The 72089-nt window shown below is 46.2% G+C and overlaps 1 long non-coding RNA gene across 1 annotated transcript; it reads right to left on the minus strand.

Annotated features, from left to right (window-relative positions):
* Positions 1-6994: 6994 nt before the first annotated feature.
* On the minus strand, positions 6995-25634 carry LOC140389302 (uncharacterized). Its single transcript, XR_011934331.1, has 4 exons — positions 25557-25634; positions 12655-12733; positions 11029-11189; positions 6995-7827 (listed from the first exon to the last, which is right to left on the minus strand). It is a non-coding gene; the product is annotated as an uncharacterized lncRNA (long non-coding RNA).
* Positions 25635-72089: the final 46455 nt, after the last annotated feature.

A 72089-nucleotide genomic window follows, 5' to 3' on the forward strand; every position in this document is an offset into this window, starting at 1 on the left:
CCAACCTGCCCACTTATCGCCTCAGTGCCATGGCCATATAATGGGTGGAATCTTGTGCCCTTCCCCATAGCTGATTTGTTGGTAGGGGGCATTTAATCAAGTAATGCTAACCTAGTTAGGTCCATTGTGGGAAGCCATGTGGATGGCCTCCTGTTCTGCTGCCAGCTGATGCTCTTAAGTGGGCAATGAAGCCCACCAAGGGAACCATTCCACCGCCAATGATATTACTTCAACAGCAGGCAGTGTCTTGCCATGATGGGAGCCTGATCAAAGCACCCAACATCAGGAAGGAACCTACTGACAGCCCCTGCCCTGCCTTTTCTGCTGAACCCCCCAGCCCACCTCACCCGCAATCCCCCACTATCTTTTGTCTCTGGCCTGAGATCCAACAATGATCCTGGATCATGGGAGGGTGACATACAAACAACAGTCACTGCCTCCCCAGTGAGTCTTCCATTCAATAGATCTAGCGGCCTCTGATTGGCTGTCAGATCTCAGTGGGCAGGACTTCTACCCCTGAAGTAATTTATCCCAGGGGAAAGCCCACCGCTGTCCTGTCAAGTGCTTGTGTGGCACATGGTGAAGCAGGTCTTCCATAAAAGAGGCTCTTCTTGCTCTCTCGCCAAGGGCCACAGGGTTCTACCCAATATTGGACTGGCCCAGAGCTTGCAAACTCCAGTAGGATACCTATCTACGGCCTCCATCTTACCAGCAGCATAAGGCTGTAACAAGGCCTGTCACTCTTGCTGGGAGAAAGATACTGAGAGTTAAATATCCTCCCATCAATAATCTTTTCCTCATTACAACAATTATCTTTGCACCCAGTGTTTTGTTCCTTTTTTAAGCAACCTTTCTTGAACCATTTTATACAAATATTGAGCATTGCACTGCTTCATTCGTGAACTTTGATGTTCATAGTCACTGATTACCTCATTAGTTGCCATTAGTTGCTCAGGAAATGTAAACAAATATCAAGCTGCCAGGTAAGTTATGAGAAGCTGCTTCCTTTCATTGTGACGAAAATCTGATTTTTACGTATGTAAAAGCAGATGTTTTCAACACTTTGATAAATGTATCATTTCTCCCACCTTTTTGAAAGTGAAAGGAAAACGTGGCCTAATGTGCTGAATTCCTCGCGAATTGCATTTTAAAAATCTGTGCACAAGAGCTGACAACTATGTTGAAGCTGCGGGCAAAGCAGAATTCAAGGTCCTTGAATTTTAACCAATTCCCTACAAGATGAACTTTAAAGTATTTGGAAGAATGTTTTCGGTGCCTGACTGACGGGATTAAGAAATAGTCAGGTCACTACCAAGGATCACAGATTGTCAGCCTGAGCTCTTGAGCCATGAATGACAAGGGACGAGACTTGATGCTTGAAATTATTTGTGCTAGAAAACAGACAGCGCACATGACCACAACTTGACCCCGCAGAACAGGTGTTCGCCCACAGTGCCTTGAATTATCGAATCACATGAACCAACTGTCTGTTTCTAGGTCAAGTTCTATACAGCGCAAAACGCCAATTACTGGATTCCTCAAATGGAGTCTGTTGAAAACAATACTAAATGTAGGCAAGACGCAGCAAAATATTAACAAGAAACACTGTAGTCTTTTTTATTCCAAATAAGCTGTTCCACTTGGCCTCACTTCATGCTTTGCAATGCAACAGATCGCTAGATTGAGAAAGTGCAAATGAAGTGAGGACACAGTCTATAATGTAACAGTTGCATCATTTCCCTGCATCCTTTATTATCTAATAATTTTGGAAACTTGTTCGACAGCAAAGAAAAAAAGGCAAGAATGGGCATTTAAATGTCCTTTTTCATGACCTCAGGCCGTATAAAGTGCTTCACTCCAATGAAAAACCAGAAAATGGAGTTTGAATGCATTCTGGTGCTTTTCAAGATGCAATTGAAGCAAGAAGTACTCAGAAGGTCCGGCAATATCTGAGAGAGTAACTGAGTTACCGTTTCAGGTTGATCATCGGTTTGGAATGCTAACTTTGTTTCTCTCTCCACGGATTCTACCAGACCATTTTCTGTCTTTATTTCAGATTTCCAATACCTGCTGTATTTTGCTCCTGCAATTGAAGCTAGTTCATTTCTGAAGCAGCTGGATTTCAGATTGAATGGACTATCAACTTGGTTAGTGATTAACTATGGAGTAAAAGTGTTGGACTGAATGGAGTGGGCACTCAGTTAACATTTTCAGGCACTAACTGGTGCTGTTCCTGACATGATCCACAGCGAGAGGACGTGGTCACTCTGACTAAAATGGTCATGCACAGTTGCATCTGCAACCGGAAGTTTGAGGAGAATGATGTGAAATGGCTATTCCTACATGTTGGTTCACACATCAACTGCTACAGACCTAATTTGGCAGTTATGCCCTTCAGGGCTTGACCAGCTTGGTCACCTTCAGTTCTTTTTCCAAGAGGTGTTCAACATGAAGTCATCCACTGAAGGAGAGTGGAAGATGAGAGATAATCAGAAGGTTTCCTTGGCTATTTCCTGCCTGAAGCCATAAGTTTTCATGGTGCCAAAACAAAATGTTGAGGACCTCCAGAAATATCCCACTCCACACACACCTTGATTGCCCAACCATTTAACCCAACCCTAGCACTGTGTCACCAGCTGTGTAAGGGGGGCTGGGTCTGTCTTACCAGTCGGACAGGACATGCCCATTCATCATGTTGGAACATTACGGGGATGTTAGCTGATATATTCCTACTTACACAATCATACCAATCAGGCTTTTGTTGTATTAATCTGTGGAACAACTATTCCAACATTGGCACAAGCTCTGAGATGTTACAGACTTTGCAGGATAAATTATTTCATAGAATTTCATCGAATTTACATTGCAGAAGGAGGCCATTTGGCCCATCGAGTCTGCACTGGCCCTTGGAAAGAGCACCCTACCCAAGCCCACTCCCCGCAACCCAGTAACCCCACTCAACCTTTTGAACTCTAAGGGCAATTTAGCATGGCCAAACCACCTAACCTGCACATCTTTGGACTGTGGGAGGAAACCGGAGCACCCGGAGGAAACCCACGCAGACACGGAGAGAACATGCAGACTCGGTACAGACAGTGACCCAAGCCGAGAATCGAACCTGGGACCCTGGAGCTGTGAAGCAACTGTGCTAGCCACTGTGCTACCGTGCTGCCCATATTATTACCGAGACAGAAGTATTAACATCAGCTTACAACTTATTTTCTGTATCCAATTGATCCCAGATTTCAGGCAAAAGGCTAAGATTGATCAGCATTTCAATGCCTCTTCCAAGCCATTTTATTATTTGATGCTGAATTTGAGTTGTTGGTTTTGAGTACCATTCGCCTGAAGAGCAAATGAAGATCAGGGGCTAGATTCCCCGACCCACTGCCGGGTCGGAGAATAGACGGGGGCTGGCGTGAATCCCGCCCCCGCCGGTTGCCGAAGTCTCCGGCACCGCGATTCGGCGGGGGCGGGAATTGCGCCGCGCCAGTTGGCGGGCCCCCCCGCGCGATTCTCTGGCCCAGATGGGCCGAAGTCCCGCCACTAAAATGCCTGTCCTGCCGGCGTAAATTAAACCACCTACCTTACCGGCGGGACAAGGCGGCGCAGGCGGGCTCCGGGGTCCTGGGGGGGCGCGGGGCGATCTGGCCCCCGGGGGTGCCCCCACAGTGCCCTGGCCCGCGATCGGGGCCCACCGATCCGCAGGCGGGCCTGTGCCATGGGGGCACTCTTTCCCTTCCGCCTCCGCCACGGTCTCCACCATGGCGGAGGCAGAAGAGACTCCCTCCATTGCGCATGCGTGGGAAGCTGTCAGCGGTCGCTGACGCTCATGCGCATGCGCCGCCCGGAGATGTCATTTCCGTGCCAGCTGGCGGGGCACCAAGGCCTTTTCCGCCAGCTGGCGGGGCGGAAATTCGTCCGGCGCCGACCTCGCCCCTCAAGGTTGGGGCTCAGCCCCCAAATATGCGGAGCATTCTGCACCTTTGGGGCGGCGCGATGCCCGTCTGATTTGCACCGTTTTGGACGCCAGTCGGCGGACATCGCGCCGTTTCCGGAGAATTTCGCCCAAGACTCTGAACTGAAATTGCAACATTTTGGGAACATGTTTATGGTGTGAACCTGTCTCCAGCAATAATTTGTTTTGGGACTATTTCCAATCAATATTTTTGCTTATTATGGGGCGATTCTCTGAGCCCCACGCCGGGCCAGAGAATCGCTGCAACCGCGCCACTACGCCCCGACTTCGGCACGCGATTCTCCGAGGTGCGGACAATCAGCGCCATTTGCGTTGGTGCGTTTGGCGTGGCGCCGGCCGCGGGCCGCTGGAATCAGCGGGGCCGCTGATTCTCCGGTACGGATGGGCCGAGCAGCCGGGCTGAGAGGACAGAGTCCTGCCGGCACCGATCAACCCTGGTTGCTGCCGGCGGGAACTCTGCGCGAACAGTCAGGGGGCGGCCTGTTCGGGGGGGGGGGCGTGTGGGGGGGGGGGGGATCCTTCACTGGGGGGGGGCCTCCGATGGGGACTGGCCCGCAATTGGGGCACGCCGATCGGCGGGCCAGCCTCTCCCCCCCTGGGCCTACTTTCTGGTGCGGCAGCGCCGCTGAACACCGACTCCATGTTGAGTCAGGGCTGGCGCGCTAAAGAAGTCCCCCGCACATGCGTAGGTTGGTGTGGCCCAACTGCGCATGCGCGGGTTGGCGCGGTGCCCATTTGGCACTGCGAAAGGAGGCTGGAGCGGCGTGATCCACTCCAGCACCGTGCTGGCCCCGTGTGGGGGCCAGAATCGGTCGTACCCGGGCCCGGATCGCATCGTCGTGAAACGCAACGTCGTTCACGGCGGCGCGAACACTTGGCCTCCATATTGGAGAATCGTCCCCTATATTCCGTTAAAGGGAGCAAAAAAATTGACAAGATTTGCAGCTCAACAGAAACTTCTCAATGCTGGGAATTAAGTAAGGCTTTTTAAAAATAATAATTGGATTTCCTCACCGCATTCATTTAACCTTCAGTTATACCAGTCTGAAGCCTGTCAGAAACACGTGGCTAGTGTGCTTATACCAACTTCAGAGCCACAACTGGTGGCAAAGAGCAAAGGTAAAAGTTAGCAACAGGAGGACACAAATCACACAGATTGAACTGTGGATCCTTGCAAATTTAAACAATTAAATCATCTGTCCAGAAAAAAGGAAACAGCATTCAATTTTATTACAAAAAGTGAATAGTTATACTATGGAGACCAGGCAATAATCCTAACTTTTTTGAGTGTTAATTAAACCATATTTGTTATATAGTGGTTATCTAATTCTCGGCACAGCAAGATATAAAAGCAAAATCTTAATTGAAGGAAATTTTATATTTTGCACTTACAAATTAATCAAACTCAAGATCTTGTCATTTTAATGTATTTTAAAGTCATCTCAATTTTAAAGCGATTAAAGCGATGAGACATAATACAACAACTATTGCTTCCTCAAACTCCACTTTCTTGTTGTAAAGCTAGACACACTGAAGAAAAACACATCATTCTAGTGCAATTCCTACCCTGTGAGAAGTTGAACATGAACAAAAATAATTTCAGTTGTTGAATCTACAGGTACATTGGCATTTATATGACAAAGACAAAAAGGAGTGCGACACAGAACGGTTACAACATCAGCAAATACTTTCTGGAAAACCTTGTGACTCGGAAAGCTGCCCGTAGAACATGGCAAATGCTCAGCACATCTCCCTAGGCTCTGTTATGCTGGATTGTAGCTGACTATTGCTGTGGAAAATTCAAGGCATGACAAGATTCAATATGAAATTGATTGATGATCACAAGACGTTTTTCTTGCCTTTTCTAAATGAACCACTCGCACATTCATAGACTTGTACGACTATAAATAATTTATATGTGGGTGTTGCTACAGACTCCAGTACAGAAGTATACAAGGTGACCTTAGACCACTGAGATACAGACAACCGGAGAAGTGTAAGTATTTGGTTCGTCTTATCAGAAACATAGTGCCATGGACATGAACAGGAAAAATTCATACTTGTGTCACACTACTCTCAAGTGGAATCAAACTTGCTCTTATCAGACTTGCCTCAGTGAAGTGGCCTGCAATTGATCTCACCAACAGGGCCCCATTGTAAATTAGGTGCATAAAACTGGACGTTTGTGTATACTTTAGTTTAATTTGCATAGTAAAAATATACGAGGGTAAATAGGTTTTTCCAGCCTCTTGCTGTAAACACATTGAAACCCATCTCTCCTGATAATTCTTTACACAGCCAAATCTACTGCACTATTTATGCTTCAAGGCTTGATCCACCTCTACTTTTTACTCCTGAGGGGAAAGTATAATACAGCTCAGCATGTGCCGTACTAAAATAGATTCTTTCTTGTTTAATATTAAAATATTAGACGTCCCACCTGCTCAATGTTTTCTATCACCTGGACACATTGTAATCCTGATCTCGAAACACATTTAACCACATCCTCAAGTTAATTCATGCATTATTGTAATAAAACCTCCTCATAAACACAATGCAGAGGTTCTAAAACGCTGGATTGATAGCATCATTACCTCCTTGAACACATAAAGCCTCAATAAAAGTTACTGCTGTTTATAAACAGAGTAGAAGGAAAGCAGATTTGTGTCAGGATAAACTCCATTAAATGTTATCACTTTTGTTTGATGTCTTTCAAAAGGATGAGGTGGACCTGGGTAAGAGACCTGCTTTTCTTGGCATACAAATTTTTACTAATTGATTCACTCATTTTAGAACAGATAGAATTCTATGTCCATTATTCCAATGCCATTGCCAAGTTTTGCTGTGCAAAGCTGACGAGAAAAAGAATATGATAAAGCAATAAATTTGCTATTACTTTGTTTAACCATTCAAATTTCTATATACACACCATGACTTTAGAAAAACCCAACTTGCAGATTCCCAGAAATTCCCCATCTGTGGCTTAGCATTGTAGAGTGATTACAAAGTACGTCATTGTTTAGGAATACTGTAGTTTATAGCTAGACAATAACCAAACAAAGGCATAAATCACAGGTATTATCTGCATTCCTACTAGAACAATGGTGTAAACCTTTGTTTTATAATCCGGATGTTAAAGGCTCACTCCTTTTAGTTTTCAAAAATGTGAACCTCCCAATTTGAACTGTTGCATGTTTCATGGCTCTGTAACTGACTTCAAGACAAAGGGGACGGGATTCTCCGTCGACTGACACCTGAATTGGGAAATGCGATTGGGCAGAGATTCGGTTTTGATGCCGAAGTTGTGGGCACCGCCGGTTTCACGTCAAATCGCAATTCTCCGGTGCCTCGACAGCGGCGTCAATGTGTTCGAGAACGCACATCCAGTGGGGTCAGGGTGGACAGGCATGGAACACCATTGCTGCAGCCTGCCAGGCAGCCAAACAGCTGCATACGCCGCTGACTGCCCACTGTGCACTTAGGGCCACGGTTCTTATAGGTGTCCCCCCAGGCCACCGCCCTAGGTGCCCCTTTGGTCCAGCCGGCCCATCAGCGGGATGGGCGCACTCCAACGCAACCAGTGTCACCTTGTTGGGTGGGATGAGTGTGTGTGGGGATTGTAATGTGCATATTGTCAGCCTCCTGAGTGTCAATCGCAAATCCAACGAATCCAGCACCGTTTCTCATTGGGATCGATTGTGCTCCACGTGGCGCCAGTGCTAGCCCCTTAACGGTCGCTGAATTGGTCCAAGTATGGTGCCAGTTTTGCTGTCATGGAAGTCCATGAATCCTGTCGCGGTGCCAATACAGTCTCAGGAATGGAGAATTCCGCCAAGGGTTTTTAAAGTCTTATCATGAGAAGAACAAAGACAGATTAGCCATTAAAGCTGCATTTGTATCTGCTACTCTTTATTTACAGTCAGTACTACATTTATCAACTAATTTTACCTACGCTAGTGAGATCCTTGTGTGTAGTGTTTGTTACTTCACCATCTGGCCAGTAATCTCACAGAATATATTGCCTATCATTGTAGAAACTGCTTGATTTTCCTTTGCTTGAAACCAATGGAATGAAAATCTACTCTTGGTGTCTTAATCCAGTCTCAAAAATCACATTTTTGTTGGAGATTGAATTAAGTTGCTGCTTCCAGGGTTATCAGGTTTTGTGGAAACTCGGGCGGGATTTCAGTTCATTGGCAGCAGGATTCTCTCTTCCCGCCGCTTTTCAGTGGGATTTCCCATTGAAGCCACCACGACTGCCGGGAAACCCACAGGTGGGGGTGCACTGCCGGTGGGAACAGAGAATCCCAGTGGCCGGAGAATACTGGCCCGCATGTTACATAGGACAATAGATACAACGGTTGTTATTCTCCAAGGCTGCCAGCCAGCAGCAGGAAACCCAATGGCCCGGTGAATTGGGGTTCGGGCAAAAGAACGGGTTTCATGCTGGTCATGAAACCAGTTACAAGTCACCCAGCCCGCCCTGCTAGCCCCGACGAGAATCCCCAATGACCCGGTGGGAACATGCAAAGAGGTCATTATTCCTAATTTGAATCTAATTTAGGGGCAGGACGACCGATTCCCCTGCCTCCAGGGATGTTCCAGCCATTCCCAGCAAGGAGTTCCGCTGGCGTGATCCTCCCTCCCTAATGGCAATGTGGGCGGCATGGTAGCACAGTTGCTTCACAGTGCCAGGGACCCGGCTTGGGTCACTGTCTGTCTGGAGTCTGCACGTTCTCCCTGCGTCAGCGTGGATTTCCTCCGGGTGCTCTGGTTTCCTCCCGCAAGGCCCGAAGACGTGCTTGTTAGGTGAATTGGACATTCTGAATTATCCCTTAGTGTACCCGAACAGGTGCTCGAGTGTGGCAACTGGGGGATTGTCACTTTAACTTCATTGTGGTGTTAATGAAAGCTTACTTGTGACACTAATAAAGATTATTATTATTACACAACATGGACTGCAGCAGTTCAAGAAGGCTGAGGTGGGGGGGGGGGGGGGGGGGGGGACTTGCCAGAGATCTGGGGTGTGGGGAGGAAGTTCTGCAACAGCACCCAGACATCAGGTGCCATTTAAAAATGGCGCCCCGATCTCTGAGGAGCAGGACCTGTCAGGCCCAGCAAAATCCCTGATCCTCTATTTAAAAAAATTACTATGTGCCATGGAATGGCGAGAAAACCCCGATTTAGGTTAAAAAATAAATTCTGTGTGCCTATGCATGGCACGTCAAGTTGCTCCTAGTTCCAGCCTGAAGCACTCCAGATTTCCCGCTGGTGGAAGCACTTAGTTTTCATTCAGGAGAATCGCGCCCAACATATCACAATATAACACATGCGATATACAAAGTAGTAGAGTCAATCCCCACACTGCCAGCTCGCCCTTCCCACCCCAATGTCCCTGACTGCATATAGAAGGCAGTGGGAGTAATATAGTGGTTAAAACAAGCAAATCAAGGGCAGCATGTGGCACAGTGGTTAGCATAGGGACTGTGGCGCTGTGGAAACGGGTTCGAATCCCGGCCCTGGGTCACTGTCCATATGGAGTTTGCACATTCGCCCCGCTTCTGCGTGGGTTTCACCCCACAACCCAAAGACGTGCAGGTTATGTGGATTAGCCATGCTAAATTGCCCCTTAATTGGAAAAAGAAAAATAATTGGCTACTCTAAATTTTAAAAAAATACAAGCATATCAGATTCAGCAAGGTGCCAAATTCAGCAAGTATCATTGCATGATGACCAAAGCTATCCTGAGGTGCGCAAAGTTTACAATATTGGCAATTGAAGCAGTTGAGGGATCTGCTTTTACTGATGAAACCAATGTACCACAAAAGACAAATGTCCATATTAGGAAATTTATGGTGAATTGTTCAACTGTCATCATGCTCAAGACAATACATAACAACTTCAGTAATTGTTTCATCCTCTCGGTCACTTGAATTCCATCGGAAGAGAAAATCACCCACTTAATCAATAAAGCTTGAAAATAACACTGAGAAAGCAATCACCCAAATATTGTTCAGGGCAATGTGCCCACACCAGAAGAGCATGGTGCTCTGGGGTACCTCATTTCCTGCAGTTACTCATTTGAATGGAGACAGAGCAGATTTTGAGCCGTCATATGGGAGGTGTTTACCTTTTTTAAAGTAAATTTAGAGTACCCAATTCATGTTTTCCAATTAAGGGGCAATTTAGCGTGGCCAATCCACCTACCCTGCACATCTTTTGGGTTGTAGGGGCAAAACCCACGCAAACACGGGGAGAATTTGCAAACTCCACACGGACAGTGACCCAGGGTCGGGATCGAACCTGGGACCTCGGCGCCATGAAGCAGCAGTGCTAACCCACTGCCCCACCGTGCTGCCCTGGGAGGTGTATACTTGGAGCAGGTCACCTAGGTAATAGTCAGCTTGGACTCGTGAAGCTGGTTAAAGGGGGATAGAAATAGGGAATGCCAGGAGTAAGGCAGCACAGTAAACCCTTTGTTATTGAATGGCACTGATGTTCTTTCAGCAAGATGAGTAATTGTTTCGACTGCTTTTGATAGTTTTTCAAGTCTACAAATTTGAAACTGACGGAATGTTTAGTTTAAAGTGCTTTAAATACATCAGTGACTGGTATGAAAGTTTACATGCTGTTTTTCAAATGCAATCTTTCGTACCTTTTTGAGACAAAGAGGATGCCGGCAACAAAAGGGAGACTGTGGCTTGACGGAGCAGAACACAATTATGCTGCTGCATTATGTGGAGAGGTAGTGACAGCACTGCATTAGGCCAAAAATATCAAAAACAGCTGGATACAATGTATGGCAGAAAGCACCAGAAGAGCTGAATTCCAGCTTTGCTCTTCAATTCACAGGGAGACGGTGCTGAAAGGAGTTCACTGACTTTGTCAGGCATGGTAATGTCAGCCCTGGTCAGCTGCATTTCATTCCAAGGTGAAATAGTTTGCTACAAGCACCTGACTATATTCTGTCCCTCACAATCTTTTCTATAGACTGTGTGCTGAAAGCCTCCTGACTTCACTCTTCTCCATCTAATTTTATCACCACTCACCCAAGCAGCACAAGAGTGCATTTTGTGAGAAACTCCCAAAACTGAATGTCTCCAGATACGCATGAAATACTTTCTGACTTCCCAGCTTCCCTTCTTATACAGGATTCTTCAGTGTCATTTCTTAGTGTGTTGTAACTGTCATATACATTTCATTTTCTTTTCTAAAAAAGCAAGCAAAAGGAGGAGTGTATCTCTATCAGGGTCCACAACGTTTCTGAGAAGTATGCAATCTTATTCCAAGTATAGCAAGTCTTGTAAATTTCAGAGGTGAAGTAGTAGAATGGCAAATTCCAGTATCCCAACATTTTTTTCCAAAATAGAACCAGAAATGTTGTCACAAAATCTTCCCAAGTGAAGTTACACAAAATTGTACGGTCATTGGTGAAGCTGTCCAGCAGCTTCCAACAAATAGTGGCTAACATGGGAAATTCCAGCCGTGACCCAGGTGGAAAGTTAAAGATCAGCTTACAGAAGCAGCAGATGATCTTGGATAGGGTGGCAATGCCGGGGCCATTTGAAATACAGACCCCAACCCCAACAAGGATAACAATGACAGGCTATTAGTTTAACTATCTCAACTCTGGGGATGGACACCGGTAAGATTATCCAAACATGAGTGGGATGAAAATGGACAGCTGTAGTTGTACTGAAACCATCAATTCTGTGAAGATCAAACTGGCTTGTTGGCATGAAGGTTCCAAGTAGGGTAGGAATGGATGTTAGCATAGGGTGGCATAGTAGCACAGTGGTTAGCACTGCTGCCTACGGCAGTGAGGACCGGGTTCGATCCCGGCCCTAGGTCACTGTCTGTGTGGAGTTTGCACATTCTCCCTGTGTCTGCGTGGGTTTCACCTCCAAAACCCAAAGATGTGCAGCTTAGGTGGATTGGCCACGCTAAATTGCCCCTTAATTGGAAAAAAATAATTGGCTACTTCAAATTTTGATAAAAAGGAATAGATGTGAGCAGAAAAAAATAACATTCTTTCAAAGGAAGTAGTGCCACTGCCACAAACTCCTTTCGCCAAAACCCTTGGCTGTTCAAAAGCCAGTCTTACATAAGGATTAGGAGCAGGAGTAGGCCACACAACCCTCAAATCTGTTTTGCCATTTAATAAAATCATGGCTGATTTGATTGTATCCTCAATCTCATATACCCCCGATAAACATTCACCCCCTTGCTAATCAAGAATCTATCTACTTCAGTCTTACATATATTCACAGACACTGCATCCACCACCTCGTGAGAAGGAGAGTGCCAAAGATGCACTACCCCCAGAATGTTGCTTCCCTCTTCTGTCTTAAATGGCTGTTTATTTTTTTTTAAAGTGACCAGTGATTTTAGATTCAAACATCCTCTCCACAACCACCTTGCCAAGAATCCTCATGATCTTAAGTTTCAGTTGTTACCTCTTATTCTAAGCTCCAGCAGATATAAGCCTAGCCTATACAACATTTCCTCATATGACAACCCACTCATTCCAGGTATTAGTCAAATAAACTTTCTCTAACTGCTTCCAATGCATTTACATCTGTCCTTAAATATGGAGACTAATACTGTACACAGTGCTGCAGATGTGATCTCACCAATGCCTTGTATAACTGGAATATGTTGAGCATTTCCCATACCTTGGCAGCCACCTCTCCAAAAAGCACCATTGATGAAGAGGTCCAACACTGGATCGATCAGCTGCACTGGCTCAGCCTTCTACAAACAAAAACAAAGGTGTCTGCAAGTCAACAAAAGTCTAGTGCACAGAGCCATTGTCATCACCACATTCCTGCACTGTAGTGAGACCTGGACCGTGTATCCGCAATGCAATAGAGCGCTGGAGAAATTCCATGAACAATGCTTCCACTGCATTCTCCAGATTCAATGGGCGACTGTCAATCAAATGCTAATGTCCATCTTGAAACCATCTCCATAAACATTCAGGTAAAACTCCCACATAATCAATTTTTGATGGACCGGACACTGTCCAGCTGGCCAAAGAGCATCTCCCTGACCAGGTTGTATTTTCTCAACATTCAAATGCCCAACGACGCAGGGGAGGACAAAAATAATGCTTCTGAAGCTCTCCTTGAATGTGGCAGCATTTACATTAATGACTATGAGGAGCTTGTTACCAATTGTTCAAATTGGCAACAGCCTGTCCATCAAACTGCATCATGTTTCAAGTCCAAACAGCTTAATGAGGCAGAGTAGCAGCAGTGAAGGAAAGAAAATAAATCAAATCCTGCATTCCAGATACAACTACCCCATGAGTCATCCTGCCTTGGTGCACAAAGATCTGTAGGTTGCAAATCGACCCGATTAGTCACATGAAGACCCATAGCAGAAACGTGTAACCCTTAGTATTCGTCACCCTGGAATTGAGGGACAACCGATGACAACAATCTTCTGTCATGATCTCAGTTAAATCAATAACCTTGAAAAAAAGAGATTCAAACATCCAGTGAATAGCTTAAAGGATGGCATGACAAGATTTCACATTTAAAAGCTTTTACTGTAGTAAACAGACTAAAAGCACAAATGACTAAACAGGATACTATTAGACAACCGATACTTTGAACAACAGAAGAGAACTTTCCCCTTTTACCAGAACGAAAAATCCCACTTCATAGCATACTTTACACTGATCCTTAAGTAGCCATTTGATTTTCATGAAATCAGTCCATAGTGATTCTGAGCTACCAAGGGTTCACTTCCATTATTTTCCTTTTCCAGTCTGGTAACTTTTAACCCACAGCTGTCTTTCATGGTGAGGGAATTTTGGAGATTCTTCCAGGTGAATCTACCAGCTTTGATTCAAATCCTCATAATGTGTCCTTTTCAATCAGAGCATGAGCTTCCACCTGCATTCCTGTGCAGTATACCACAGGGATTTTTGGCCTCTGGCTTCTCTCGCTCTCTCCTCAATCCCGGCAGACTAATTTGTCGGGAATGTTCAGGGATATCATAGAAACCTTTCCCCCCTCTTGGTACTGTAAAACTCATGGGCCTTGTATCCCATTTGAAATTTGATTAACTATTCTTTAGACCCCAAACTTATTCTATGTTGGAAGTAAATGGACAGCTTAAAGTATAATACTTTCAGAACAGGTCACATGACTCCCTTAATTTTTATCCTAAATCAAAGAGACAGTCCTGAAACATAACAATCTAATAAATGTCAAATGTGTCACACTTCCTTTTTTCTCAGTGACCAGAATTATACACAGTGCTAAAAGTATGATCTGACTCGAACATTTCACAAATTGTATTTACAAGACATATATTCGATGTTTTGGCTATTTAGTTCGACATTTAAAATGAAAAAAGAAAATGCCAGAAAACCTCAACAGGTCTGGCAGCATATTTAGAGAGAGAAAAAGAGTTAAGAGTCCAACATTTAATTTACTTTCTTTACTGCTGTGCATTGATTGAAGATTCTGAGTGTCAACTCCACAAAAACGGGGCGTCATGTGGCGTAGTGGCTAGCACTGGGACCTGAGGACCTGGGTTTCAATCCCGGCCCTGGGTCACTGTCCGTGTGGAGTTTGTACATTCTCCCCTGTCTGCGTGGGTTTCACCCCCACAGCCCAAAGGTGTGCAGGTTAGGTGGATTGGCCATGCTAAATTGCCCCTTAATTGGAAAAAAAAAATTGGGTACCCTCAATTTATAACAAAAAAACTATAAAAAACTCCACTAAAACATGGTGCAGGGAAATGACAAAATTGCAGCTTATCCCGTTGAGCAGTATTTAGTAGAATTGTGAGTGTAATATCACACATTCTGTCTAAGAATGTACATCACTGGCAAGGAAGCAGTTCAAGGCTTTCAAGCACAACCTCAGCGGGCAGGAAACTAGTGAGGTCGAAACATGCAATTTTTCAGCCTTCATATGCATAATTCCTACCAGCCTTAAGCATTGATATCAATTTCCAGCCTGGAGAGAGGATTGGATTTGAAGACTGTCCCTGGTGGGTAGAGATGTTCTCCAACTATTTTATGTTCTTGCACAGGCATATTTTGTTTTCAGAAACCATGCTGTCAAGCGCTCAGGTGGTCACAGTCAAAAATGTGAATTACCCTCAGCATTTATACCTCCCAGAAGCACAATTTTAACTTCAACTTTGTTAAAGTATTATAAATCAAATGTAAAAGAACTACGACATATTTGATTATTACCATCAATTCAGTACAATTACCATTTACTGTATTTGCGTTATTACTTCCATTTCCTTCAACAATCAATCATGCTCATTATTTCTGCAATTTTCCAACACAGTGGTACAGTAATATATTCAAGACTCTAACATAAGTGAGGTAATAAGGCTGCAGCTGTGCACATGATGCAAATCTCTGCCATTTACATCCAAGAATAATACAATATAAATATCACGAGAACCAGGCTGTTATGGGAATCCAAATACAGCTTTTACTGGTGAACAGTGTGTAAGGGGGCTTTTCTTGGGGTGGTTTTCAATCTACCTCTCAAAACAGTGTCATTCGGAGACTTCCGGTGGCGGCAATGAGTGAGTGAGCCGCACATTCGGGGGCTCTCACTCCGGCGGGATTTGAGGACCTGGTTCCCCAGTTTTGCGGGGCTGTGGAGCGCTGAAAGGATGGCCACCTAAGGAGCGAGCAGAGCTGCATGGAACTGCGGGAGAGCAGAAAGCAGCGCAAACGGGAGAGGAAGGGGAAAGGCAAAGTGCAAAGGGAAGCTGACCCGGGAGCAAAGATGGCGGACCTGCGGACCTCAGACCCGGTGATCCAGCAGGCACTGGAAAACATGCTGCAGGTGATAAAGAGCACTTTTGAGTCGTTGAAGCAGGATAAATTGGACCCACTTCAGAAGGCAGTGGATCAGCTGAACCAGAGACTGGATGCCCAGGACGAAAAAGTTAAGGAGCTGGGTGAGGCGGTGGAGGAGCAGGTGGACGCGCAGACGATTGCTGCGCTAGAAGTCGACGGGTTGAAGGAGAGACAGAGAAGACTGCTGGACAGAGTAGAGGAGCTGAAAAATAGAGCCCGTAGACAAAATCTGAGGATCATCGGCCTCCCGGAGGGGGCGGAGGGAGCTGATGCCACAGCGTTCGTGGCGGACCTGTTGGTGCAGCTGATGGGGGCTGAAGCCTGTCCGCGACCGCCGGAGCTGGAGGGGGCACACAGAGTACAGGCGAGACAGGTGCGTCCGGGGGGGCCCCCCCGTCCAATGGTGATTAGGTTCCACAGGTTTGTGGAGATGGAGTGGGTGCTGCAGTGGGCAAAGAGTGCTAAGAGCAGCACGTGGAATAACAGTGTCCATCGCATTTACCAGGACCTAAGCCAGGAGGTGGCCACGCGGCGAGCAGCCTTTAAACAAGTTAAGGAGGTGTTCAAAAAAGCACGTGAAGTTTGGTCTGCTCTTCCCGGCCCGTCTTTGGGTTACGCATCAGGGCCAACACCACTACTTCTCCGAGCCCGAAGAAGCGATGGACTTTGTGAGGGATCAAGGGCTGGTCTCGAAAAAAGGACCCACGGATGCAAGCTAGTGTCCGAGAATTACTGGTTGAAGGGATGTTTACTATGCCTGGAGGTTGACTGTTTACTGCTTTAAAGGTGCCTTGTGGTGTATTTTTTGTGGGCAGTTTTTGCCTGTGGGGGGATGTGGGGGGAAGGTATCCCCCCCCCCCCTCCTTTCGAATGGTCTTTTTCCTTTGTTCTTTGGTTTTTTTTCTCTCCTTTTTTTTTCCCTTCTGTTGTGGTGGGTGCCTTATGTTGGGCTCTCTGAGTGCGCTGGAGCCTGTATTGTAACAAAAGGGTGGCCGGTCAGCAATGGGGATTAAAGATGTTGGTTGGGGGCTTTTATTTCATTTATGTCTATGGTTTTTATGTTTGTTTCGGATGGGGGATGTACGGGTACTGGGTTATTGCGGTGTTATATATTTTTTTTGGGTGCTCAGAAAGGGACGTGGGTTAACACTTTTCTGTGTACCCAGCTGGAACTGGATTGTACCTGGAGCAGCCTCGCGGTGCTGTTTGATGTTTACATCTTGTTTGATCTTTCCCATTTTAGTGAGACTGCTCCAGTGGGTCGGAGTGGGGGATGGTGTGCTGGGGAGTGGGGAGATGAGGTCGGGGCAACAATGGAAGTGAGACAAGGGGGCGCTGGAGCGATGAGTCATCGGGCTAGCAGATTGGCTAGTCAAGAGATTCAGGTGGGAGGGGAGAATACAGCCAGTGAATGGCAGGGGTGGGGTTATCGGGGGATGTTGCTGGGGGGGGGGGGGCGGGAGTTATTTTGCTGATGTGGGGGGGGATCTGAAGTAGAAAGGAGGTCGGAGGTGGAGGCAGCCAAGAGGCGAGCCAGGAATGGCACGGCGCATGGGCCGGGGGCGGGCCCAAGAAAGGTCATGGCTGACCGGCGGGGTGGGGGGTTGTGCTCCCCCAACCAGGCTGATCACCTGGAATGTCAGGGGCCTAAATGGGCCAGTTAAATGCGTGTGTTCACGCATTTGCGGGCTCTAAAGGCGGACGTAATTATGTTGCAGGAGACACATCTGAAAGTGTCTGACCAGACTAGGCTAAGGAAGGGCTGGATCAGCCAGGTCTTCCACTCGGACTTGGATTCTAAATCCAGGGGGGTAGCAATTATGATCAATAAGCGGGTTCAATTTGAGGCGGAGGGCGTAGTCGCAGACGGTGGGGGCAGATTCCTTATGGTAAGGGGCAAGCTGGAGGGGAGAAGAGTGTTGCTGGTGAACATTTCTGCGCTGAACTGGGATGACGTTGACGTTATCAAAAGAGTGCTGGGGAAGATCCCGGACCTAGACTCACGTAAGTTGATAATGGGGGGGGACTTTAATACGGTCCTTGACCCGGGGCTGGACCAGTCATGTCCCAGAATGGGCAGACTCTCAGCAATGGCAAGGGAGCTGAAAGAGTTCATGGAGTAAATGGGGGCTGTGGACCCATGGAGAGCCAGACAGCCGACAGGAAGGGGCTACTCGTTTTATTCGCATGTTCATAAAGTATATTCTAGGATTGATTTTTTTATTGTGAGCAGGGACTGTGTCGGGGAGGTAAAGAATACGGAATACTCGGCAATCACTATCCCAGACCATGCCCCGCACTGGGTGGACCTGCAGGTCGGGGGGGCGAATTACCAACGCCCGCAATGGAGGTTAGACGTAGGACTGTTGTCGGAGGAGGGGATATGTGAGAGACTGCGGAAGTGTATGCAAAATTACTTGCAGGTGAACGATACGGGGGAGGTTTCAGCAGCGACCCTGTGGGAGGCGCTGATGGCAGTAGTGAGGGGGGAGCTGATCTCAATTCGGGCTCACAGGGTCAGGGCGGACAGTGCAGAAATGGACAGCTTGGTTAGGGAAATTCACCGGATAGACAAGGAGCATGCGAGGTCCCTGGGGAGGACCTACTCAGGGAGAGACGGAGATTGCGGGCGGAACTGGGGGTGCTATCCACGAGTAGGGCCGTGGAACAACTTAGGAAGGCGAGGGGAGTGGTGTATGAGCATGTCGAGAAAGCCAGTAGATTGCTAGCGCAGCAACTCAGGAAGAGGGAGGCGGCCATGGAAATAGGTAGAGTGGTTGATGGGGAGGGGAGCAGAGTGGAGGACCCGGCAGGACTGAATAAGGTATTTCGGGATTCTATAGTAAGCTGTACACTTCAGAACCCCCGGAAGAGCTCGGAGGAGATGAAAAGGTTTCTGGATGGACTAACCTTCCCAAAAGTAGGCAGTGGACTAGTGGACTGGCTGGGGGCCCCGATTAAAGTGGAGGAGGTATTGGGGGGCCTAAAGGCCATGCAGTCGGGGAAAGCCCCGGAACCGGATGAATATCCAGTAGAGTTTTACAAGAAGCTCTCAGACATCGTGGGACCAGTCCTGACAAGGGTTTTTAATGAGGCAAGGGACAGAGGGACCCTGCCACCGACGATGTCGCAAGCCACCATCTCGCTGATACTGAAGCGGGACAAGGACCCGGAATCCTGCGAGTCATACAGGCCAATCTCCCTGATCAATATATGCCAAGCTCCTGGCCAAGGTCCTCGCGAATAGAATTGAGGACTGCGTAGCGGAGGTGATTGGGGACGATCAGACAAGATTTGTGAAAGGCAGGCAGCTGACAGCTAACTTGAGAAGATTGCTTAATGTGATCATGATGCCCACGACGGGCAAGGAGGTGGAGGTAGTGGTGGCAATGGACGCTGAGAAGGCCTTCGACCAGGTGGAGTGGGGCTATTTGTGGGAGGTACTCGGACGGTTTGGGTTCGGGGAGGGACTGGTTAATTGGGTCAGACTATTGTACCAGGCCCCAAAAGCTAGCGTTAGGACGAACAGGATAATGTCAGATTATTTCAGACTACACCGCGGGACCAGACAGGGGTGCCCACTCTCCCCGTTGCTGTTCGCGCTGGCCATAGAGCCGTTGGCGATGGCGTTGAGAGATGCGAAGGGTGGAAGGGAATGACTAGGGGGGGTGGAACATAGGGTCTCTCTCTATGCGGACGACCTGCTCCTGTACGTGTCGGACCCACTGGCTGGGATGGAAAATATACTGGAAACATTGAGGTAGTTCGGCCGGTTTTCAGGGTACAAATTAAATATGGCCAAGAGTGAGATGTTTGTGGTGCGGCAAGGGGCCAGGAGAATAGACTGAAGGAGCTGCCATTTAGGCTGGTGCAGGAAAGTTTCCGGTACTTTGCGATACAGGTGGCACGAGACTGGGGCGGGTGGCATAAGTTAAATTTGACTAGGGTGGTGAAACAAATGAAGAGGGAGTTTCGGAGATGGGATGCACTCCCGCTGTCACTGGCGGGGAGGGTGCAGACTGTAAAGATGACAATCCTCCCTAGATTTCTGTTCATCTTCCAGTACCTCCCGATCTTTATCCCACGGTCCTTCTTCAAAAGGACTGGCAAAATTATCATGAGCTTTGTCTGGGTGGGAAAATCCCCGTGGGTGAAGAAGGCGATGCTTGAAAGGAGCTGCAGCGAGGGGGGACTGGCATTGCCGAGTCTGATCAACTACTACTGGGCGGCTAACATAGCCATGATAAGGAAGTGGATGGTGGGTATGGGGTCTATCTGGGAGTGAGTGGAGGAGGCTTTGTGCAGGGGCACCAGTCTGGCAGCCCTGGTCACGGCTCCCCTACTGCTGTCGCCGGCCAGGTACTCCACCAGCCCGGTAGTGGGGGCGGCCCTGCAGATATGGGGCCAGTGGAGGAGGCATGTGGAGGGGGGTGGGGGGGTGCATCTGTCTGGGCTCCAATATGTGATAACCATCGATTCGCCCCCAGGAACATGGATGGAGGGTTTCGAACATGGCGGCGGGCGGGGGTGGGGAGGGTGGGCAATATGTTCCTGTCAGGGAGCTTTGCGAGTTTGAGGGGCTTGGAGGAGAAATTTGGGCTGGTAAGGGGAAATTACTTCAGGTACTTACAGATGCGGGACTTTGTACGCAGACAGGTCCCATCCTTCCCATGCTTCCCGCCAATGGGGATCCAGGACAGAATAGTCTCTGGAGGAGAAGGAGGAGAGGGTAGATTCTCGGATATCTACAAGGTGCTCATGAAGGGGGAAGAGTCCCAGACGGAGGAACTGAAACTCAAATCGGAGGAGGAGTTTGGCAGGGAGATGGAGGATGGACTGTGGGCGGAAGCTCTGAGTAGGGTAAACTCAACCGCAACATGTGCCAGGCTCGGCCTGATTCAATTTAATGTCGTTCACCGGGCCCACATGACGGTAGCTCGGATGAGCAAATTCTTTGGGGTAGAGGACAAGTGCGCTAGATGCGCGGGAGGACCAGCGAACCACGTTCACATGTTTTGGGCATGTCCTAAGCTTAGGGGGTACTGGGAGGGATTTGCGGGGGTCATGGCCCGGGTGCTGAAAGAAAACAAGGGTGGTGATGAGTCCAGGGGTGGCAATTTTCAGTGTTTCGGAAGACCCAGTAGTCCAGAGGGAGAAAGAGGCAGATGTTCTGGCCTTTGCTTCCCTAATAGCTCGGCGACGAATACTGCTGGCATGGAAGGACTCAAAACCCCCGAAGACCGAACTATGGCTTTCGGACATGTCAAGTTTTCTGGATATGGAAAAAATTAAGTTCGCCTTGAGGGGATCTGTACTGGGGTAGTGTCTAGGGGAGAGGAGCGGGCATGTGCAGTATGGTTTGATTGAAGTATTGGTTATATATTGATGTTTGCACATTTCTGTTATCTGTAACTGTTTACAATGCCAAAAAAAACCTCAATAAAATTGTTTGTTATAAATTTTTTTTAAAACAGTGTCATTCCGGACATGTACAAGTCATCTTTTCTTACAGCTGTATGAAAGGGCTGAAATGGCAGGTATTTAATTGATCGTGATTTATTGATTTATTTATTGAATTATTTTGGAACATCCTTGTTTCATGCATTGCATATAAATGCATTTTAGCAAATTCGCCTTCGGCAATTTTGGTTGTTTTGTGATAAGCAACACTGACAACCTTTATTTAAAGCAGAATAGCAAGGTGATAGGACAAGGCCTTTGTGTGAATCATTGACATTGATAAATGTAAAGGAAGACAGATGGTAAATCAGCAAGTAGCAATGAGATGAGACAGCATTTAGGCATTAAGGGCTTGAACATTGTTGCAAAAATGGACCATTCAGAAAAAATAAGGGGTGGGATTGTCCGGCAGCTGACACCAGAAACGCAATTGGGTGGAGAATCGGTTTTGACGCCAAAATCATGGCAGCTGTCGGTTTCACGCCAAATCGCAATTCTCCAGTGCCTCGGCAGCTGCGTCAATACATTCCAAAACGTACATATAGTAAATGCCATTGGCATATCATTAGAGGGCCTGACCCAGCATTCTCCTGGGCCTCTGCGATGCTCCCCCTCCACTGGGGCGAATTCCTGACGGCAAAATTCACTTGTTTTCAAAAATCGTGAAACAGGCACCATGGCTATTGAGACAGAGAGTGGCTGCGGAAATGTTCAATATCCCCATAGTTTGCTGACAGTTGTACCCCTGGCCGGGAGTTTCTGCCAGGGCTGAGGAGAGTAACAGGTCGTGGCTCTAGACTCTGGGGTCAGGGTTGACGGACACGGAGCCCCATTGCCGTGCCCTGCAAGACAACCATGCAGCTGCATATGCCACTGACTGCCCACTGGGAACTTAGGGCCACAGGCCATATGGGTGTCCCTCCAGGCCAACCCCCTATGTGCCCTCTGGCCCCAGCCCACCCACCAGTGGGATGGGCATGCTCCAGCGCATCCAGTGCCATCTTGTTGGCAGGGATGAGTGTGTGGGGAGTGAAGTATGTATCTGCGGCTGCTGCTTGTCGCCGTCCCGAGTGTCAATCATGAACCCGACGAATCCGGCACTGTTTCTCAGTGGAAGCGATTGTGTTCCACATGGCGCTGGTGCTAGCCCCTCCACGGTCGTTGAATCGATCCAGATGCGGCACCAATTTTGCTGTCGTGGAAGTCCACGAATCCTGCACCAGCGTCAATACTTAGTCTCAGAAATGGAGAATCCTGCCCATGAAGTATCACAGACTTGAGGTCCTGCAAACTTTGGGAGGAGTGTTAAGGTAAGCATTTTAAATGAAACAAAACAGGAAAGTTCGCTGCAACACTGTTCAGAGTAGCACCTTCATCGAGGGAAGAGGAGTATGGAAGAAAATTGAATAAAAACCTGATTAAATGAGAAGTGGAGGGGCCAGGGGGTGGGAAAGAAAAATAGATTCAGAGTGAGTGGATGAATAGGTATGAGACTGGGACAAGAAGGAGCAGACCGCCAACAGGCCTGGGATTTACTGTTCTGAAGCATAAGTGTTCCCGCAGAAAATCGCTACTGGTCTCCACTGGCGCTGGAAACGGTTCCCAGTATGTGAGTCTCGCCCCTTCATCATGCTAATTTATGCATGGGGATAGCTTGCTGGATTCTGCTGGAATCCAGCATTAGGACGTCAGTTTGATCGGGCGGCCCGATACCAAGGTCCGGTGATGGGCCCTACTCTCCCCACAAAGCAAATCCTGCCCTCCCCCCCCTCGGACAAGTAGGGGCATCCTCTCCCCCCCCCACCATGGGAAGAAATTGTTACCCCACCCCACAGCATGCACACATGAACCAAACCCATTAGACCCACCCCCCATCACACCCACTGCACCACCCCCCAAAAAAATATCAGGGACTGGTTTAGCACAGTGGGCTAAATAGCTGGCTTGTAATGCAGAACAAGGCCAGCAGCGCGGGTTCAATTCCCGTACCGGCCTCCCCAAACAGGCGCCGGAATGTGGTGACTCGGGGTTTTTCACAGTAAATTCATTGAAGCCTACTTGTGATAATAAGCAATTATTATTATTATTATTAATCAGGGGCTCTCTGTTGTGGGGGTTTGATGCAGAGTTTGATGGGAGGGGCTTGATGGGGAGCTGGGGGACTTGGCCACCCTCCATGTGTGCGTGATTTGCATGCTTCTGCGCCTTCTGGTGGATAGCGCACTGGAGCCGGCGGCAGGGGTTCGGAGCATGACAGGCGCCAAATCTGTTTTCAGAGGACACTCTATTCTCCACCCAATGGTGAGGGCAGGGGGGAGTGGTGGTCAAGGGTAAGGTCGTTGAAACTGGGGGTCCCTCTATGGACCAGGGTACTCGATCAGGAGAGCACCCCCATGCTCGTTGGTGGAAGGGCTGGGGGAACCTCACGATTAATCAGGCAGTGTCCCCTCGCAGTTAAAGTGCTGGTGATGGAGGGAAGAGGCCCATAATTGGCCACTTAACTGCACAATTGGCCTCTGCGAAGGCAGGCTATCCACCACCTTCTCCACCCCTGGCAAGATGCCATTGCAGCGGGAAGGCATCAGGCTTTTAACCATTGTCAAAATTAGCCAAAAAGGGTCCTGTTAACTGTGAGAGTTTTTCACACATTCCATCTTTCTGTTACGTGTTTTATCAGCCCTCTTCTGAAACACATATTGCTTTGAGCACAAGTCTACTTCTGTTACACAACAGGTGACAGGAGACCTGAGACATTAATGGAGCGTGGCAGTAAAAACACAGCCCGTACAAGGGAGCAAAAACAAAGGCATTTTGTTCTCAAAGTGCATGATATGATGATATTCAATTATTTTAAGTGATTAGTGGAATATATTATTTCAATAAAAACTTCCCTTGTGCTGCTTATTTGTAGTAGACAGTGTATATAGAATGTGTGTCTGCAATTTAATCAATCTTGAGGTCATAATTCCAAATTATTACAGTGCATCATAAATTCAAGTCAGTCATGGGAGCATGAAAACCTGTTGTAGCAGAGACCACCCACTTGTATTTCACAAGTTCAAGCATCGTGACTAAACACAATCTTTTCTGCAATATGTTGTTGGGCTCAGCACCCATTCACAGCCACTCCTTGGTAAATGAAAAGAAGCAGCAACAAATTAAATCTGAAAGATATGTTGTGACCCTTTTGTGTTCGAATCCAAACCATATCACACAAACTCTAGCGTGAAGAAACTTTTGTGAAAGTTCATTGAACCATAATCACTCATTAATAGGGACCATACCTGCGATGTAATTTAATGAAGCAAAAGTGAACAACCTCACAGCCAAAGCGTTGTACCAATTAACACGGAAACACTGGCCTCTTTGTCTGAGCTGCGAGCAGCTGTAATGTTGTTGGAAAGTTACCTCAGAAATATAAGCATTAAATCATGTACACACTTTTGTATACAAACCAAGAGATATGCACCAAAAAGTACCAAAATGTCAAAAATAAATTGACATTTTTTAATATTTCTTTGAATGGTTGCATATGCTGAATGTTGAGAATACAGTAATTAATAATCAGCAGCTAAATTTGAGCCAAATTATTTGGAGGTGAAACAATAGCTATTTCTGGCCTGTTGTGAATGGAACATTAACACTCATTTGTTTGGTTTATTTTTTTTTTAATTTTCCAATTAAGGGGCAATTTAGCATGGTCAATCCACCTGTCCTGCATATCTTTGGGTTGTGGGGGTGAGAACCATGCAGACATGGTGAGAACGTGCAAACTCTACAGAGCCAGTGACCCGGGGCCGGGATCGAACCCGGGTCATCGGCGGCGTGAGAAAGCAGTGCTAACCACTGAGCCTCCGTGTCGCCGTGTTTGGTTTATTTTTAACGAACGTTTGGACTTTGATTTCCACCATCACTTCCACCACAATTCAACCCCACACCACCCCTCCAACACTCCCAAGAAGCAAATACAAAAAGAATTTTAAAGGTATCTATGCTGTGTCCAAATCAATAGGACAGGTTTTTATCCTTTAGAGCGCGCAGTTAAAAGTAAAGTTTGATGTGATGCAGCATTTTCTTTCTCTATTAAGAAAATTGCAGATTAAGGTTCTTCTAGTGGCAGCAAAACCTGAAGAAATTAGTTTTCGGGAGATAACTTTGCTTTTATGTTACTGACTCTTCATCAAAAGAAAGTAATGCATTCAATCCAACTAAAACATTGCTTGAAGATTGTTTCAGGCTTAAGCGTTCTTTATTGTAGGTTAAACTACTTACCAACTGCATGGACTTCAGTCATTTGCTTCTTCTTTGAAGTGATGATCAATAGCTCTCAAGCTCCATTAAAATAGTTCTTATCAATGTGAAAGGAAAGAAATAATTTCAAAGATAAATTCGAGGTGCAGCAATTATGAGGCTCACCAGAACACTACATTCGCTGATGATTCATTTGAATTAATATAACTAAAATAGCGTATTGACAGAAGAGGTCAAGTGATCTGAACTATTGAACTCTTCTGGAGGGTTATAGGTATCTGTGCATTTGGCACTGGACAGTTTTATCTTGGAATGGACTCCGGTAAGGTGAAAAACTCAGCATCACATGCTCTTCCACCTGCAAGTAAGTTGCTGCTGACAACATGCACAGATACAGAGGAAACATCAGCAAGAAATACTGGCTGTTTTGTGGTCCATTGCAAGGTACAGTCTGGTTATTTTCTGAACACACTAAAAGTGTGAGTTTTTCTTAACGGTGTGTTGTTCATTTTATTTTAACCTTCAGTATAGCACAAAGTTAATAATTTTTAAAAAGCACAAATATCAGCACCATTAATGAGGAACATCTCAATCAATCAATATTACCTTTTCAATGGCAATTAGGGATGGGCAATAAACGCTGTCCTTGCCAGCGACACCCGCTTCCCCATGAACAAACAAAACAAATAATCTCCATAAATATAACAAATTAGATGCTTACAATACAATACATTTTGATATCTTCCAATGTGTTTCTTCAAAATCTGCTGACAGCAAGTCTTTTGTGGTTAATTCAATCTTTAGCAGTTAATTTTACATTCATAGAGGGAATAATACCAACATGTCTACGTAGTTATTTTTAATTTAATGCAAATTGCAATACTGCACTTAGTGAAAAGGCATTTAAGTAAGAATGAGTTAATGGTTTAGATAATTATAGTTATATAAATAATATTGGCTGCTGCCTGTGTTCGACTGAGAAGTTGAGGATAGCCAGGTCAAAGAAAAGTTTTCACCTCAGCTGAAAAAACCCACTGTTGAGAAAACTCTCCCTTGATACTTGAGTAGAGGCGTGATTGATCGGTACCATAATCACATGATAGAACATCTTCTGAGAACATCAGAACACTTGCTATTCAAGTGAATTTGAATGAGCAGAATTTGGAAAAGAACACATTGAGAATATTCTATTTTGAAAAACATTGATCAAGTATTTATCCAAAAATAACTTTCTGCAGCTTGTCCTCTTGCAGGCTGAATTGCTCAGTGAAGGTGCTGAGAGGTCATCTCGAGGAGGAGAGTGAAAGTGACAGTCCCAACTGTCATGATATTCAAACACACACATCATGATAGACACACCAACAGACAAATCAGAACACACACCACCACAACCAATCACAGAAAGATATAAAAGCACAAACACGACACCTGGTGGTCAGTATTAGCTGGAGAGGAGGACCAGGACAGACCTGCTACACGAAACACTCAGGGAGACAGCACGTGCAGAGTATCCAGAACAAACTGTATTATAAGAGTTAAAATAAAATAGAGTTGTACCACATACAACTGTGTTGGCTCATCTGTGCACCAGAGCACCCAACACCACACCAACCTTGCTAAGTGAAGGTCCCCAATTATTTTGGAAAGATTTCAGCCTGTTAAGCTGGTGGTGGTTACAATTGTCCAGACTGATGCCGTTTCCACTTTCCCTAGCGCTACGAATTACAATGGCTAGAGGATGAGGGTTTTGATTCACCATTTACCTCCCACTCCAGCAAATCTACCAAAATACAGGTTTCTGAACAGCCACATTTCAAAAACTTAAGGCACTTTAGAGCATTAAGCTGGAGATTATTGTTGTGTTTATTCAGCTCCCATTTGCTAATAGTTGCCAATTTACAATAAATATGATAATATATTAGCACTTTAAACAAAATAGACAGCATATTAGCAGTAGTGCATAACGATAGGAACATAGGAACCGGAGTAGACGATCCAGCATCATGTGCCTGTTCTGCCATTCAATTAGGTGATGGTTGATTTGTATCTTTAAAAAATTTTTTTTTAAATTCTCCTCCTTTTTCACATTTTCTCCCACATTTACACCCATCAACAATAAACAATAACCAGCAAGATATGTCAATCCCCATAATAACAACGATCCCATCCGCCCACCAACCCCCAAACCTCAACCCGCATGTTTACATAAACAAATGACAAAAAGGAATCAGGGATTACCCGTAGTCACCCTTAATCTACACAGCCCCCCCCAACCAACGACATCCAGCCTCTGAAAGAGTACCGTACATGATACCCCAGAGTTGTCCCCCCCCCCCCCAAGTCTCCAGCTCCTCCCGTCCACTGCCTCTTGTAAAACTCCTCCTCCCAACCTCGGTTCCTTCCCAACTTTCCACCCCGGCTAGACCACTCGGACCCTGTTCTGCCAGGCTCCGATGGCCACAGCCCCTCCCCCCCACCTCATACCCGTTCACTGGCCGGCTTAAACCGGCCAGCGTGGAGGCCCCGCCCGGGTTCCTTTCCCCCTTGCCCGGCCCTAGGAAAGCCCAAAGATCCCCTTTTAGCACACAATCCCCGCATATCCACCTACACCCCAAAGAGCCCTCATTTCGAGTGAAAGTCCCGTCCCTTCACTTGTCCAAATATATACAACATTGGCTCCTTTAGCCTCTACACCCGCGCGCAGTGATACAAAAAAGAAGAAAATACAGTCATGAGGTTACATCGGCACATGGCCATTCCTCAATTTGTCAGTTCTGCCACAGTCCTTCTGCTTTCGCAAACTCCTCCGCTGCTTCCGCCGTTCCAAAATAAAAGTCCCTGAGCTTGTAAGTCACCCTCAGCTTCACTGGATATACAATGCCGCATTGCACCTTGCTAATGTACAGTGCCCTCTTCACCCGGTTGAAGGCAGCCCGCCTCCTCGCCAGCTCCACCGTAAAGTCCTGGTATACACGTATACCAGCTCCAGCCCACTGCACCACCCGCTTCTGCTTGGCCCAGCTCAGGACCTTCTCCTTCACACTGTACCTACGGAAGCACAGAGTCACTGCCCTTGGCGGCTCACTCGCCTTTGGTACAGGCCTCCACGACCGATGAGCCCGATCCAGTTCATATCGGGAGGGATCCTCCCCCTCACCCAATAGTTTTGCCAGCATCGCGGCAAAATACTCAGTCGGCTTCGGTCCTTCAACTCCTTCGGGCAGCCCCACAATCCTCAAATTCTGTCGCCTGGATCTGTTTTCCAGGTCTTCCATTTTTCCTCGCAGATCCTTGTTAGTGTCCATCACCTTCCGCATCTCCTTCTCCATTGAGGCAAGTTGATCACCGTGCTGCAATAACGTCTCCTCCACTTCCTTCAGTGCCTCCCCTTGCTCTCGCACCTCCGCCACTGCGCTCGCCACCGCCGTCCTCACCGGGGAAACCGCCTCCTCCACCAGCGCACTCAAAACCTCCCTCATCTCCTTCCTCACCGTCTCCATGCATTTCGCAATCTGCGCCAACTGCTTTTCGAATTCCGCAGCCATCACCTTAGTTATTTCTTCAGCCGTAAGCAATGCGGCCTCCCCTGGTGATCCAGCCTCCATTTTCCTTGGTGACCCTTCCACCCCCCGACGGACCTTCAGCTGTTTTTTTTACGGCCGTTTTTTTGCTCACCCTCGACATTTTTCTTTTTTTTTCCTGTGCCTTCACTGTGCCTCCTCTGTGCCTTCTCCCTGCTTTTGCCGCCTCCGTGGACCCTGGGATGGGCTTAAAGCCCCGAAAATGCCGTTCCTGAACGGGAGCCCTCCATTGTGCGGCCGCCTCCCGCCCGCCATCATCGGAAGTCCGGTTGATTTGTATCTTAACTCCAAGTGTCCGCTTTGATTTTGCAGCCCTTAATAGCCCAACAAAAATATATTGATCTCATTATGGAAATTTTCAATTGATCTAGCCTCATCCATCATTTGGGGTGAGTTCCAGAAAACCCTAATTCCAACAACAATGGACGCAATCTACCGGCCGCGTTGCGCCCAAAAGGCAACATGACGCAGCCTGCCACCCTGGCACTTCCACCTGAATGCAGCCTGGCACTTCCAAGATTTCCAGGCAACACTGCCAGCTGGCAGGGGCAGGTGCCAGGCTGGCAATTTTTCTACGGTGGGGTTTGGGTATTTAAAAATGGTGTCCCAATCTCTTCCTGCACTGTACGATTCCGGCGAGGGGAGCTCCTCTGCAGCAAATGGGACTAAGTGCAGCCTTGGCTGGGCATTCCCTGCTGACACCCCAAATTGAAACAGAGTCTCGATAAATAGCGTAGTCTTTTTCGGGCTGCGACCGCCGTGAAACACTTGGCTAAACGAGCTTGTCACAGAACTCTTTTCCAATATGGTTCCATTGTGCCCAACATGTACTTACGTTGAATCTCAGAGCACAGGAGGAGGCTATTCAGCCCATCGTGCCTGTGCCGTCTCTTTGAAAGAGCTATCCACTTAATTTCGATTTGCAGATTTTTTTTTCAGGGAAAAACAATAACAATATAACTGCAATCTAAAGGCACTCTATCCCCAACCCACCGTCACCACAGGAAAAGAAAAATGCAAGATATCACAGAACATGAGGAAGAAGTGGAAAAAAATTAATGTTTATCTTAAATAAAGCATTGTCCCCAATCATGCATTACTTCTTAAATGTAAAACCAAATTGTTCGCACTTGCCGTCATAGTGCCTGTAATACTCTATCCCCAACCCACCGTCACCACAGGAAAAGAAAAATGCAAGATATCACAGAACATGAGGAAGAAGTGGAAATAAATTAATGTTTATCTTAAATAAAGCATTGTCCCCAATCATGCATTACTTCTTAAATGTAAAACAGGAGCATTATGTGAAACGGAGCCACTTAAGGGGGATGACCAAAGGCTCAGTCAAGGAGTTAGATTTTAGGGATAATTTTTTCGGGGAAAAAGACAGGTAGTGAGATAGGGAGATTTAAGGAAGGAGGGCCTTCGCAGCTGAAGACACAGGACTAATTAAAACCAGCAAAGATCAAGGAGCCAAATTACAGGGGCACAGGTATCTTGGAAGACTGTAGGGCTGGAATATGACAGATAGAGAGAGGGCTGTTTACAAAGGGTAGAATGTGTGAGGCCTGCCAGGAGCTCATTAGAATAATCAAGTCTTGAGGTACCAAAGGCATGCATGAGATTTTCCATAATAGATAAGCTGAGACAGGGGAGATATTATTGAGGTGTAAATAGGTGGTCTTAGAGATTGGAAAGCTCATCTCAGGGTCAAGATTGCAAACAATCTGGATCAACCACAGACAGTTGCTGATGTGTTGGGTAGGCTGCTGGGTCGAAGTGAACTGCACTTGATGCAGTGTAGCGAGAGACAGACCCCCAACACTTTGATAAAATGCAACACGATTTTATTCAACATCCAAACTATTATACATGTTCAACTGTGGGTCGACACTATGCTGACTTGACTGGAGACCTGACACGAGCCTGATCAGACTAACTTAGGTACCACATGGTGTAGGCATTGGCTAGCTCACGAACTCTGACGGTCTCAGAGGCTGGGTCCAGAGAGAGCGGAAAAACTGGTGCCCTCTGGCTTTATAGTGGTTGTGTCCTGTCTGGTGATTGGCTGCTCTGTTCTGTGTGCTTACTGGTCATCATGTGTGTCAATCACTGCCTGTCTGCACTCCATTGTATACATAGATGTATATTATGACAGTTGCCAGGTAGAGAGATTGCAACCAGTAAATTGCAATGGAGTCTGAAGCCCAAGACAATGGGGGTGATTTCTGCTCCTGTAATATTTGGGGGGGGGGGGGGTGCAGGAATGGTGGCGGGAATTGCAGGAAATCCCGTGGCAGTCCCAAAACAACTTTTATGCTGTTGCGATTGTCCCCACCACCAACCAATGACAATACGAGAATCCCTTTGAAAGTGCATTTGAATAGCTTTAAATATTATTAGCAGGGCTTTACGCCTGATAATACCTTCTCCCACACCCTGACCTTTTGGATTGTCCATCCACACGGCAACGTGAATCACATCAGTTCCTCCACGATGTGAGCCTGGCGAACAGAACCTAACAGAGGTGCACAGCTGAGTACAGCCCCCAAGGGGAGAGAGGCTCTTTCCTAGGTTGTACCTTGGCACTACATAGTCCCAGCTCCATGACACTACCTGGGCAGTGCCAGGGTGGCATTCTGTGGGGAGGGGGTGTTGCGTGGGTGGGTGTTCCAGCAGGGGACGTTTGTGTGGGTCGGTGTTCCATTGGAGGGAGCCATGTTCATGGAGAGGCTCTCTGGGGGGGCGCTTTGGAGGGAGTCCAATGGGGGAAGTGCTGGGGTAGGTGTGCACCTTGGGGATGGGTGTTGTTGGTGAGGGGAGTTCCATTGGGAGGTGGTTACATGGTTGGCGTGGTTCTATTTTTACTTTAAAAATCAGGGCGCCCTTTTTAGAACCCAAGTTGTTGGCAGGACGGGCTTGCCAGGAGCATGACATCATGGGACCTGCTCCTTATCTCTTTTTGCCTAAGTTGTTAAAAATATGTGGTGGAGGCCTCCTTGGGGCTGATGGCTTCAACCCCATTTTCCCACCCGTTGTGCCATTCTGCAGGAAATTGAGAAAATTCTGCCCAATGACTTCAGTCTTCCCAATATCCATTGGAGGAAATTTCTGCTCATCCAGTAGTGGATGTCAGACAAGCAGCCTGATAATTTTATAGCCAGAAGAGATTCAAGAGAAGTGGTGGTGGAGAAGAGCTGAGTGCCATCAGTGTATGTATGCTGTGTTTTTGTGCATATTTGCATGACAAGGGACACTGAATCGCTTCTGTTCACCGCTCCCAGTGCCAGCGTAAAACAGAAGGGATTCAGCGCCGGTGGGAAAGTCTCCTTAACCGAGCATCCAGGCCAACATGTAGTATTTTGCACCTGGGATCTATGCCGAGATGGCACTAGTTTCCATGTGTGCAATAGCATTTACTCAGTGTAAAACAAAAAACATATTTTTTCCCAGCTAGTGTGTTAATTCACAGATTTAAATATAAATGAATGAAATGAAAATCAGGTTGGTTTTGCAACAGGCAGCAGACAATGTGCTCATCAGATTACTGCCCAGGTAGCAACGGCAATAAATACTGCAGGCAGCCAGTCAGGTCCAGCAAAGACAATCGAGTGAGATGGGTTTTGAAAACAGAAAGCTGCAAGGGCAAGCATTATGAACAGTGTCCGAGTGTGAATACTGAAGGGCAGTTAAGAGTTATTTTATAAGTAAGACAAGTTAGTTATGTGGAGCATAAAAAACTATGATAACAATTTGCACAGATTGACTAAAGTTTGATAATAAACACTGCAACATATGTTCACTTGTCATGGAATGTAGTAGCTTAACTGTTAATATCAGCCATTTCTTACAAACCAAAACAGTCATAAATTGAGATTTTCCAGTCCCAACAGCATCGGGTATAATGCAGGCAGGGGAGACAACACAAGGGGGAGTGACAAATCGGTAAAGGCACTCCAAACGGTCATGGCAGGGCACTATTCCCCCATAGGCAGGCACAAATCCATTAATAGGATGCAAATGAAGTCTGTCACGATAGGGAGATATTAGGAACTTGGGTCCAGAAATGGGCTCCAAGAAGTAGCAGGCAATTTAGGGGTTAAAAAGAATGCTCGCAGCAGAGTTAGAGGGATACGCCCACAACCTGAGTTGCCTTGTCCCATTCAGATGTAACCTCGTTGGTGGGGATGCACAGGATGCCCCGGTTCAGCCAGGATGATCCACTCAAGATCCATTGCCATTCGGGATACCATTGTTTGACCAGACCATAACCCATCACAGAGTCAGATGACCTATTTGTCCGTCACTGGAACGTTAGTTGCATATGAATAGCATAGCTCTGTTCTTTTGTATAAATGGGAATGGGCAATCAGCCAAGATAATGTAATAGATTCAAGTCTGGCCACCTCAGGGGAGAACCTTTGTTTGAAGAGTGGGCAGAGCTTAGAGAGAGAGAGGAAGAAATGTTTTTTCAACAGTTACAGCAGAAGGCTTTGGGAAACCGACCAGAGAGATCATGAAAGTTGCCACAGAGGCAGGCTTTGGAAAAGGGTTCTGAACACATGTTCCTGACAGAAGATAGGTTGCTTCCTAAATGCAAGTATTGCCTTTGTCTGCCTATACAGTAGAATGAGAGCTGTATGTTATGTTACAGCATTGTCCAATGGGAACTAATGTGTTAAGGTTAAGAAACTGCATGTAATCTGTTAGCGTTAAGACTGAAATAATGTTTAATTTTTTTTTTCTTTCAATAAATTTTATTTATAAAACAACCAAGCCATATTTCTGACATTACCACTCCTGGAATGAAATGATCTTTCTGCACTGCGTTAAAATTTTAAATAGTTATGGCATGTGGTCCAGCTTCTTAGTCTCTGTTGAGAGCTAACTAGGCATCCATAACAAGTCCTGAATAGAAATGTTGCCCCTGTAAATTATCCCTGCCACCAGCAGGACATCATACCAGTCCGGAACACATCTGAACCATTGTGGCAAGGACACGTTCAGACCTACCTGGAAGAAAGACTGGGGCAGCATTGTGGAGAACAGAAGATGGAGGCCTCCAGCGACGTTGGAGCAGCTGTGAGTGGGTGGAGCAACAACCACATGGATCTTCACACTGCAGGAAATTCCAGGTTATGGGTCTTCACACAGCAGGAGATTCCAGGATGTGGATCCTCACACTGCAGGAGATTCCAGGATGTGGATCTTCACACTGCTGGAGATTCCAGGATGTGGATATTCACACTGTAGAAGATTCCAGGATGTGGATCTTCACCCTGCAGGAGATTCCAGGATGTGGATCTTCACACTGCAGGAGATTCCAGGATGTGGATCTTCACACTGCCGGAGATTCCAGGATGTGGATCTTCTCACTGCTGGAGATTCCAGGATGTGGATCTTCATACTGCTGAAGATTCCAGGATGTGGATCTTCACACTGCTGGAGATTCCAGGATGTGGATCTTCACACTGCTGGAGATTCCAGGATGTGGATCTTCACACTGCAGGAGATTCCAGGATGTAGATATTCACATTGCTGGAGATTACAGGATGTGGATCTTCACACTGCAGGAGATTCCAGGATGTGGATCTTCACACTGCTGGAGATTGCAGGATGTGGATCTTCACACTGCAGGAGATTCCAGGATGTAGATCTTCACCCTGCAGGAGATTCCAGGATGTGGATCTTCACACTGCTGGAGATTCCAGGATGTGGATATTCACACTGGAGGAGATTCCAGGATGTGGATCTTCAATCTGCAGGAGATTCCAGGATGTAGATATTCACATTGCTGGAGATTCCAGGATGTGGATCTTCCCAGTGGTTTAAATCGCTCTGGCAGATGGTTCGCAGCCCAATGCAATTGTCCAGGGGAAGTTAACCCTTACGTGGGAACTACCGAGAGTGATTCCCCAACGCATCATTGCGCAGGTCAAGGACACACAGCCTGAGTGAGAGAGATACAGACCGAGTGAGAATTTGGTAATTTGGTGCAGTGAGGTAATTCGGTGAAGAGTGGGAGAAGGTGCTTTTTCCCTACTGTTTTGTTCTCTCTCTTTCTTCGGGCCTAATTTCGGGAGCCGTTCGGAGGAGGAGGAGCAGTCTCTGTGAGTATAAAAACTTGTTTTCCAGTTTGTTTCCCAAAAGTGACGTCAGAGGGAAGCTGTGATCTGAGTGGTTGATAGCAAATCTGCCCCAAATTTAAAAAAAAACACAGTTAAACTCATAAACTTAAATTAAACTAATTAATTAATTAGTGATGGCTGGTCAGGTGATGTGCTTGAGCTGCTTGATGTGGGAGCTGGCAGATCCCATTGCGAGCTGCAGCGACCACATCTGCAGTAAGTGTTGGCTGCTCGAAGAGCTCCGGCTCAGGGTTGATGAGCTGGAGTCTGAGCTTCAAACACTGAGGCACATCCAGGAGGGGGAGACTTACCTGGACACTGTGTTTCAGGAGGCAGTCACATCTGTCAGAGTAAGTAGTTTAAATCCTGCCAGTGGCCAGGGACAGCAGGGTGTGACTGCAAGTCAGGCAGGTAAAGGGAACCAGCAGTCAGGAACTCAGGAGCCTCAGCCCTTGACTCTGTCCAACAGGTATGAGGCACTTGCTCCCTGTGTGGATGGCGAACAGGGCTGCAGGAAGGATGAGTCAGCTGACCAAGGCACCGTGGTTCAGCAGGCCATTCAAGGGGAGGGAGTAAAAAGGCAAGTTGTAGTTGTAGGGGATTCTATTATCAGGGGGATAGATAGTATCCTTTGTGAGCAGGATAAAGAGTCCCGCATGGTATGTTGCCTGCCCGGTGCTAGGGTGCGGGACATCTCTGACCGGCTTGAAAGGATACTGGAGAGGGAGGGGGAGGATCCAGTTGTTGTGGTCCATGTCGGTACCAACAACATAGGCAAGTCTAGGAAAGAGGACCTGTTTAGAGATTATAAAGAGCTAGGATTCAAATTAAAAAACAGGTCCTCAAGGGTCATAATCTCCGGATTACTGCCCGAGCCACGTGCAAATTGGCATAGGGAGGCAAGAATAAGGGAAGTTAACACGTGGCTGAAAGAGTGGTGTGGGAAAGAGGGGTTCCTTTTCATGGGACACTGGCATCAGTTTTGGGACAGGGGGGACCTATACCGTTGGGATGGTCTCCACCTGAACCGAGCTGGGACCAGTGTTCTGGCGAAAAGAATAAATAGGGTGGTCAATAGGACTTTAAACTAAAGATTGGGGGGGAAGGGAAAGTCAGGGAACCAAGAGGTGAAGTAATCAGTGGGAAGCGTAGCTGCTTAGGAATACAAAAAAGCACAAAAAGACAAAACTCAGGAGAGGTTACGATAGTCCCCATCCCACAAAATATGACACAGTGTATGGAAAGGCTCAGTAAACCAAGGTCCACCACACTAAGAAAACAAAAAGGGACGGTCAATAGAGAATTAAAGGTGCTATATTTAAATGCGCGCAGTGTACGGAACAAGGTAGATGAGCTTGTGGCCCAGATTGTGACTGGCAGGTATGATGTGGTAGGCATCACAGAGACATGGTTGCAGGGGGTTCAGGACTGGCATTTAAACACCCAGGGATTCACAACCTATCGAAAAGACAGGGAGGTGGGCAGAGGGGGCGGGGTTGCCTTGTTAATTAGGAATGAAATTAAATCAATAGCACTAAACGTCATAGGGTCAGATGATGTGGAGTCTGTGTGGGTAGAGTTGAGGAACCACAAAGGCAAAAAAACCATAATGGGAGTTATGTACAGGCCTCCTAACAGTGGTCAGGACCAGGGGCACAAAATGCACCACGAAATAGAAAGTGCATGTCAGAAAGGCAAGGTCACAGTGATCATGGGGGACTTCAATATGCAGGTGGACTGGGTAAATAATGCTACCAGTGGACCCAAGGAAAGGGAATTCATTGAATGTTTACAGGAGGGCTTTTTGGAACAGCTTGTGATGGAGTCCACGAAGGAACAGGCCATTCTGGACTTAGTGTTATGTAATGAGCCAGACTTGATTAAAGATCTTAAAGTAAGGGAGCGCTTAGGAGGCAGTGATCATAATATGGTAGAATTCAATCTCCAATTTGAAAGAAAGAAGGTAGAATCAGATGTAAAGGTGTTACAGTTAAATAAAGGTAACTACAGGGGCATGAGGGAGGAACTGATGAAAATCGACTGGGAGCAGAGCCTAGTGGGAAAGACAGTAGAACAGCAATGGCAGGAGTTTCTGGGAGTAATTGAGGACACAGTGCAGAGGTTCATCCCAAAGAAAAAGACAGTAGAACAGTAATGGCAGGAGTTTCTGGGAGTAATTGAGGACACAGTGCAGAGGTTCATCCCAAAGAAAAGAAAGGTTATCAGAGGGGGGATTAGGCAGCCATGGCTGACAAAGGAAGTTAGGGAATGCATCAAAGCAAAAGAGAAAGCCTATAATGTGGCAAAGAGTAGTGGGAAGTCAGAAGATTGGGAAGGCTACAAAAACAAACAGAGGATAACAAAGAGAGAAATAAGGAAAGAGAGGATCAAATATGAAGGTAGGCTAGCCAGTAACATTAGGAATGATAGTAAAAGTTTATTTAAATACATTAAAAACAAACGGGAGGCAAAAGTTGACATTGGGCCGCTCCAAAATGAAGCTGGTAATTTTGTGATGTGAGACAAGGAAATAGCTGAGGAACTAAATAAGTACTTTGCTTCAGTCTTCACAGTAGAAGACATGAGTAATATCCCACCAATTCCGGAGAGTCGGGGGCAGAGTTGAATATCGTAGCCATCACAAAGGAGAAAGTGCTAGAGAAACTAAGAGGTCTAAAAATTGATAAATCTCCGGGCCCAGATGGACTACATCCTAGAGTTCTAAAGGAGAAAGCTGAAGAAATAGTGGAGGTGTTAGTTATGATCTTTCAAAAGTCACTGGAGTCCGGGAAAGTCCCAGAGGGTTGGAAAATCGCTGTTGTAACCCCCCTGTTCAAGAAGGGAACAAGGAAAAAGATGGAAAATTATAGGCCAATTAGCCTAACCTCGGTTGTTGGCAAGATTCTAGAATCCATTGTTAAGGATGAGATTTCTAAATTCTTGGAAGTGCAGGGTCAGATTAGGACAAGTCAGCATGGATTTAGTAAGGGGAGGTCGTGCCTGACAAACCTGTTAGAGTTCGTTGAAGAGATAACACATAGGTTAGGCCAAGGAGAGCCAATGGATGTTATCTATCTTGACTTCCAAAAGGCCTTTGATAAGGTGCCTCACGGGAGACTGCTGAGTAAAATAAGGGCCCATGGTATTCGAGGCAAGGTACTAACATGGATTGACGATTGGCTGTCAGGCAGAAGGCAGAGAGTTGGGATAAAAGGTTCTTTTTCAGAATGGCAACCGGTGACGAGTGGTGTCCCGCAGGGTTCAGTGTTGGGGCCACAGCTTTTCTCTTTATATATTAACGATCTAGATGACGGGACTGGGGGCATTCTGGCTAAGTTTGCCGATGATACAAAGATAGGTGGAGGGGCAGGTAGTATGGAGGAGGTGGGGAGGCTACAGAAAGATTTAGACAGTTTAGGAGAGTGGTCCAAGAAATGGCTGACAAACCTGTTAGAGTTCGTTGAAGAGATAACACATAGGTTAGACCAAGGAGAGCCAATGGATGTTATCTATCTTGACTTCCAAAAGGCCTTTGATAAGGTGCCTCACGGGAGACTGCTGAGTAAAATAAGGGCCCATGGTATTCGAGGCAAGGTACTAACATGGATTGACGATTGGCTGTCAGGCAGAAGGCAGAGAGTTGGGATAAAAGGTTCTTTTTCGGAATGGCAACCGGTGACGAGTGGTGTCCCGCAGGGTTCAGTGTTGGGGCCACAGCTGTTCTCTTTATATATTAACGATCTAGATGACGGGACTGGGGGCATTCTGGCTAAGTTTGCCGATGATACAAAGATAGGTGGAGGGGCAGGTAGTATGGAGGAGGTGGGGAGGCTACAGAAAGATTTAGACAGTTTAGGAGAGTGGGCCAAGAAATGGCTGATGAAATTCAACGTGGGCAAGTGCGAGGTCTTGCACTTTGGAAAAAAGAATAGAGGCATGGACTATTTTCTAAACGGTGATAAAATTCATAATGCTGAAGTGCAAAGGGACTTGGGAGTCCTAGTCCAGGATTCTCTAAAGGTAAACTTGCAGGTTGAGTCCGTAATTTAGAAAGCAAATGCAATGTTGTCATTTATCTCAAGAGGCTTGGAATATAAAAGCAGGGATGTACTTCTGAAGCTTTATAAAGCATTAGTTAGGCCCCATTTAGAATACTGTGAGCAATTTTGGACCCCACACCTCAGGAAGGACATACTGGCACTGGAGCGGGTCCAGCGGAGATTCACACGGATGATCCCAGGAATGGTAGGCCTAACATACGATGAACGTCTGAGGATCCTGGGATTATATTCATTGGAGTTTAGGAGGTTGAGGGGAGATCTAATAGAAACTTTAGCCAGAGAGTGGTGGGTCTGTGGAATTCATTGCCACAGAGGGCGGTGGAGGCCGGGACGTTGAGTGTCTTTAAGACAGAAGTTGATAAATTCTTGATTTCTCGAGGAATTAAGGGCTATGGAGAGAGAGCGGGTAAATGGAGTTGAAATCAGCCATGATTGAATGGCGGAGTGGACTCGATGGGCCGAATGGCCTTACTTCCGCTCCTATGTCTTATGGTCTTATGGTCTTATTGGGGCACCTTCCCAAATGCGATGCTGAGGAACGAGGAAGTTGTAGTTCAAAATTGAGCCAGATGGTCACACCTTTAATTAAAAAGACAAACAATTCAAACTTGCTATGTATGATGTTGAAGTCAAGAAGTTAAATATACCATGGATTATTCATTCTTTAGCAAAAGTTTAAGGTTCAATTTTAATGTAAATTGTTGCCCAAAAAGTATTGTGGTTGAACCTGTGACTATGTTCTATGCGTTGTAATGACATAGAATGAAAATTCTTACAAGGTAAAACATTCGTGGACTGCATGTTGTCAGCCCATCTAACAGGACGAGAGCATTTACTGTCTGTCAGATGTTCACTGGAAAGCTATTATTTTGGTCTCTGCCAGCTTCCATTATCCTGAAGGTCAGCAATAATGCAGTTCAGTAAAATAGTGAATAGGTGTTTAGGTACCTTACAGCCTGAACATACTTGAAGTGATGCTATGCTCATTTGATGAGGGAAGATTTTCAGAAATGTGAGAAAATAATGCCCACGTTAAAAGCAGGTTGAATCAGAAACTGAGGAATGGTGACTACGATGAGTTATCTGAACAGAAATCCAAACAGAATGCACACGCACATATGGTAAGCTTTAAAAAAAATGCTGGTCGTTTTCAACAAGTCATTAATATGTGTGATTAAACATCCAAGTAAACTTTTATGGCAACAGTGTTTGATCAACAATCTCCAATATAATGCATATTATGCTCTGACAACAAGAGTATATTAAAATGACCCATGATTTCCATAGGGGCCATCACAAAGAGAGATTAGTGGCATACTCACATTATGTGCACTGGAACCAAATACACTGGACTTGAAAATTAATCTGCATTGTTTTGACCTCACTTCAAAATGTTGTTGCTATGAGCCTTTGTAATGGTTGGATCTGACATTTTTTTATAATGTACCTCCCCCAACCTTAAGCATTGCAGAAGCTTGGTGTCAGAGGTTCCCAAGACTCAATCATTGATCTTCCCTCTGGATTCGTCTCATGTGGATTTTTGGGCCTTTTATTTTTAGCCCATACTCACCAGGCAGGTTTTTGTAAAAAATCAAAAAGCTTGTAATTGAGTGCATAGAACATAGAACATAGAACAGTACAGCACAGTACATGCCCTTTAGCTCACGATGTTGTGCCAACCATTTATCCTTATCTAAGATCAACCTAACCTACACCCCTTCAATTTACTGCTGTCCATGTGCCGGTCTGAAAGTCGCTTAAATGTCCCTAATGACTCTGACTCCACCACCTCTGCTGGCAGTGCATTCCACACACCCACCACTCTCTGTGTAAAGAACCTACCTCTGACATCTTCCCTATACCTTCCTCCAATCACCTTAAAATTATGCCCCCTCGTGACAGCCATTTCCACCCTGGGGAAAAGTCTCTGGCTATCCACTCTATCCATGCCTCTCATCACCTTGTTCACCTCCATCAAGTCACCTCTCTGCCTTCTTCGCCCCAGTGAGAAAAGCCCTAGCTCCCTCAACCTTTCTTCAAAAGACATGCCCTCCAGTCCAGGCAACATTCTGGTAAATCTCCTCTGCACCCTCTCCAAAGCATCCACATCCTTTCTATAATGAGGCGACCAGAACTGGACACAATATTCTAACTAGGGTTTTAAAAAGCTGTAGCAAAATCTCGCGGCTATTAAACTCAATCCCCCTGTTAATGAAAGCCAACACACCATACGCCTTCTTAACAACCCTATCAACCTGGGTGGCAACTTTGAGGGATCTATGTACATGGACCCCAAGATCCTCCACACTTCCAAGAATCTTACCTTTAACCCTGTATTCAGCATTCAAATTTGACCTTCCAAAATGAATCACTTCACATTTATCAAGGTTGAACTCCATCTGCCACATCTCAGCCCAGCTCTGCATCCTGTCAATGTCCTGTTGTAACCTGCAACAACCTTCAACACTATCTACAACTCCCCAACCTTCGTGTCATCGGCAAAATTACTAACCCACCCTTCCACTTCCTCATCCAAGTCATTTATAAAAACCACAAAGAGCAGAGGTCCCAGAACAGATCCTGCGCTATACTCTGATCCATAGCTCTGGTTCCCATCCCCCTGCCAAACTAGTTTAAACCCTCCCGAAGAGCTCTAGCAAACCTCCCACCCAGGATATTGGTGCCCCTCCAGTTTAGGTGCAATCCGTCTTTCATGTACAGGTCCCACCTTCCCCAGAAGATATCCCAATGATCTACATATCTGAAACCTTCCCTCCTGCACCAGCCCTGTAGCCACGTGTTCAGCTGCACTCGCTCTCTGTTCCTTGCCTCACTTGCACGTGGCACCGATAGCAATCCTGAGATCACTACTCTGCTTGTCCTGCTCTTTAGCTTCCAACCTAACCTAGTAATCTTGTATAAATGCGTAACTTGAATGAATGGTGCAAATGTGACATATATCAATACTGCATGATGTGAGAAGCATGACTTATGTGACAAGAAATTAAATATAAGTAGCTATTGCAATCAGTGATGCTTAATGGAAAAGGTGGAAAAAGAACTTGGATGGGATTCTCAGTTGGCTGATGCTTTGAAACTGGTGTCCTGGGTTGTAAAGGTGACTCCCCCCACCCCTCCAGGCCACCACCCAGGGTGCCCTCTGGGCCCAGCTGACCCATCAGCTGTATGGGCGCTCCAGCACAGCCTGTCCCATCTTTTCATCCCCGAACAGTGTGGGCGGGGAGTGTATTGTTTAGGCCCGGCTGCAGCTTGTCAGCCCTGCAAGTGTCCATCACAGACCCGACGATTCCCGCACCGTTTTTGTGGGTTTCGATGCTGTTCCATGTGGCGCCGGTGCTAGCCCCTCACCAGTAGCAGAATACCGTGCAGGTGTGGGGCCGATCTTTCTGACGTGCAAGTCCATGGATTCTCCGTTAGACTCAGAAACGGAGAATCCGGCCCCTAGCATTTACATGTATCTTTTGTATCTCCAGGATACTGCAAAGAGTCCACAGCCAATAAAACCTTTGACAACCACTGCTGTTATGTAAATCCAGCAGCTGATTTTCTCACAGCATGCCCCACAAGCAACAATGAAACAAATGGCCATTTAATCTGCTTTAATGATGTTCGTTGAGAGTTAGAGGCATGGAGGTTTTTAAACATTTGTTTGGAGGGAATCACCCTTCCAACAAAATATATATCGTGTGCACGTGTCCTGGACCAGAATCTGAACCCTTGCCCTGCTGATTTTATAACAAGAGAGCCACAAGTGAAGACGATCATATTATCCGTGTACATCTAGGAATCTCTAAACTTTTACGATTTTGTCTAGTCTTAGTCAATGACTGCCTTTTTAACTCCAGCGATTGTGCAAAAGTCGTTTAAAAATAACTCCAGCGCTGATTCCAATACCAACTTTATTTTGATACATATGTTGAACTGTCACTTCAAAGTGGCTTTCAAACTGTAGGTTTGAAGGGAGGAACTAAGCTAACTTTGAATAAACACAGATGGTGCAATTTGTTCAGTTAAAATGTATGACAGCCAACTACTTGGATCTGATTGTCAGGTATGAAATATATAAACAAGCCATATGGCAAGTGCGAGAAGTGTATTTAAGTGACTGGCTCTGTTCACTGAGTGGGTTGTCAGAAAGCAGCTAAACTAGCTGGAAACTTGAAAAAATGGTAGGCAACTCCTACAGTCAGAAAAGTTGTAAGAGTGAAACAGACTGCGGCCCTGAACATTCATGACCCTTCCTGTGACCCTTCGCTCTAACTTTGATGAGTGTCCAATGCTTGGATTGGAATTTAGGGCAGAACCAAATATACCCATACCTGTTCGGGGGAAAGATTATCATCGATGTGAAACATTAGTTGTTTCTTCCCACAGATGCTACCTGATCTGCTGAGCATTTCCAACATTTTCGGTTTTTATATCAATTCTTAGCCTTGCTTAGGAATTTCTCGTTGGTTGGGCAAAGGTCTTGCACAGCCCGCATAATAAGAATGAAGCTGGGACAGGTATATTTTATATTGGATGGAGGGTCAACAGAAGTACACCCGAATTACTGTCCTTGTGGTGCATACCTGTCTTTGCCAAGCCAGGCATCGGATTATCCTATGGGATCGTCAGTGAAGGTTCCTCGTGGCCACATCCCAACAGTTACAGTGGGATGCACCTCACCTATAAACACACGCTTTGAAAATCTGCAAGTTATCTGTAAGAGCTTAACATAGCATTGCATTGTGATTTATTATTGTTCATTCAAGACAAGATTATTGATTTAAAGAAAGTATTAGATTGCTGAGTGTTCATTTTTTTAAATGAATGTGCACAATATCAAAAACTGAAACATGAGGTTTAATATGATGCTTTCCTGTTGTCAAAGACAAAAATGAAATTTGACAAATAACTCAATAGCTAACAGTGATTACCAAATGAACTTTACTGCTCATTCGTCCAGCATTACTGAAAGTTTAGCTAGGTCTTGTACGAAAGAAAATGCTGGCTTTTGACCCTGAATAATAAATGTTGCAGCATTGGACACAGCTGGAAAATCTTGCCAAAAGCTGCTTGACTTACTGATTTAAGTCCAGGAGTGAGTATAAGTTCACCAAACTGATAGTTTCAACAGAGAGAACTTATAATCCTTGAATGTAAAGAATGTGTACAGGTAGTGAGTTGTGGAATAAAAAAAGATTTTGCAGGATAACTGGGGGTTGTCATGATGCATTCATCCTTCCACATTCAACCTTCCCTGACCTCTTTGTGGAAGAAAATGATAGCAGCAGACAGCTTGTGCGGAACATAGTATATACCCAGATGCTTCCAGATTTTACCACCCCATGAGAAGTTACGCATTGAGCAGCAAAGGAGGGTAAAAGTCCATGAAGGAAGATGACACCTTGATCATGGCCCAGGGGGAGCTGCACAGTGATTGCTGCAACTGATGTCAGACCACAACAGACCACCATAATCTGTCTTTGCTGCCAACCCCTCAACTCCTTCTCCAGCACTTTTGAGTAAAGGACCAATTCTCCAATCCATTTCCAATCCGAGAAAGTTACAACACATCAGTCCTCTCTAAATCTACATGATCATGCCATTAATTACTAGTGACTGAATCAATCAGCATGCAATAAGCGCACCTTTCCCTGTTTGACTCTGATCTCCACAAATAATTAAATACAACAAAAGGGCACATTCGGTTTTAATGGAACAACTTTCTCAAGAGCCAAAGCTCACCCAGTCTTTCCTAATACACATTTAAATTTGTCTTTCTTTCTCCAATGCTGGTGCATTCACTTGGTGCAACTTGATGACCGGTAATGCAGGAAATAGTTAGTGGTTTCAGTGCTACAAAGGTACATGTGATTGACGTGGACATTTTCCCATGAAAACTTCCTCCTGGCAGGGAGTGGCTGCTAAATTTCCCACTGAAGCCTAATCCCAGCATTACCTCCTCGATGCCAATTGCATGATCTTCTTATGGAGTAGGCCTTTTGCCTGGGGGCAGCAGCCTTATTCAGACCATCTCAAGCTGTCACCATTTCTCTGGTCCATAGATCTGTCTTTCATAAGCATCATGCACAACTTCCATCTGTAACAACTGAGCCAATTAGTTGATGGTCAGCAAGTGATGAAGGTTCCCCAGTGTCATCAGATGGGTGATACAAGAGATCTGTTGGTATTTCCCTGATTGCATTGGGAACACATAGGATAAGATACAGAGCACATACCCAACCCTTTAACCAGATTGCAGTGTGAGGGATTAATTGATGGGCTCTTAACTTTATAGGTTGAAGAAAGAGGCCTTGAAGGTCCAAAGAAATAAAAGGATTGGATTGTGCGGTGTTTTACCCACACAAATCATTTTGGATTGCCCTGGAGTTCAGTTGTGAGGGGTAAGAAGTTGGCACTCCGTGCTCGTGACAACTCTCTCCATGTGGCACTGCACACATTCGTTTTTGGTTTCCTATTGTAGAAATCTACCAGTCTCTCTCTCCTCAGGGAGGGTTCACCTCACGGACAATGTCAGCTCCCCTGTGGTTGGGCATTGCAATGCCCTTGGCCCTTTTCCAGCTGTCTGTGCCAGTTCCTGCAGTGGGAGATAGTCTAGAAAAGTGGAAGAAAACAGCATGCATGCCAGTGAAGTTACTTGACAGTGAAATCAATGAGCAAAACACCCCAGCTGCGTCCCCAGCCTGCTGTTGCGATCATAGCCCGGATTTGTTTTTCTTTAAATAGAGAAATAAAAAATACTGTGGAGGCTGATAATTTGGGCTAAAAACAGAAAATGCTGGAAATGCTCAACGGGTCTGGCAGTATCTGTGGAGAGAGAAATAGTTTCTGCTAAAATACCTTCCATCAGAACTGGGTAGAAATATAATAACTTTTAAGAAATTTGAAGTGGGGGATAGGATTGGAAAAATAATAAGAGGTAAGTCTGTGACAGGGTAAGAGACAGGGGAGTTTAAATGGCAATAGGATTAGTGGCGCAAGACCAAAGGGTGTGGTAATGGGACAATAAAGAACTAAAAGATGAGGGTCTGGATTCTCAATCGGCGGGATCTTCCGTTTTGCCAACAGCGCATTCACGGCCACGGTTTTCCCGATGGCGCGGGGGTGCCCACAATGGGAAACCCATTGGCCGGCTGCCGGGACTGAGAATCCCGCTGCCGGCGGGGGCGGGCCACACCAAAAATCGAGTGCAGCGGGACAGAGAATCCTGCCCGAGGTGCAAATGGGAGAATGATGAGGAGCTGCAGCCTGAAAGTGAAGGGAGAGAAAAATAAGAGGGAAACCAAAGTCTGCAAAGAAAAAGGAAACAAAGTGTGTGTGTGTGTGTGGGGGGGGGGGGGGGGGGGGGGGGGGCGGGGGGGAGGTGCTGAGCCCTGAAGACTGTGAAGTGCCTAATGGGAAATGAGATGCTGTTCCTCGAGTTTACACCAAGCTTCATTGGAACACTACAGAAGGCCAAGGCGAGGGAGGTCAGGTAACAAGGTGGAGAATTACAATTACAGTCCCAAAATGTCTCCCTGGTTGCACAGGCTCCTGTCTCTGGCATGGATTTTAGAAAGCCTCTCCAGAGTTTCCTGGGATCTGAAGTGGAAGTTCCTTCTGCGCACAGGCTGTGACTGACAGAAAAATACATCCCTGCAGATTTTTATCCCCAAGGTATTTCTTTCTCAAGACAAATTTTGAAAGAGTCCACCGCTTGAGGGAAGGGCACATTGGGGAGACCTGCAGTGCAATATTGCCAATTTTCTGATGGCTAAGGTCTGTGAATTGGGCACAGTTGTGTTTCCAATTCCCCAATCTATGGCCACATTGAACAACACGACATGCCAGGAACCTCGACTCAACAATATTAACCCGTACTGACTGTTTATTTTATTTAAAGAAAATCTTTTTCCTACTTTGATTTAAACTGGTCAGACATGTTCCACATAATTACATTTCACAGTATCATTGTTTCAAAGGAAACCTTAAACCTAACCCCATTGCAGAACAATTACATTGATACCTGTAGACCTAACCCTGATTGCAGAACAATTACATTGATTATAAATACATCTATTTGGCATTGCATATGGAGGTGACAAATGATTCCAGTAGATTCAGTACCAACGGATGGTTTCTAAATCAATCCAAAACCTCCTTGAATCCATGGGAAAATCTCTTGGGGAAGCCTCTGCTTCCTGTCATATGTTGTTACGAAAAGTGTAACAGGGTAAAATGTTCTCGTGTCGCATCCCAAAGCAGAGAATACAGTATTCAAACAGATATACTGTATGTTTACTCCAAATAGCCTGATTCCTAAACATTTCCAAATCTCACTGTCGAATTAAATACTAGGAAATCTGCATGACTGTTAATTGATGAAATTCATTATAGACCTGAAGTACACTATGAGCATATTCTGCTTGGTTCGAGTGTTTTAGCCATTCAGCATCAAAGTAAACTATATCTGCTCGGAAGGTCCACACTTGCACTCAGCTTTTATATCTTCCAGAATATTTTGTAAATGATTGTTGTCAAGATGAGCCATTCACAGAGCATGCCAGAATGTGGGAAAGGAACAGAGGCAGGAGGGCAATGACAATAGTGACACTGTTCAGGATGCAATTTTCCCGTCACCATCCTCAATGCCAGCGCCTTTCATTAGGATGGGAGAAGGCTGACCTTGAGAACCTTTCCCTTTCAGTATTAATGTCAATGAAGTTAGTTAATGAGATTATTGAGAGGTTACGGAGGGACGTTTTGAGACTTTGTTGGGGGTGCCTGCTGGATCAAGTGCAAATCTTGTGCATAGAGACAGCATCACAGTGGGTAGCCAGTCATAACCACCCCAATATTAGGTGAGCCCATAAAAGGAGCAGTTGAGAGGGGCACTCAGTCATTGGCACACAGGTACCATCGGATTTATTACTTTGCGGGGCGAGTGTCAAATCTTACTCGGGCATTATCCTAGGTGTATAAGATAAGGGAGCTAAGCTTTCAGACATTTTTGGGGGTCTAGCTAACACAAAGAAGGTTCCAGCTGGTCATGGGACGACAGCACAAATTTTGGATTGAATGGCAATGAGGAGCAATATCTGGCACAATGATGGGAAAGAAGGAAATGGAGGCCAAACCCTCACATGATGGTGATTGGTAGTCCATTGAAGTGAGGATGACACTTGCCACAGAATACAGCTCGTGGCAGGAGTCTGTGCACACAGAGTCTTTTAATGTGGGAAGGCTGTTGTTTTGCAGCTACCACATAGTTCTGGCTGACCAGGGGACTCTCCCATTCTTACCATATGCCATAGGCGTACCAGAAGGATTTGCAGGCTGTTAATCAACCTGTCTGGCCATCTTATGATCACATCCCCCATGACCATCAAGGCCTGGAATGGGACTCAAACCGAGAGGTCTGGCTAGGAGGTAAGGGCATTACCCATTGTGACACAAGATCTCCACCAGAGAATCTACCAGCGAACATTCAGAGCTACCGATGTTGGAGAACCTATACTGCAACAGAATGTGCCTAACCAGCCAGATAATCACACAGATTTATGCCTTGAACAAGAACAAAGAACATTACAGCACAGCCCTTCGGCCCACCAAGCCTATGCCGATTATGATTCTTTATTTAGACCAACTACTTATTGCCCAAATGAATTGTATCCCTCCATTCCCCTCCCATTCATGTGTGGTCATAGATCTCACCTCTCACAGCATGTTCACCATGCCCTACCAGGTGCTGTTAAAGTCACTGAGATCTTCACCTTCTCCACTTTTGTCTCCTTCCAGGGATCAACTGCAGATCTTGGCAGTTCACAAATGTTTGCTGATCACTGTATCTCACAGGTTAATGATGTCCTCTTTGTGAAAGCTGGACAGTACGTTCAATTCCAGACAGATGGACTCTTGCATTCCAAAGGACAGTAGGATTTACCACCATCACTGGCTTTCTACAGGTGCGGGCAACATTGATTGCACCCATATGACCATCAAGTTATTGACTGATTGGCCCTTGCAATCTATCAACTGAAAGAGCATCCACACCCTACATTGCAACCATAAGAGCTTCCTGCTTGCTTTCCCGGCAGCTGCTTTCACTCCTTCATCATCCAGCAGTGTGCTGCACCACTTCAGTCCACACCCTCAACCACATTGTTGGATTCTAGGGGACAATACGCTCCTCACCACACTTTGTCTGCTCACACACTCACCATCCTGACTTGGAAATATATCGCTGTTCTTTCCCTGCCGTTGGGGTAAAATCCTGGAACTCCCTCCCTATCAGCAGGATGGGTGTACCTATGGTTCAGAGACTGCAATGGGTTTGAGAAGGCAGCACACCACCACCTTTTCAAGGGCAACTAGGGTGGGGACGAATAAATGCTGATCTAGCCAGTGTTACCAATATCCCATAAATGCTTATTTAAAAATCTTCAGCAACCTCAAGCCATGCCTGCTTAGTTTGGGAGAGTGGACTTCTCTGAAAAGAGGCACACCCTCCCGCCCCTTACTGCCTTAAGGAGAACCTCTGCCGTGGCATTTGTGAAATAAAGGTAGCCCTTCCCTGGGTTCCAGGCCTCTCTGCCTTTCCTCTCCCATCACTGTTAGTTAAATTCCTTGGCTGCCATGGTTGGTTTAAATCGGGCCCGCATTCGCTCAGTCCTGAATCCATTCATAACCTGATAGCTGCTAATTTACCAACGAGCCCAGCCTCCAACCATTTAACTTCCCTGCTTCCCGAAAATCGGTGATGGGATCAGGATCCAGAAATGGTCCTGACATCGAGTCCCATCCAGGGAACGAAAATCAGTTCTATGGTGTCTCATTCTTTATTGTTTGTTTATGGACAAGGACTGGCTGTTAAAACCCACCAAACCCACCAGGAAGATATTATTCAAAGAGCAAAGGTAATTTTAATTTTTCTGTGTATCATCTAAACAACTGGAAGCATGAGCTTTCAAATATTGTCTGAAGTAGCTTAAAAGTTCATGCACATTCCTATATTACTAGAATACAAAACCAGGGATGTACTTCTGAGGCTGTATAAGGCTCTGGTCAGACCCCATTTGGAGTATTGTGAGCAGTTTTGGGCCCCATAGCTAAGGAAGGATGTGCTGGCCTTGGAAAGGGTCCAGAGGAGGTCCACAAGAATGATCACTGGAATGAAGAACTTGTCGTATGAGGAACGTTTGAGGACTCTGGGTCTGTACTCGTTGGAGTTTGGAAGGATGAGAGGGGATCTTATTGAAACTAACAAGATATTGCGAGGCCTGGATAGAGTGGACGTGGAGAGGATGTTTCCACTTGTACGAAAAACTAGAACCAGAGGTCACCATCTCAGACTAAAGGGCCGATCCTTTAAAACAGAGTTGAGGAGGAATTTCTTCAGCCAGAGGGTGGTGAATCTGAAGGTTGTGGCGGCCAAATCACTCAATGTCTTTAAGACAGAGATAGATAGGTTCTTGATAAATAAGGGGATCAGGGGTTATGGGGAGAAGACAGGAGAATGGGGATGAGAAAATATCAGCCATGATTGAATGGCGGAGCAGACTTGATGGGCCGAGTAGCCTAATTCTGCTCCTATGTCTTATTACTACATCTGTCCAATGATGCCACCTTCGAAACATTGCTCCTGACATGTCTGCCTTTTTCCTCAACCGAGGTTTCCCACAAACTGTGGTTGACAGGGCTCTCAACCATGTCCGACCCATCTCCCGCACCTCTGACCTTACCCTTCCTCCCTCACAGAACAACCCTTGTCCTCACTTTATGCCCGACTAGCACTCGCATTCAAAGATTCCTCCTCTGCCAACTCCAGCATGATGCCACCACAAAACATATCTCCCCTCACTCCCCCTTTCAGCATTCTTTGGGGACCACTCCCTCCATGACACCTTGGTTCACTCCTGCATTGCACCCTACTCTTCATCCTGCTCCCATGGCACATTCCCATGCAATTGCAGAAGATACAAAACCTGCCCTTTTACCTCCTTCATCATCGCTGTTCAAGGTCCCAAGCACTCCTTTCAGATGAAGCAGCATTTCACTGTATTCATTTCGGTGTCCCGGGTCACTGTCTTTGAGGAGTTTGCACGTTCTCCCCGTATCTGCGTGCGTTTCATCCCCACAACCCAAAGATATGCAGGTTAAGTGGATTGGCCACTCTAAATTGCCCCTTAATTGGGAAAGAAAAATAAGTGGGTACTCTAAATTTACAACAAAAAAAATACTGTATTCATTGCGCCCAATGCGGTCTCCTCTACACTGGGGAAACTAAAGGCAGACTGGTTCGTTGCTTTGTGGAACACCTTCAGTCCACAAGCATGGCCTAACCTTCCTGTTGCATGCCATTTTAACTCACCATCTTGCTCTCATGCCCACATGTCTGTCCTTGGCCTGCTGCAATGGTCCAGTGAAACCCAATGCAAACTGGAGGAACAACACCTCATCTTCGGATTAGGCACGGTCTTCTGGACTCAACATTGAATTCAGTAAATCCAGACTGTAAACTTTCTCCTCCATTTTGACTCCTTTTTATGTTTGTCCCAATGCGACTCCCCTTCCCCACAGGGCCATCTCTAGTTTTGCTTTCACCGAGCACTAGATTTGGTTCTCCAATTAACACATTCTGCTATCTTACTTTCATGTCACTATCAACACATTCATTAGTCCTTAATGATACCATTCATACGTTTTTGTCTTGTGTCCACATCAATCTGTCCTTAGCTTCCACCTATCCCTGACCCTCTATTCTGCTACATCTTCTGTACCTGCCTTCCCTCTCCAACTATATAATTCGTCACATTTCTACCCCTCTTCAGCTCTGAACAAGAGTCATTTTCCAGCATTTTCTGTTTTTATTACAGCTTTCCAGCATCTGCAATATTTTGCTTTTCCTATCTTAATGTTGTTTATTTAGCACATGCAGCAGGTTACAAATGTGACAAATGAAGCGATACAGTAGTTAGAAATGTTGGCATTGTTTGCTTTTATACACCTTCTAAGAACTTTATAAATGATTAGCACAGCAGCATTTCTTTTATATACCTGCTTCAGTGAAAACTCAGATAACAGTGCAAACAATGGCAATGGCTGGAAGAACTGAGCTATTCTTCAAGTTCAAAGGAACTTGATGAATCCACATCCTGAATTTAAGCATGTTTAATTTAAGCAGAGCCTTTTAGCAATGCTAGGAACTCTGCCAAAGATTTTTGATAACAAAGGTAGAATACAAATTGATTTAACCTTTTCTTCAGATTCATAATTCTTGGTCCACATATAAAAATTCACAGCCTAAATACAAGGGAAAGCTGAGCTAACTGTAAATAAGGGATGTTTTTGAATGTAGTTATAATTGTATTTTTTCCACTCAAAATATTATTATATACCCCTGGTCCAGAATGAAGCATGGAAGGAAAAATGTCAATATTTAAGTTATTTTATGTGGGCAACCGTAACTTAGTTTGTACACTTTAATTTATGAAATATACTTTGGAGGAATATAGAATTTTATGTGACCTTCCATCGATTTGATATTGTGGTTTTAAATGGCATCTGGCTGACTCTAGTGCATAACTGTGGGAGGTACATAGAGACATGTATCTGTAGTTATAAAGTTAATTGAAGAGTTGCAGAAATGCAACTCATTTGAAAAGCCAAATGCGAGGTTCAATTGTGAAAACTGGGAGTGCCTTCTCCCCCGAGACAAACAAAGATTTATTTACAGAGCTGTGGAATGTAATGTACAGCACAACATTTATGTACTCAATTTATTGTTGTCTTCATTTCAACTACGATTGATATCATGGGAGCGCCACGAGTTCTGACTAAACATTTTTAATTTTTACAATGCTGGGAGGAGCTGTAATTTGTCGATATTTTGTTTTAAAAAATTTAGAGCACCCAATTCATTTTTTCCAATTAAGGGCCAATTTAGCATGGCCAATCCACCCAGCCTGCACATCTTTGGTTTGTCGGGGCGAAACCCACGCAAACACGGGGAGAATGTGCAAACTCCACACGGACAGTGACCCAGAGCCGGGATTGAACCTGGGACCTTGGCGCTGTGAGGCAGCAGGGCTAACCCACTGCGCCACCGTGCGGCCCTTAATTTGTCAATGTTAACACTGAAATCTAAAACTCATCCAGGCAGCCTAGTTACCTACCAGAGTGCTTTGTTTGTATTTTTCAAATCCAAGTAGTTTTATTTCTGTAAATTACACATAACAGCATCACATTTCTTATTTCTACAAGCTGCTCTGCAAATACTCACTTGAGACATTTCACCAAAATGGCGTGCAGGAGGTTATTTATTTTGAAGTTTCTCTTTGTTTTGCATGCTTATTCACTAAAATGGAGATGTCCACATGAAGAGCAATTAAGGGACAGGACTCATGTCCTACAACCAGTGAGTGAGTCACGTTCGATGGCAGAAAGATGAAAATTTCATTCAAAAATGCAAGCCTCAATTTTTTTGCAAAAATAAAGGAGAACCCCAGACATGAAGAACACTCATCTTTGTGCACCACTTACTGACCTGGTCTATTCCACTGCTATCTGTTCACATATATTTGCTCAGATTGCTCTCATTTCCATCCTTTTTGTGATGCTATTTTCATTATCTGGGGACGAGAAGGGTTGGGCCGGGGGTGGCTGGGGTGAGGGTCGTCTCCAGTGTTTCATGATGCAAAACATCAGCCTCAGTTTGTTCATCTCCTTGTACATGTGCAAAGACCGGTTTCCTTGTTTCTACTAAAAGGCTGCTCATTGGTCTAAATGTACAAAACAAACCCCAGAAAGAAACCTATTCTAATCCTCTAAACTAGGTGAGTTTAAATACCCAATGACCTTTGCTAACAAACTCCCAAAAGAAAAAAAGAATTGTGAGCTGTCAGATGGGTCACTTGGATATTGCTGTTCTAAAGGGCTTTCGTAAGTTCCAGTTGAATCCATAAACGTTCCTTCTGTAATGCAATGTTCATTTCATACTAATCCACTGATAGAAATATTGAAAGGATGCTAATGCTCAAAAAGCTCTTGTGTTTGCATGCCAGCAGGTATTTGGGAGTGTCTTTGCTCTAAGTCTAGCTTTGTGATTTGAAGAGCAAAAGTGCCAGTCTGGAATTTGCTCATTTTCAATGTTGATTCTTCAGATGTTCAGCTGAACTTTCTTTTATGCAACTTAGGTTAACTGTGCAATGATTGCCAATATTAAGGGAGCTTGTGTCAGCAGGAAACATATTTTTCTATACTACATCACAGTTGGAGCAGGAAAACTTGCTTTCTGTGACTTTCTAAGCACCTCAGGCAGCTGTTCTGTCAACCATCTATCAGTGCTGAAGAAGTCAGCCATCTGGATATGGAAATCTATGTCGTAGTCAGTGGGATACACCACAAGCTAATGTTTATTTTCCCTTGGGGTTGGGGGAAGATTGTTTCACAGTAAAAGAAGAACTTTAATCAAAATTATTTTACAAAAAAAAGTTTTCTTTAAAAAATTCAAAGGTTTTTCTGATACAATAAAATGACTTCATTCACCTTGGGTGTTTGTACTATCACAAAAAGATCAATCATATTTACTGAATTAACTATGCTCCCTGAATCTTTGAAAATAACTTCAGAACCCAAGACAGGGTTAGAGGACTTGTGGATACTGGATTTGGATAACAGAAGTATCAGAAGGTAGCAATGGAGGAGCTCCAGCTCCTGCGTTTATCAAACAGGTTTGAGGTTCTTGAAGCTTGTGTGGATAAGCAAACTGACCACAGCACCATGGTGCAGGGAGCCATTCAAGTGGTGGGAGTGAAGAGGAATGTAGTTCTAGTACAGAACAGTACAGTTAGGGGGGTGAATACTGTTCTCTGCAGCCGGGAGTATGAGTCCCGAAGGTGTGTCTGCCCAGTGTCAGGGTTAAGGACGCCTCCCTAGAACTGAAGAGGAACTTGGAATGGGAAAGGAAGGATTCTGTTTTTGTGATGCATGCGGACAAATGTAGGAATAGAAAAAGGTTCTTTTGAGGTGGTATGAGCAGCTGGGGACTAAGTTAAAAAGCAGAACCACAAAACTAATAACCTCTGGATTCCTACCTTAGCAAATTAGCATAGCGTAAATCAACTCCGAGAGTTGAATGCATGACTCAAAGATTGGTGTGGGAGACATGGATTTCGATTTATGGAGTACCAGCACTGAGGAAAGAGGGAACTGTACTGTTGGAAAGGTCTTCAGCTGGTCCCATGAGTAGAGAAAAATGACTAAATTATCAGAGGGGAGGAAGGTTCAGATGAAAGGTGATTTAGAAATTCAAAGATAAAAGTTGAGGCAAATGAAAAGTATATTGATGTGGATAAAGGCACGTTGAGTGGGACAGAAAAGGTCAGGAAGTTTTATTCGCAGTAATAGTGCATCAGGAATTAAAGGCCATTCAGGGAATACAGTAAAAAAATACATTTGAAGTCCCATTTTCTGGATGCTCAGTACATTGACAATAAGAAAGATGAGACAGTGGCACAAATAGAGATACTGTAAATGGTTTGTATCTAATTGCAATTAGAGATGCAATTGTGAGATGACCAAGCTTTGGAAATAAATATTCCAATGCACACATTTTGAAAGGATAGACAAAATGTAAAAGGAGGAGTGGTTGCCCGAATAATATAGAATAACATAACACATTACTGAGAAAAGATCTTGACTCAGAAAATCAGTGTTGGGGGAGATTAGGAATATCAGAAAATTGGTTGTTGGGAGTAGATTATAGGTCCCCTAAAAGAATTATATCATTGGATAGATCATTAAACAAGAAATTGGAGCTTGTAAAAAAAAGCAATGTAATAATTGTTGCAGACTTTAATCTTCAGAAAGACTAGATCAATTAATCTGGCTAAAGTAATCTGGAAGGTGGATTTGTAGGACGCTTTCGTAATGGTTTCTTTGTGCAATATGTTGTGGAACGACTTAGGAATATAGTATTAAATATCGCCACTCACTGGCTCAAAGCCACTCGCAAAATCTCTGACATGATCCCCAAGAAGGACTCCCAGGGCTCCACCAATTTTGGGCATGACCAAAACATTTGAGTATAGTTCACCGCCCCCCTTAAACAATGCCAACACCAGCCCTCCATCTCCGGAAAAAAACAACTCAGAAGTGACTTTGTCATGTGCGCTCTATGCACCACTCTAAATTGAATTAAACTTAATCGCACAAAGGAGAATATTGTGTTTACGCTCCACAGGGCCTCACTCCAAACCCCCCACTCAAATACCCCACCCAGCTCCTCCTCCCACTTCCTCTTAACTTCCCCCAACAAAGACCCTCTCCATCAACTCTCTCCAATCTCACCCTGGGACACAATCTTTTCAAACAACGAAGGAGGCGGCCGCCATGGAATGTAACCAATTCCATCTGAACAAAATCCCTGATCTGTCGGAACCGGAACCCATTCCCCTTTGGCAACTCAAACCTCTCCTCCAATGCTCCCAATTCTGCAAACATAACTTCCACAAATAAATCCCTAAGCCTCCCAATCCCCTCCCATTCCCACACCCGACATGTTACATCCAACCCTGCTGGAATAAATCTGTGATTGCCACAGATCACTACCCACAATGACATGCTCCCAATCCTAAAATGATGTCATGACGTGCTCGAACTGCGGGAATGGCCACTTAAAGAAACACTGCCCTGCAAGAGGTAGGCGATGTTTAAACAGCGGGAAGCCTGGACACTATTCAGCCTTGTGCAGGTCTGCACCACCAGTCAGGGGCCAGTGCTCCCAATTCGATGACGGAGCGTTCAGAGTGTGCAACAACGATTACAGGATTCTGACCCTGGCAGCACAATGGATCCAGAGGAAGATGCCTGGACTCTGCCTACTGTGTGGGCATCATTACCAAATGTGAATATGCCACATCCAACTCATCACAAATTCAATCCATCCTCGCTGTGGATTCTGCGGACGAATGGCGTGCGGTGATGCAGGTCAACCACTGCTCCATCCAGTTTAAGCTGGACACAGGTGCTTCTGCCAACATCTTCTCACAGGCAGATTTCAAATGCATCAAGAAGCCCCCCAAGGTCCTTCCAGCAGCCTGCAGGCTCCTGGACTACAACGGAAATGCCATCACGGCACTGGGATCCTGCCATCTACTCATCTCCAACCGGAGCATCCATGCACGGTTACGTTTTGAAACTGTCAAGCCGGACAGGGCATCTACTTGGTGTGCAGGCCTGCAAGCAGCTGAACCTCGTGTAGCGGGTTTACACAACAGCACACCCTCCTCAAACTCAGAAGGTGTGACTTTGACTTAGTGTACACGCCTGGCAAGGAGCTCATCATCACTGATGCATTGTCCCGCTCCATCACATTGCCCAGTGAACCGTTGGAAATCATCCGGAAGATTGAATCACAGGTGTAGCTGTGTGCTAGCACCTTCCTGGCGTCTGATGAGAAGGTGGTTCGTATCCGTGAGGAGACAACCAAAGACCCCCTCTTGCAGCGTGTCATGCACCACCTCGCCAATGGCTGGCAGAAAGGGCAGTGCCCTCAATTTTACAATGTAAAGGACGACCTGACAGTGGTTGATGGTATCCTCCTCAAGCTAGACCAGATTGTCATTCCACTCAGTCTCCAGAGCTTGGTGCTCCGCCAAATCCATGAGGGACACCTGGGCGTCGAGAAGTGCAGACGCAGAGCCAGGCAGGCTGTCTACTGGCCCGGTGCCAGGACATCTCGACAATGGTTCTCAACTGTGCGACCTGTCAACGCTTCCAGCCAGCTCAAAGCAAGGAGATGCTCCAGCAGCTTGAAATCGAGACCTCCCCGTAGTCCAAGGTTGGTAATGACCTCTTTTGTGTGAATGGTCGTGACTACATGTGAATTATTGACTATTTCTCCAATTACCCTGAAGTCGTGAAGCTCTCAGACCTCACATCTCGGACCATCATCAAGGCCTGTAAGGAGACGTTCTCCAGGCATGGTATCCCACTCATTGTCATGAGTGACAATGGCCCGTGCTTCAACAGCCAGGAGTGGTCTATGTTTGCCCAGTCATACCATTTCAATCACGTCACTTCCAGCCCACACTATCCGCAGTCCAATGGGAAGGTTGAAAAAGGGGTGCACATTGTGAAACAGCTCATCTGCAAGGCCGCAGATTCTGCTTCTGACATGTACCTCGCACTGCTGGCGTACAGGGCGACCCCATTGTCCACTGGCATGTCGCCGGCTCAACTCCTGATGAACAGGGACCTGCGGACGACATTTCCAGCCACATACTTGCCCGACCTGGATCACCTCACGGTGCTGCAGAAGGTGCAGCAGGTCCGAAACCAGCAAAAGCAGGGCTATGATGCTCATGCCACTGATTTACCCATGTTATGTCCGGCAGACACTGTCAGGATCAAGATACCGGATGGTGGCTGGTCTGCTCCAGCTGTCGTTGTTCGACAGGCGGCGCCCCGCTCGTATGTTGTACGGATGGCTGAGAGTTCTGTTGTGCGACGTAACAGACGGGCACTGCGCAAAGTTGCCTGCCCGCAACCGCTTTCTTCTCCGTTTCCGTCCGTTGTTTTTGCCACCTCCTGATACCTCGAATTATGAGGCCACCAGTCAGGCTTCCATCCCACCACCTCTCCGGCGGTCGACAAGGATCAGACGCAAGCCCCAGAGACTGGACTTATGAACATTTGATTTGTTTGCTATGTTCTGTTTTCTCACATTGGACACATGTAAATACGTTCACATATGCCACCGCTTGTAAATATGTTAATCCCTGCCACCACATGTAAGTATGTTCCCATGTGCCAACAAAACATTTTTTTAAAAGGGGGAGATGTCATGCTATGCAGACATGCAGTTAATGATATACAGACAGGCACAGACAGGCAGCGAATGAACACAGAGAACAGGACATGACCAATGAGCAGGCAGGACACTCAGGGGTGATATCTCACTATAAAAGGCATGAGGGACTCACACTCCACCTCTTTCCACTGATGAACATCTACAGAGTGAGTCAGGAAGTATGTACAGTATCACACCTCCAGCACGTGGCTAAGAGCTAGTCTGGTTCAGTCAGACAGAGTAACCACACATAGGTTAGCAGAGAGTCGAACTCATATAGAACTGTGCTAACTGTGCTACTGGTTCAATAAATCAGATTGAACTAACTTCAAGGTCTGGAGTATCTTTTGGTTAAAGCTTCATCCAGTTGCAGCCTGTGTTATCCCAGAATACATAACACGACACGTCTAACGGCCACAGCCCAAATTTGTGCAGGGTAGGTGGATAGGCCAGGCTAAATTGCCTCTTAATAGGAAAAAACAGAATTGGGTACATTAAAATTTTTAAAAAGTGATGCTGCTACGACCCACACTCCTCCGGTACAGTCCCCGGTAAAAGATCTCAACCACTCCGTTCACTTACCCTTGGTGAAAACCCTTCCACACAGAAGACTCTGTGGGCATCAAGCCTATCTGACTCCCCTCCCCCTTCCCATGAGCAACACACCTCCAGGCCCGCACATCTAGGTGGGGAGCACAGTAATACCCATGCTGCCCCAAAATAGGCTGGGGCCCTCAAGGTCTTGGTCCCCGAGGGGATTCCTGCCAATGCCATCTCAGGTAATAGGGATGAAAGTTCGCAGGCCACCTCCACCTCAGCTGTGGATCCTGGTGATACACCTATACATAATGGGAGGATGGGAGGTTGAGGAAGACTAAAACAAAAGATATCCGGGGCCGGTACAGACTTGATGGACCTTCTTCTGCACTGGAGAGATTCTATGATTCTATTCTGTGAAAGGTCTCTCACATTGTGTTGAGGCTGGATATGTGTTTAAGATTCTCACTTGTGTCTTTGATCCCCATCTCATTCTCTGAATAGATGCGGTCCTGCTCCTCACCAACGAGCTCAATGACTCGTTCCTCAAATGGGGTTAGGGTGTGGGGGTCTGGTATCACTGTGGTCAGCTGAGGAAGCAGACTTACTCTGGCTACATGAAGAAGGTAATTCACCTACTTACGACATTGCAGCCCCGTCTTCTTATGCAGTGAGCTGCCACTCACAATCACGTCCACAGCCTTCCAGGCGGGGTTGCTCACTTTGTTGGCTGGACGTCTGCTAAGTGTGGGTAGAGGGTTTCCCAGCTCTGCTCGCCCCCATCTAGACATTTACTGAGGGTTCCCTCTGTAAAACATGATGGAGGATAGAGGGTGGAACACTTAGGACTGATTTGAGGAGCAATTTCTTCCCCCAAACGTTTGTGATTCTTTGGAGTTCTCTACCCAAATGCCCGAGTTGAATATATTTAAGGCTGGGATAGACAGATCGTTGGTCTCCCAGGGATTTGGAGAACATGTGGGAATATGGAGTCGAAGCCCAAGATCAGCCAGAATCATATTGAATGAGAGAGCAGGCTTGGTAGGCCTGAGTTTCCCTCCCCTTTATACTTTACTCTGTTCCTTAAGTTCACTAGGTCATAACATATAGAATCAGAATTAAGCCATTTGGCTCATCGAATCTGCTCTGCCATTCGATCATAGCTGATTTAATCAAAGCCTTAACTCCACCGTCTTGCCCGTTCTCCATAACCCTTCAACCCATTACCAATTAAAAATCTGTCTAATTCCTCCTCAAATTTACTCACTGTCCCAGCATCCACCGCACTCTGGGGTAGAGAATTCCACAGATTCGCAACCTTTTGAGAAAAGGAGTTTCTCCTCCACGCGGTTTTAAATTTGCCAACTCTTATCCTAAGACTATGACCTCTAGTTCTAGTATGTCCCACAAGAGGAAGCATCTGCTCCACGTCTACTTTATCCATACTTTTTATCATCATATAGTACCTCAATTTGACCTTCCGTCATTCTTCTAAACTCTAGAGAGTCTAAGTGACCATTTCATTCTCCAGTAACCCATTCGAGGTTTTCTCAGATCTCAATGGTTCTCTTTTTTTCTTTTCCAACCAGATAATGTCTAATCTCCGAATTGACTTTCCTGGTGAGGATTACCCCGAAGATCCCATCCTCCAGCCAAAGCTAGGCATATTTTCCAAGCTCACATTCATTGCATCTTCATTTCAAACATGAGTTGCCACCTGCATTTTGCATGATGATTTCTCTCTCGTTCTGCACTCAGATCTTACAGACTGATCTGGTTGTGAGGTTCAGGGATATTTTCAGAAACCATGTAAGCTGATACTGCAATGGCTTTCCATTCCTTCCTGCGGCCCATCCTCATTCCAATGTAAATCACACGGACCTTGTATTCAGGTAGAAATACTCATGAGCTATCCTTTAGACCCCCAATTCCTTTCTATCTTGAAATTAACTAGACATTTTAAAGTATAATCATTTATGAAATCTGACAGACAGACCACCTCCCTCTGATACTAGGAAATTATCAATTTACTCACAACCATCAGAGATTCCCTTTCTATTGTCCACAGATGTGAACATCTTCCACTTTCTTCCCAGTAAAATAACCCCTTTAATCTTTAACAACCAAGTCACCCAAGCCTGCCGTTGGGAAGAATTCAGAACAGATCACAAGATCCCCTTCATTCCTCCATTTTATCCTAAATTAAAGAGACAGTTCGTAACAAAGCGCAACTAAGTGCAAAAAAGGAGTAAAATGCAGATCTGTTGGGATTTTAACCTCCCGCTTTTATTCAGTCTTTCTTTGCAATGAACAACAGTGGATTTTCCAACCATCAGCCAAGGCTGAAATTTGCAGGAGGGAGGGGGAAAACAGGGATGCATGGGCATACATTCAAAATTGACCTCTCAAGGGAACCACCAGATCCCGGTCCCTCTGGAACATGAGGCCATTTTCAAAGGGAGGTTTAGTAGGCCACAAACGAGTCCGAACTGCGATGGTCAAAAGAAAACTTGGTTTATTGCAAGGCAATTATATTTACAATATACATAAGATCCCAGCTTGATCTGCCCCGTCGGTTCCATACCTCGTCAACTTTATACAGATCTCAATCATCAATGTCATCGGGCTCCCCACCCCCTCGGTGAGTCTCACGGGGAGACTAGTTGCTCTAACCCCCTAGGTCCCATACAGCATGTCGGAATTGGTGCCGGGGAACCAGGAATCCGTGCACCTCGAATTCATTTTTTGAAACCAGAAAAACTCTTGCCACTAGGGGTTTGATTGTGAGATTGACTGCAGTACCATTTGGCAGGCTTTTTGCCCAATTCTCTGGGTGCTGAGGCATCTGTCCCACCAAATTCCTCCTCGTCTCTCATGAAAGGCAGCAACAGACCACGTCGTGGTTGTCATCTGCCTTTGACGCTCCTGCGCTGCAAGCATTTCTTTTTTTTTTTTTTTTATAAATGTTTTATTGAAAATTTTTTCCCAAACAACAATTTTTCCCCTCTTACAAAGCAAACGCAACAATAACAATACAGAAATTTTAAACAATACACAAGTAACAAAACCCCTTTATCTTTGACCTAAACTAAACCCCCCCTCCCCCCCCCCCCCCCCCTCCCCCTGGGTTGCTGCTGCTGGTCATCTGTCTTCCCTCTAACGTTCCCCTAGGTAGTCGAGAAATGGCTGCCACCGCCTGGTGAACCCTTGAGCCGATCCTCTCAGGGCAAACTTTATCTGCTCCAGTTTAATGAACCCCGCCATATCATTTACCCAGGCCTCCAGTCCGGGGGGTTTCGCCTCCTTCCACATGAGTAGGATCCTGCGCCGGGCTACTAGGGACGCAAAGGCCACAACGTCGGCCTCTTTCGCCTCCTGCACTCCCGACTCTTCCGCAACTCCAAATAGAGCTAACCCCCAGCCTGGTTTGACCCGGGCCCTCACCACCCGCGAAATCACTCCCGTCACTCCCTTCCAATACCCTTCCAGTGCCGGGCATGCCCAAAACATATGTGCGTGGTTTGCCGGGCTCCCGCCACACCTCCCACATTTGTCCTCCACTCCAAAGAACCTGCTCAATCTTGCTCCCGTTATGTGTGCTCTATGTAGCACCTTAAATTGAATCAGGCTAAGCCTGGCGCATGAGGAAGAGGAATTTACCCTGCTTAGGGCATCAGCCCACATACCCTCCTCTATCTCCTCCCCTAGTTCTTCTTCCCACTTTCCTTTTAGTTCGCCCACCGACTCCTCCCCCTCTTCCCTCATCTCTCGGTAAATCTCTGACACCTTGCCCTCTCCGACCCACACCCCTGAAAGCACCCTGTCCTGTATCCCCTGTGTCGGGAGCAATGGAAATTCCCTCACCTGTTGTCTAGTAAATGCCCTCACCTGCATATATCTCAAGAAATTTCCCCGGGGCAACTTATACTTTTCCTCCAATGCTCCCAAGCTCGCAAAAGTCCCATCTATAAATAAATCTCCCACCCTCCTAATTCCCAACTGGAACCAGCTCTGAAATCCTCCATCCATTCTTCCTGGGGCGAACCTATGGTTGTTCCTGATTGGGGACCCCACCAGGGCTCCCCGCACCCCTCTCTGTCGCCTCCACTGTCCCCAGATATTCAATGTTGCCGCCACCACCGGGTTCGTGGTAAACTTTTTAGGTGAGATCGGTAGCGGCGCCGTCACCAGCGCCTCTAAACTCGTCCCTTTACAGGACTTTCTCTCCAGTCTTTCCCACGCCGCTCCCTCACCCTCCATCATCCATTTACGTATCATTGCCACATTGGCGGCCCAATAGTAATCGCCCAAGTTCGGTAGTGCCAATCCTCCTCTGTCCCTACTACGCTGAAGGAACCCCCTCCTTACTCTCGGAACTTTCCCTGCCCACACGAAGCTCGTGATGCTCCTGTCTATTTTATTAAAAAAGGTCTTAGTGATTAGTATAGGGAGACATTGAAATACAAATAAGAACCTCGGGAGGACCATCATCTTAATTGCTTGCACCCTGCCCGCCAGCGATAGAGGCTGCATGTCCCACCTCTTGAAGTCCTCCTCCATTTGTTCTACCAACCGTGTCAGATTAAGTCTGTGCAAGGTTCCCCAGCTCCTAGCGATCTGAATCCCCAGGTATCGGAAGTTTCTTTCCACTTTCCTTAGAGGCAAGCCTTCTATCTCTCTACTCTGGTCCCCTGGATGTATCACAAATAATTCACTCTTCCCCATGTTTAGCCTATACCCCGAGAAATCCCCGAACCCCCTCAAAATTCGCATAACCTCTATCATTCCCCCCGCTGGGTCCGACACGTATAACAATAGGTCATCCGCATATAACGAGACTCGGTGTTCTTCTCCCCCTCTAATCACCCCTCTCCATTTCCTGGAGTCTCTCAACGCCATGGCCAGAGGTTCAATTGCCAACGCGAACAACAATGGAGACAGCGGGCATCCCTGTCTTGTTCCCCTATATAGTCGGAAATACTCCGATCTATGTCGACCTGTAACTACGCTTGCCGTTGGAGCCCCATAAAGAAGTCTAACCCAGCTAATAAACCCGTTCCCAAACCCAAACCTCCTTAACACTTCCCATAAATACTCCCACTCCACCCTATCAAATGCCTTCTCTGCGTCCATTGCCGCCACTATCTCTGCCTCCCCCTCCACTGGGGGCATCATTATCACCCCTAATAGTCGTCGCACGTTAACATTCAGTTGTCTCCCTTTTACGAACCCTGTCTGGTCTTCGTGCACCACCCCCGGGACACAGTCCTCTATCCTCGATGCCAGTACCTTTGCCAACAATTTGGCGTCCACGTTCAACAATGAAATGGGTCTATAGGACCCGCACTGCAACGGATCTTTATCCCTCTTCAAAATTAACGATATCGTCGCCTCCGACATCGTCGGGGGTAGAGTCCCCCCTTTCCTGGCCTCATTGAACGTCCTCACCATCAACGGGGCCAACAAGTCCACATATTTTCTGTAATACTCCACCGGGAACCCGTCTGGTCCTGGGGCCTTCCCTGCTTGCATGCTTCCCAGTCCCTTAATAACCTCGTCCACCCCAATCGGTGCCCCCAGGCCTACCACCCCCCGCTCCTCCACTTTCGGGAACCTCAATTGGTCCAGGAACTGCCGCATCCCCTCCTCTCCCTCTGGGGGTTGAGACCTATACAGTTCCTCATAGAAGGTCTTGAACACCTCATTTATCTTTCCTGCCCTTCGCACCGTGTCTCCCCTTTCGTCTCTAATTCCTCCTATTTCCCTCGCTGTTGCCCTCTTTCGCAATTGATGAGCCAACAGGCGACTCGCCTTTTCCCCATATTCATACCTCCTCCCCTGTGCCTTCCTCCACAGTACCTCCGCCTTTCTGGTGGTCAGAAGGTCAAATTCCGTCTGGAGTCGTCTCCTCTCCCTGTACAATTCCTCCTCCGGGGTCTCTGCAAATTCCCTATCCACCCTTAAAATCTCCCCCAGTAATCTTTCCCTTTCCTTGGCCTCTGTTTTCCTTTTGTGGGCCCCAATGGAGATCAGCTCTCCTCTGACCACCGCTTTTAGTGCTTCCCATACCACTCCCACAGGGACCTCGCCGTCGTCATTGACCTCCAGGTATCTCTCAATACACCCCCGCACTCTTGCACACACTCCCTCATCCGCCATCAGTCCCACATCTAATCGCCAGAGTGTTCTCTGCTCCCTTTCCTCTCCTAATTCCAGGTCCACCCAATGTGGGGCATGATCCGAAACCGCTATGGCTGAGTACTCAGCTTCTTCCACCCTAGAGATCAACGACCTTCCCAAAACAAAAAAATCTATCCGGGAGTACACTTTATGGACATGGGAGAAGAAGGAATACTCCCTAGCCCTAGGTCTAAGAAATCGCCATGGATCCACTCCCCCCATTTGGTCCATAAACCCCTTAAGTACCTTGGCCGCTGCCGGCCTTCTTCCGGTCCTTGAGCTGGATCTATCTAGCCCCGGGTCCAGCACCGTATTAAAGTCCCCTCCTAAAATCAAGTTTCCTACCTCCAGGTCCGGTATACGCCCCAGCATCCGTCTCATAAATCCCGCATCGTCCCAGTTTGGGGCATACATGTTAACCAACACGACCTCCATTCCCTCCAGCCTGCCACTCACCATTACATATCTACCTCCGCTATCTGCTACGATGTTCTTTGCTTCAAATGCGACCTGTTTCCCCACCAAAATGGCCACCCCTCTATTCTTTGCGTCCAGTCCTGAGTGGAACACCTGTCCCACCCATCCTTTCCTTAGCCTAACTTGGTCCGCCACCTTTAGGTGCGTCTCTTGGAGCATAACCACGTCTGCCCTTAGTCCTTTCAAATGCGCGAGCACTCGGGCCCTTTTTATCGGTCCGTTCAGGCCTCTCACGTTCCACGTGATCAGCCTCACTAGGGGGCTACCTGCCCCCCTCCCGTGTCGACTAGCCATTACCTTCTCTAGGCCAGTCCCATATCCCGCCTCCACGCTCCCGCTCGCTCCCCCAGCGTCGCACACCATCCCCGCCCACCCACTCTTTAGCCATTTCCTTTTGGATTTCCGCAGCAGCAACCCAGTTGTCCCCCCCCCCCCCCTTCTCCCTCCCTCCTCCCCTCCCCGCTAGATCTCTTTCTAGCTTGATTGCTCCCCCCATATTACTTCCGTAAGTCAGCTGACTTCAACTGACCCCGGCTACTCCTGCTCACTCCTCGACCCCCCCCATGTGGGGAACTCCCATCCGCCTTGCGCCTGTCTTCCCGCCTTATTCTTTCTGGTGCGGGAACATCCCTTTACCTGACCCGCCTCTTATGGCGCAGCTCCCTTTCCCCTCCCCCTCCCCTTCCCCATTCTCCAACTATGTCCCGTCTTTCCCCCCTCACCGGCGCCCACATTTCCCCAATGTCTCCCCCCTTCCCTGTTTACTTCTCAATTAACTTCCACCGCAACATTAACAATAACATTTCCTGCAGCATCAGTCCCTCAGTTCCGATCCAATTTCTCTTCTTTGATGAAGGTCCATGCTTCCTCCGCCGTCTCGAAATAATGGTGTCTCTCCTGATACGTGACCCATAGTCTTGCCGGCTGCAGCATCCCGAACTTCACCTTCCTTTTATGCAACACCTCTTTGGCTCGGTTGAAGCTCGCCCTCCTTCTCGCCACCTCCGCACTCCAATCCTGGTATACCCGTACCACTGCATTCTCCCATCTGCTACTCCGCACCTTTTTAGCCCATCTCAGGACCTCTTCTCTATCCTTAAGGCGGTAAAATCGCACGATTATCGCCCTGGGTGGTTCTCCCGCTTTTGGTCTTCTCGCCGGAATCCGATTTGCCCACTCCACCTCCAAGGGGCCCGTAGGGGCCTCAGCACCCATCAGTGAGCTCAGCATCGTACTTGCGTACGCTCCACAGTCCACTCCTTCCACACCCTCAGGGAGACCCAGTATCCGAAGGTTCTTCCTTCGCGCTCCATTTTCTAGGGCTTCGATCCTTTCAGTACACTTTTTATGAAGTGCCTCGTGCGTCTGTGTCTTAACCGCCAGGCCCAGGATCTCGTCCTCAATATCTGTCACCTTCTGCTCCACCACACGGAGCTCTGTCTCCTGGGTCTTTAATGTCTCCTTGAGCCCCTCAATTGCCTGTAGCAACGGGGTCAGCACCTCCCTCTTCAGCAGCTCCACGCACCGTCTCACAATTTCATGCTCAGGCCCCCATGTCGCCTGCGCTTTCTCCGCCGCCATCTTGTACTTCTCTCTTTCTGACCCTTTGGTCGACGATTCCTCGCGCTGCAGCCGCCGCCGCCGGTTTTTTCCTCCTTCGTTTGGGGGGGACTCCCTTCTCACACGCCCCACACCGGGTTGCGTCGTCGAAAAATTCCCCGTTGAGGCTCTTAAAAGAGCCCGAAGGTCCGTCGGAGCTGGAGCCGCCGAAGCGTGCGGCTAGCTAGGCATCACCGCAACCGGAAGTCCCTTCAGTGGCCTTGATGAGGTCTTTTCACAGTTGTTCCCTCTGCTGCTAGAATTCACCTTTGATACAGGCCCTCAGGTCAGCTTGCAGCTTTAAGCTTGCCCTTCCCCCGCCTGCATGCTGGAAGAGGCCCTGTTTATCCTGTAGTTGCAGCCAAATCTTTCACTGTTTCTGCGTGTGTCTGGCAACCAAGAGACATACCCTTCCTGGGGGACACTGTCGGGGGAATATTGCCGCCTTCTTCCCACACCGGGAAATGTCAAACAAATGCCGTGGGGGCCCTGTAAAAGAGCCCAAAAGTCCGTTCCAAGCAGGAGCTGCCGAATATGCGACCTAGCTCTGCATAGCCGCACCCGGAAGTCCGCTGCAAGCATTTCTTGCCTCCTTGCAGAGCTCGGCACCAGTAATGGGCTCACCAACTAGCACATTAGCATTTATAGATTATGTTGCACTGGTGGCGCAGATGCAGAGTGGGCTGGGACCCAGGAATCATTCCGGTATTGGATTCCCAACCCAGTTGTGAAACTCAAATCCCCCTGTGAATTCCAACTTTTAAACCCTCAGTAAACTTCAGCAAAACCCCACCAGCTGAGAGCTGGCATGAGCCCTACAAATGCTCACCTGTAAGCAAGTGGCAAAGATTTACCAGGGAAAGGTAAACTGGAATAGGTTATCTTCCTCAAGAGGCCTCTTAGAATCTACGATTCTAAAGAACCATCCTGCACACTACTGCACATTTCTTTGTATAAATAATCAAGGCTGCCAAAACTCTTTAAATTAATACACTTCATTTTAGCTTAAAAATCCCTCAGTGCATCAGAATGTCTATCAACTAATTGTTCAGATTAATCAGTCATAGACATCAAGAATAATTTAGCATGCACTGTTGAAACTTTTGTTATATTCCAGAAATGACTTCCATGCATCATCATTCCAATCTCAGCAAGAGTGGGATTAATTCTTACTGTCATCGTGACAGAAATTAGTAAAGCAATAAATTAAGATGAGCAATCAACACTACCCAAACAACCTTGAAATGAAAACTGCGAAATTATAGAATCATTAAGCTATGTACAGCAGACCCGGAGAAACTCCAGAGCTCGAATTAGCAAATGCGCAAGAGTACAGTTTTTCTTCAACAAGGCTTGACTTGGCTATGCTGTAAAAGTGAATGTTAAAATAAAGGAGAAAAGTACTTTCATTGTTTTCACAGTCTGAATTCTGAGGGGGTTTTCATGCATACTGTAAGATAAACAATAGTCACTTAAAGGCCTGCATTAGTGATTCAGTCATTCTAATGCAGAGCTAGTGACAAATGGGGATTCCATGGGACCCGTACACACCCGTCTGTCACTCCTTTGCAGATTAGTAATGTGTTCTTGTTTTTAGAACTGCATTTTCTTCTTTTGAGATAGCTTCTGTCCACATTACAGCTAATCCTTCTTTGTGACAAAGAGGACACAGAGCTTTAACTCTGTATGTTTGATGTAGCACCACCTGCCATTGGAATTTGGAAGCATACTGCATTCTGGGCCTCGACGTATTCCTCTCGTCCTTGTATTTAACATTTTCTTTTCTTCCCCCCAATTAAGGGTCAATTTAGCATGGCCAATTCACCTGCCCTACGCATATTTGGGTTGTGGGGCTGAGACCCACGCAAACACGGGAAGAATGTGCAAACCCCACATGGACAATGACCCGGGGCCAGGATCAAACCTGTGTCCTCAGCGCTGTGAGGCAGCAGCGCTAACCACTGCATCACCGTGCTGCCCTATATTTAACATTTTCATAAGCGCTTGACCAGTACCAGATTTGGACCTGTTACAACCTGGGTTTGGTCCTCAGCCCAGACTGAGAAACAGTTCACAATGTCAACCAGTATGTTGAATATCAGAACATATTTATTTATTTATTGAAAATAAATTTAGAGTACCCAATTAAATTTTCCAATTAAGGAGCAATTTAGCGGCCAATCCACCTACCCTGCACATCTTTTAGGTTGTGGAGGCGAAACCAACGCAAACACGGGGAGAATGTGCAAACTCCACACGACCCAGAGCCGGGATCGAACCTGGGATCTCGGCGCCGTGAGGCAGCAGGGCTAATCACTGAGTCACCGTGCTGCCCATCAGAACATATTGATAACTGAGTATAAAATCAAACCAATGCGTTTACCATTTAGTTTTTAATTTTTGCCTCAACAGTTCATTTCCATCCTTGCATTTAATGGCAAGTACTTTGTGAATAATCTTGTACTACTTCTGATGGATCAGATACCCTTCAGTGATGTCAACAAATATGACGATGTGAAACTGTAATACATACAGCTATTTGCTTCCAATTTTGTCACTCCTCCCCGCCCCAGTGGCCCACCAACGCCTTCATCAAAACTCCATCGCCTTCGAGTGTCAGAATGCAGAACTGTAAGGGGGAAGGTGAAGCTGTTGGCTCAGTGGACCGAGAGTGGTGTCAGATAAGCTCCCATTCATTAAGTCATGATTTCGGAAAGATGATTATGATGGAAAATATGAAAGGGGCTAAGATATTTCTGTGGACACAAGTACTTTGATCTGTGTGTTACAAAACTGCACTTCCCAGATAAAACTTATTCATGAATAAAGACTGATTAATCAAACATTTATGAATGGTCGTGTTCCGTTTAAAACGATCAATGCTTCAACTTAAACAATGGGCTATGTTATCATAAAAGGAAGATGCCTGGGGTTGCCAATCCACCAGGATTGGCCTGCAGTCTCCAGGGATTGAAGATTAATCTCCAGGACACTGCTGTGCAGTGCAATGCTGAAGATAAATCAGAGGTGTTGTGTTACCTGCGTGGTCGATAACACGTGTTACTCAATCCTTGGTTGATGGTGAGGTCCTCTGAAACTATTAATGATGTGGAGATAACTATTAATGCATGAGTTCTTTACCTTAACATGGAAACTAGGAATTGGTTAACAAGATTTAACAATAATAACTAAACGTAACTCCATTAACTATCTATGTGATTCTGATGTTACGCTGTTCACAGTGCACCCATGTGGCTGCTTTTATACCCCTGTTGGTCCAGCCCTCTAGTGATCATGTGGTGCTGCTATCTACCCATTAACCCCTTGTGTGCATGCACCTACAGAGATCACTACAAGAGGGACATTAAAAATGTTATTAAAAGAAAATCTTTGAATTTTTCTCCTCACCCATTATAAAAATATTGAAAATTGGGATAAAAGGCTGCTTGGCTGAAAGTGAAGCATCATCCAATTGTGTAATGTGTCTTTCTGCTTTCCAATTGGCGTTTGAAGGCAGTACATCACAAAAATGGATGAGTTGGTCGACTAGTGACTAGAGCATGGGGAAGATCATGTGATCAAACCTTCAGGGATACATTTAATCACAGTTGGCAACCCTAAAGATGTCTGTAATATCAAGTATGGAAAAAGATTTTGATCACCGTAAGTGGAGGTGCAATTTTGAACTTTGTTGAATTTTTATTGATTTTCTATTTATTAATTTACTAAGTGACTCCAGACCACTCAACATGGTTCCATGAAATAGCAACTGACAAGTATTATTGTGACAATAAATTATTAAATAAATCAAAATGGAAATGAAGAATTGCAAATAATGAAATGGAAGTTTCCAAGTCAATGACCCCAAATATACTTGCTGTTTGGTGCGATAGAATTAGTACAGTAGGATTTTCAGACCTGCAATTTGAGGGAGTGTAGTTAAAAAAATGTCGGCTCCCCAGCATTTCTGCAACTGTTTTGACCTTCTTGCAATTTGACGGACAATTTACTGAGCCAAGGCATTTTCACACTAATCCATACTGATCCACCACCTTGCTGCTGCAATTTTTAATCATTATTTACTGTTTAAAGGCTGCAACTAAAGTCCTTCTCCAGAGTGCATTATTCCTACA

This window comes from Scyliorhinus torazame, chromosome 14 (assembly GCF_047496885.1).
Source record: "Scyliorhinus torazame isolate Kashiwa2021f chromosome 14, sScyTor2.1, whole genome shotgun sequence".
Taxonomy (NCBI): domain Eukaryota; kingdom Metazoa; phylum Chordata; class Chondrichthyes; order Carcharhiniformes; family Scyliorhinidae; genus Scyliorhinus; species Scyliorhinus torazame.